The 72,089-nt window shown below is 37.3% G+C and overlaps 2 protein-coding genes across 2 annotated transcripts; both read left to right on the top strand.

The window, feature by feature from the left end:
- Positions 1-29,041: 29,041 nt before the first annotated feature.
- Positions 29,042-35,432, top strand: LOC115925391. Its single transcript, XM_030989109.1, has 2 exons — positions 29,042-29,774; positions 32,590-35,432. The coding sequence occupies exon 2, from the start codon at positions 32,731-32,733 to the stop codon at positions 35,287-35,289; it is 2,559 nt and encodes an 852-aa protein (XP_030844969.1). The 5' UTR covers positions 29,042-29,774; positions 32,590-32,730; the 3' UTR covers positions 35,290-35,432.
- Positions 35,433-36,040: 608 nt separating this feature from the next.
- Positions 36,041-41,986, top strand: LOC115925392. Its single transcript, XM_030989110.1, has 7 exons — positions 36,041-36,252; positions 36,777-37,007; positions 37,890-38,025; positions 38,212-38,411; positions 38,716-38,881; positions 39,444-39,562; positions 40,273-41,986. The coding sequence occupies exons 2-7, from the start codon at positions 36,807-36,809 to the stop codon at positions 40,585-40,587; spliced, it is 1,137 nt and encodes a 378-aa protein (XP_030844970.1). The 5' UTR covers positions 36,041-36,252; positions 36,777-36,806; the 3' UTR covers positions 40,588-41,986.
- The last annotated feature ends 30,103 nt before the right edge of the window (positions 41,987-72,089 follow it).

Raw genomic sequence — 72,089 nt, 5'->3', positions numbered from 1 at the left:
GAAAACGCCTCAAAAAAGCGCCTATATACACTTTTTTTGCAGTTCTTAACATGGTTTCGCCACTTTTACACCCCCCTAGAATCGGAACATTAAGCAAAAAAATAACGTCTAAATCCCCCCTACAAAATAATGGTATAGTCCTCTTTCTGTTATAACGGACGATACCATTATTTTTTTAGGGGTGTTTTGCCATTTGGATAAAAACTAACGAAAACGCCTCAAAAAAGCGCCTATATACACCTTTTTTGCAGTTCTTAACATGGTTTCGCCCTTTTTACACCCCCCTAGAATCGAAACATTAAGCAAAATAACGTCTAATCCCCCCTACAAATAATGGTATAGTCCTCTTTCTGTTATAACGGACGATACCATTATTTTTTTTAGGGGTGTTTTGCCATTGGATAAAAACTAACGAAAACGCCTCAAAAAAGCGCCTATATACACTTTTTTTGCAGTTCTTAACATGGTTTCGCCACACTTTTACACACCCCCCTAGAAATCGGAAACATTAAGCAAAAAAAAATAACGTCTAAATCCCCCCTACAAATAATGGTATAGTCCTCTTTCTGTTATAACGGACGATACCATTATTTGTTTATGGGTGTTTTGTGCCATTTGGATAAAAACTAACGAAAACGCCTCAAAAAAGCGCCTATATACACTTTTTTGCAGTTCTTAACATGGTTTCGCCACTTTTACACACCCCCCTAGAATCGGAAACATTAAGCAAAAAAAATAACGTCTAAATCCCCCCTACAAAATAATGGTATAGTCCTCTTTCTGTTATAACGGACGATACCATTATTTTTTTAGGTGTTTTGCCATTTGGATAAAACTAACGAAAACGCCTCAAAAAGCGCCTATATACACTTTTTTGCAGTTTCTTAACATGGTTTTCGCCACTTTTACACCCTCCTAGAATCGGAAACATTAAGCCAAAAAAAATAACGTCTAAATCCCCCTACAAAATATGGTATAGTCCTCTTTTCTGTTATAACGGACGATACCATTATTTTTTTAGGGGTGTTTTGGCCATTTGGATAAAAACTAACGAAAACGCCTCAAAAAGCGCCTATATACACTTTTTTGCAGTTCTTAACATGGTTTCGCCACTTTTACACCCCCCTAGAATCGGAAACATTAAGCAAAAAAAATAACGTCTAAATCCCCCCTACAAATAATGGTATAGTCCTCTTTCTGTTATAACGGACGATACCATTATTTTTTTAGGGGTGTTTTGCCATTTGGATAAAAACTAACGAAAACGCCTCAAAAAGCGCCATATACACTTTTTTTGTCAGTTCTTAACATGGTTTCGCCACTTTTACACCCCCCTAGAATCGGAAACATTAAGCAAAAAAATAACGTCTAAATCCCCCCTACAAAATAATGGTATAGTCCTCTTTCTGTTTATAACGGACGATACCATTATTTTTTTAGGGGTGTTTGCCATTTGGATAAAATACTAACGAAAACGCCCTCAAAAAAGCGCCTATATACACTTTTTTGCAGTTCTTAACATGGTTTCGCCACTTTTACACCCCCCTAGAATCGGAAACATTAAGCAAAAAAAATAACGTCTAAATCCCCCCTACAAAATAATGGTATAGTCCTCTTTCTGTTATAACGGACGATACCATTATTTTTTTAGGGGTGTTTTGCCATTTGGATAAAAACTAACGAAAACGCCTCAAAAAAGCGCCTATATACACTTTTTTTGCAGTTCTTAACATGGTTTCGCCACTTTTACACCCCCCTAGAATCGGAAACATTAAGCAAAAAAATAACGTCTAAATCCCCCCTACAAAAAATTGGTATAGTCCTCTTTCTGTTATAACGGACGATACCATTATTTTTTTAGGGGTGTTTTGCCATTTGGATAAAAACTAACTAACGAAACGCCTCAAAAAAGCGCCTATATACACTTTTTTGCAGTTCTTAACATGGTTTCGCCACTTTTACACCCCCTAGAATCGGAAACATTAAGCAAAAAAAAACGTCTAAACCCCCCTACAAAATAATGGTATAGTCCTCTTTCTGTTATAACGGACGATACCATTATTTTTTTAGGGTGTTTTGCCATTTGGATAAAACTAACGAAAACGCCTCAAAAAAACGCCTATATACACTTTTTTGCAGTTCTTAACATGGTTTCGCGCCACTTTTTACACCCCCCTAGAATCGGAAACATTAAGCAAAAAAAATAACGTCTAAATCCCCCCTACAAATAATGGTATAGTCCTCTTTCTGTTATAACGGACGATACCATTATTTTTTTTAGGGGTGTTTTGCCATTTGGATAAAAACTAACGAAAACGCCTCAAAAAAGCGCCTATATACACTTTTTTTGCAGTTCTTAACATGGTTTCGCCACTTTTTACACCCCCTAGAATCGGAAACATTAAGCAAAAAAAATAACGTCTAAATCCCCCCTACAAAATAATGGTATAGTCCTCTTTCTGTTATAACGGACGATACCATTATTTTTTTAGGGTGTTTTGCCATTTGGATAAAAACTAACGAAAACGCCTCAAAAAAGCGCCTATATACACTTTTTTGCAGTTCTTAACATGGTTTCGCCACTTTTACACCCCCCTAGAATCGGAAACATTAAGCAAAAAAAATAACGTCTAAATCCCCCCTACAAAATAATGGTATAGTCCTCTTTCTGTTATAACGGACGATACCATTATTTTTTTAGGGGTGTTTTGCCATTTGGATAAAAACTAACGAAAACGCCTCAAAAAAGCGCCTATATACACTTTTTTGCAGTTCTTAACATGGTTTCGCCACTTTTACACCCCCCTAGAATCGGAACATTAAGCAAAAAAAATAACGTCTAAATCCCCCCTACAAAATAATGTATAGTCCTCTTTCTGTTATAACGGACGATACCATTATTTTTTTAGGGGTGTTTTGCCATTTGGATAAAAACTAACGAAAACGCCTCAAAAAAGCGCCTATATACACTTTTTTTGCAGTTCTTAACATGGTTTCGCCACTTTTACACCCCCCTAGAATCGGAAACATTAAGCAAAAAAAATAACGTCTAAATCCCCCCTACAAAATAATGGTATAGTCCTCTTTCTGTTATAACGGACGATACCATTATTTTTTTAGGGGTGTTTTGCCATTTGGATAAAAACTAACGAAAACGCCTCAAAAAGCGCCTATATACACTTTTTTGCAGTTCTTACATGGTTTCGCCACTTTTACACCCCCCTAGAATCGGAAACATTAAGCAAAAAAAATAACGTCTAAATCCCCCCTACAAAATAATGGTATAGTCCTCTTTCTGTTATAACGGACGATACCATTATTTTTTTAGGGGTGTTTTGCCATTTGGATAAAAACTAACGAAAACGCCTCAAAAAAGCGCCTATATACACTTTTTTGCAGTTCTTAACATGGTTTCGCCACTTTTACACCCCCCTAGAATCGGAAACATTAAGCAAAAAAAATAACGTCTAAATCCCCCCTACAAAATAATGGTATAGTCCTCTTTCTGTTATAACGGACGATACCATTATTTTTTTAGGGGTGTTTTGCCATTTGGATAAAAACTAACGAAAACGCCCTCAAAAAGCGCCTATATACACTTTTTTGCAGTTCTTAACATGGTTTCGCCACTTTTACACCCCCCTAGAATCGGAAACATTAAGCAAAAAAAATAACGTCTAAATCCCCCCTACAAAATAATGGTATAGTCCTCTTTCTGTTATAACGGACGATACCATTATTTTTTTAGGGGTGTTTTGCCATTTGGATAAAAACTAACGAAAACGCCTCAAAAAAGCGCCTATATACACTTTTTTGCAGTTCTTAACATGGTTTCGCCACTTTTACACCCCCCTAGAATCGGAAACATTAAGCAAAAAAATAACGTCTAAATCCCCCCTACAAAATAATGGTATAGTCCTCTTTCTGTTATAACGGACGATACCATTATTTTTTTAGGGGTGTTTTGCCATTTGGATAAAAACTAACGAAAACGCCTCAAAAAGCGCCTATATACACTTTTTTGCAGTTCTTAACATGGTTTCGCCACTTTTACACCCCCCTAGAATCGGAAACATTAAGCAAAAAAAATAACGTCTAAATCCCCCCTACAAAATAATGGTATAGTCCTCTTTCTGTTATAACGGACGATACCATTATTTTTTTAGGGTGTTTTGCCATTTGGATAAAAACTAACGAAAACGCCTCAAAAAGCGCCTATATACACTTTTTTGCAGTTCTTAACATGGTTTCGCCACTTTTACACCCCCCTAGAATCGGAAACATTAAGCAAAAAAAATAACGTCTAAATCCCCCCTACAAAATAATGGTATAGTCCTCTTTCTGTTATAACGGACGATACCATTATTTTTTTAGGGGTGTTTTGCCATTTGGATAAAAACTAACGAAAACGCCTCAAAAAAGCGCCTATATACACTTTTTTGCAGTTCTTAACATGGTTTCGCCACTTTTACACCCCCCTAGAATCGGAAACATTAAGCAAAAAAAAAATAACGTCTAAATCCCCCCTACAAAATAATGGTATAGTCCTCTTTCTGTTATAACGGACGATACCATTATTTTTTTAGGGGTGTTTTGCCATTTGGATAAAACTAACGAAAACGCCTCAAAAAAGCGCCTATATACACTTTTTTGCAGTTCTTAACATGGTTTCGCCACTTTTACACCCCCCTAGATCGGAAACATTAAGCAAAAAAAATAACGTCTAAATCCCCCCTACAAAATAATGGTATAGTCCTCTTTCTGTTATAACGGACGATACCATTATTTTTTTAGGGGTGTTTTGCCATTTGGATAAAAACTAACGAAAACGCCTCAAAAAAGCGCCTATATACACTTTTTTGCAGTTCTTAACATGGTTTCGTCGCCCACTTTTACACCCCCTAGAATCGGAAACATTAAGCAAAAAAAATAACGTCTAAATCCCCCCTACAAAATAATGGTATAGTCCTCTTTCTGTTTATAACGGACGATACCATTATTTTTTAGGGGTGTTTTGCCATTTGGATAAAAACTAACGAAAACGCCTCAAAAAAGCGCCTATATACACTTTTTTGCAGTTCTTAACATGGTTTCGCCACTTTTACACCCCCCTAGAATCGGAAACATTAAGCAAAAAAAATAACGTCTAAATCCCCCCTACAAAATAATGGTATAGTCCTCTTTCTGTTATAACGGACGATACCATTATTTTTTTAGGGGTGTTTTGCCATTTGGATAAAAACTAACGAAAACGCCTCAAAAAAGCGCCTATATACACTTTTTTGCAGTTCTTAACATGGTTTCGCCACTTTTACACCCCCCTAGAATCGGAAACATTAAGCAAAAAAAATAACGTCTAAATCCCCCCTACAAAATAATGGTATAGTCCTCTTTCTGTTATAACGGACGATACCATTATTTTTTTAGGGGTGTTTTGCCATTTGGATAAAAACTAACGAAAACGCCTCAAAAAAGCGCCTATATACACTTTTTTGCAGTTCTTAACATGGTTTCGCCACTTTTACACCCCCCTAGAATCGGAAACATTAAGCAAAAAAATAACGTCTAAATCCCCCCTACAAAATAATGGTATAGTCCTCTTTCTGTTATAACGGACGATACCATTATTTTTTTAGGGGTGTTTTGCCATTTGGATAAAAACTAACGAAAACGCCTCAAAAAAGCGCCTATATACACTTTTTTGCAGTTCTTAACATGGTTTCGCCACTTTTACACCCCCCTAGAATCGGAAACATTAAGCAAAAAAAATAACGTCTAAATCCCCCCTACAAAATAATGGTATAGTCCTCTTTCTGTTATAACGGACGATACCATTATTTTTTTAGGGGTGTTTTGCCATTTGGATAAAAACTAACGAAAACGCCTCAAAAAAGCGCCTATATACACTTTTTTGCAGTTCTTAACATGGTTTCGCCACTTTTACACCCCCCTAGAATCGGAAACATTAAGCAAAAAAAATAACGTCTAAATCCCCCCTACAAAATAATGGTATAGTCCTCTTTCTGTTATAACGGACGATACCATTATTTTTTTAGGGGTGTTTTGCCATTTGGATAAAAACTAACGAAACGCCTCAAAAAAGCGCCTATATACACTTTTTTGCAGTTCTTAACATGGTTTCGCCACTTTTACACCCCCCTAGAATCGGAAACATTAAGCAAAAAAAATAACGTCTAAATCCCCCCTACAAAATAATGGTATAGTCCTCTTTCTGTTATAACGGACGATACCATTATTTTTTTAGGGGTGTTTTGCCATTTGGATAAAAACTAACGAAAACGCCTCAAAAAAGCGCCTATATACACTTTTTTGCAGTTCTTAACATGGTTTCGCCACTTTTACACCCCCCTAGAATCGGAAACATTAAGCAAAAAAAATAACGTCTAAATCCCCCCTACAAAATAATGGTATAGTCCTCTTTCTGTTATAACGGACGATACCATTATTTTTTTAGGGGTGTTTTGCCATTTGGATAAAAACTAACGAAAACGCCTCAAAAAAGCGCCTATATACACTTTTTTGCAGTTCTTAACATGGTTTCGCCACTTTTACACCCCCCTAGAATCGGAAACATTAAGCAAAAAAAATAACGTCTAAATCCCCCTACAAATAATGGTATAGTCCTCTTTCTGTTATAACGGACGATACCATTATTTTTTTAGGGGTGTTTTGCCATTTGGATAAAACTAACGAAAACGCCTCAAAAAGCGCCTATATACACTTTTTTGCAGTTCTTAACATGGTTTCGCCACTTTTACACCCCCCTAGAATCGGAAACATTAAGCAAAAAAAATAACGTCTAAATCCCCCCTACAAAATAATGGTATAGTCCTCTTTCTGTTATAACGGACGATACCATTATTTTTTTAGGGGTGTTTTGCCATTTGGATAAAAACTAACGAAAACGCCTCAAAAAAGCGCCTATATACACTTTTTTGCAGTTCTTAACATGGTTTCGCCACTTTTACACCCCCCTAGAATCGGAAACATTAAGCAAAAAAAATAACGTCTAAATCCCCCCTACAAAATAATGGTATAGTCCTCTTTCTGTTATAACGGACGATACCATTATTTTTTTAGGGGTGTTTTGCCATTTGGATAAAAACTAACGAAAACGCCTCAAAAAAGCGCCTATATACACTTTTTTGCAGTTCTTAACATGGTTTCGCCACTTTTACACCCCCCTAGAATCGGAAACATTAAGCAAAAAAAATACGTCTAAATCCCCCCTACAAAATAATGGTATAGTCCTCTTTCTGTTATAACGGACGATACCATTATTTTTTTAGGGGTGTTTTGCCATTTGGATAAAACTAACGAAAACGCCTCAAAAAAGCGCCTATATACACTTTTTTGCAGTTCTTAACATGGTTTCGCCACTTTTACACCCCCCTAGAATCGGAAACATTAAGCAAAAAAAATAACGTCTAAATCCCCCCTACAAAATAATGGTATAGTCCTCTTTCTGTTATAACGGACGATACCATTATTTTTTTAGGGGTGTTTTGCCATTTGGATAAAAACTAACGAAAACGCCTCAAAAAGCGCCTATATACACTTTTTTGCAGTTCTTAACATGGTTTCGCCACTTTTACACCCCCCTAGAATCGGAAACATTAAGCAAAAAAAATAACGTCTAAATCCCCCCTACAAAATAATGGTATAGTCCTCTTTCTGTTATAACGGACGATACCATTATTTTTTAGGGGTGTTTTGCCATTTGGATAAAAACTAACGAAAACGCAACCAACTCGAGGGTCTAATATTCTTGACATGATTGTAACCACTATTGCTTTATTGTATAAGAAGTGGAAATATTGCCGCCTATTGGTATGAGTGACCACAACTGCATACTTTGGCTACCCAAAGATAAGATAAATCGCAGTAACCGAGTAAAGAAAAGCTTGTTCGCCCTATTCCGGATAGTGGAAAAAGGTCATTTGGTAGTTGGTTAACTCAGTATACTTGGGAAGAGATGTTCAGTGTAAAAGACCCATCTATGAAATGTAAAATGTTTTTGGATACATTCAGTCTCAGTTGGATATACATGTTCCTACTAAGGAGATTCGTTTGCATTGTAGAGATAAGCCTTGGATAAATGCTGAAGTTAAAGATGTTATCCGCCAAAGACAGCAAGCTTTTAATAACAAATCAAAAAGTTTGTGGCATCATCTTAGAAACAAAGTTAAACGGTTGATAAAACGACAGAAGATTTCATATATAACACCAGAGTTCGCAACTTAAAAAGTGACAGCCCAGCAGCTTGGTATAAGCAGATTCGGATTTTAACAAATACTGAAAAGAAACATACTCCAATTGTAGTACCAAATATTGACCCGAATGACCCCGACAAATTCAAACATATTGCTAATTATATAAACGAGCATTTTTAGCGGTGGCATCCGATCTTCCAGGTCTTAGTAGGAATAATTTACCTGCTTACTTACCAGCTCAGGAAACATGTCCGATTGTACGACCTTATGAAGTTTTTAAACAATTGAGTTCGTTAAACCAACAAAAGTCTGTTATAAGTGGAGATTTACCAGTGCGAATTCTTAGAGAGTTCGCACTGGAATTTTGTACACCTCTTACTGATATCTTAAACACTTCTTTCCAGTTGTCAGTGGTACCATATCAGTGGAAACGATGTGAGATCACACCAATTCCTAAATATAAGCCTGTAATACCTCAGAATTTAAGACCTATAGCACTAACTAGTTATTTTGCGAAAATAGCTGAGTCTTATATATGTAAATGGTTACTCGAAGACATTTCAATTCAAATTGATATTAATCAATACGGAAACCGTCAAGGTCTGTCAACTAATCATTACTTAATTCGTTTGCTTCACCAGATTTATAAAAATGCAGAAAATTCTCGGTCCATATCTACACTTATCTTTACAGACTTTTCAAAAGCTTTTGATCGTATAGACCATAATATACTTGCCAATAAGTTAATCCACCTTCATGTTCGGCCTTGTATTATTTCATGGATCTTAGATTTTATTGAACACCGTCAACAACGTGTGAAATATCTTGGTCATTTTCAGACTGGTCAACGTCTCATGCCGGTGTAGCACAGGGTACAAAATTAGGACCAATTATTTTCCTAATAATGATAAATGATGCTTGTTTTAAACTCAGAAGTACCATACTTCAAGTATGTAGACGATCTGACATTAGTTGAAAGTCGTACATTATCACAACCATCTAAATTACCAAATACTTTATCTGATTTTTATCAATGGTCTCTTCGTAATAACATGACTCTTAATCCATCGAAATGTCATTGTATGTTTATCTCTTTTTCTAAGAATATAGCTGATCAGAGACCTTTGTTTATTGGGATGAGTGCTTAAACAGTGTACAAAAAGCAAAAATTTTAGGAATAACTGTGCAGTCCGATTTGAAATGGGACAGTCATATCTCAGACCTTTTATGCCGTGCTAATAAAAAACTTTTCATGCTTCGTATTCTCAAAACATACAGATTGCCTTTCTGTGATCTAGTAACAATTTACAAGGGATATATTCGCCCAATATTGGATTATGGAGTACCTGTTTTTAACGGAAACCTCACCCAAAGTCATATCTTAAGTTTGGAACGATCCAGAAAAGAGCATGTAGGACCATACTAGGTGATCAATATATTAATTATGACAAAGCTCTTGAAGTGTGTTCTTTGCAGACCCTGTCAGATAGACGCAAGCAATTATGCACTAATTTTGCTTCTCTCTTGTCAACAACCCACTTTGTAAACATTGGTTACCTGTTAACAATAATGTAGATTATTCACTGCGAAGAAGGACCAAGTATCGTCAATTTCATTGTAAAACGAATCGCTATAGAAATAGCTCAATTCCATACCTAATAGACCTGTTGAATGCATGAATGAATCTTAATTGTCTACCTGTTGAATGGTCCGGTGTCTCATTGTCTGCATACATTTTTACATTTTTTATTTTTACATTTTACATTCCGCATTTTAAATTTTAAATTCTATGCTTCCATAATTACTTGTAACATCTTTTTAAAATGTACATTGAATAGTGATAAGGTTTTGTAGCAATCATGACATGGCAATTCAGATCAAATGGTGTTCAAGTTTTTAATTCATTTGCTTATTCTCCCCAATTTACGAAAGTCGGGAAGGAACTTACTTGTTTGTTGTTGTTGTTTTTTTTAAATACCGACGCTCCTTGACACGAGAGGTCCAGGGATGAGCGAGCAGACCGTTAGCTAGTGTATATGGGAGTGTGAATGGGAGTGTGTATAAGAGTGTGAATGTGAGTTTTTATGAGAGTGTCCAGGGTGCGGGAGTGAGGATGGGAGCGTGTGTGGGAATGAGAGCGTGTATTGAAGGGCAAAGGGCCTGCTTGCTCATCCTTTGACCTACTCTTGTGTCACCTCACAAATATATTTTAAACGTGAATTAATTTGCCTGTTATTGCCTTGGTCGTATTAGTTATGAACTTTGTTATGAATTTTTGTTATATACTGTATATTATACTTTGTGACAATGTCAACCACATTTGTATGTATTATAATTCATTGCCAATGTAAATTGTTCATAATTCAGCCATCTGGCTGCGAAGTGCAATCAATAAAACTTTTCATTCTAATCTCAATCTCAATCTCAAAAGCGCCTATATACACTTTTTTGCAGTTCTTAACATGGTTTCGCCACTTAACACCCCCCTAGAATCGGAAACATTAAGCAAAAAAAATAACGTCTAAATCCCCCCTACAAATAATGGTATAGTCTCTCTTTCTGTTATAACGGACGATACCATTATTTGTTTAGGGGTTTTTGCCATTTGGATAAAAAATAGCGAAAACGCCTCAAAAAAGCGCCTATATACACTTTTTTGCAGTTCTTAGCATGGTTTCGCCACTTTTACACCCCCCTAGAATCGGAAACATTAAGCAAAAAAATAACGTCTAAATCCCCCCTACAAAATAATGGTATAGTCCTCTTTCTGTTATAACGGACGATACCATTATTTTTTTAGGGGTGTTTTGCCATTTGGATAAAAAACTAACGAAAACGCCTCAAAAAAAGCGCCTATATACACTTTTTTGCAGTTCTTAACATGGTTTCGCCACTTTTACACCCCCCTAGAATCGGAAACATTAAGCAAAAAAAATAACGTCTAAATCCCCCCTACAAAATAATGGTATAGTCCTCTTTCTGTTATAACGGACGATACCATTATTTTTTTAGGGGTGTTTTGCCATTTGGATAAAAACTAACGAAAACGCCTCAAAAAGCGCCTATATACACTTTTTTTGCAGTTCTTAACATGGTTTCGCCACTTTTACACCCCCTAGAATCGGAAACATTAAGCAAAAAAAATAACGTCTAAATCCCCCCTACAAAATAATGGTATAGTCCTCTTTCTGTTATAACGGACGATACCATTATTTTTTTAGGGGTGTTTTGCCATTTGGATAAAAACTAACGAAAACGCCTCCAAAAAGCGCCTATATACACTTTTTTGCAGTTCTTAACATGGTTTCGCCACTTTTACACCCTCCTAGAATCGGAAACATTAAGCAAAAAAAAATAACGTCTAAATCCCCCCTACAAAATAATGGTATAGTCCTCTTTCTGTTATAACGGACGATACCATTATTTTTTTAGGGGTGTTTTGCCATTTGGATAAAAACTAACGAAAACGCCTCAAAAAAGCGCCTATATACACTTTTTTGCAGTTCTTAACATGGTTTCGCCACTTTTACACCCCCCTAGAATCGGAAACATTAAGCAAAAAAAAAACGTCTAAATCCCCCCTACAAAATAATGGTATAGTCCTCTTTCTGTTATAACGGACGATACCATTATTTTTTAGGGTGTTTTTGCCATTTGGATAAAAACTAACGAAAACGCCTCAAAAAAGCGCCTATATACACTTTTTTGCAGTTCTTAACATGGTTTCGCCACTTTTACACACGCCCCTAGAATCGGAAACATTAAGCAAAAAAAATAACGTCTAAATCCCCCCTACAAAATAATGGTATAGTCCTCTTTCTGTTATAACGGACGATACCATTATTTTTTTAGGGGTGTTTTGCCATTGGATAAAAAACTAACGAAAACGCCTCAAAAAAGCGCCTATATACACTTTTTTTGCAGTTCTTAACATGGTTTCGCCACTTTTACACCCCCCTAGAATCGGAAACATTAAGCAAAAAAAATAACGTCTAAATCCCCCCTACAAAATAATGGTATAGTCCTCTTTCTGTTATAACGGACGATACCATTATTTTTTTAGGGGTGTTTTGCCATTTGGATAAAAACTAACGAAAACGCCTCAAAAAAGCGCCTATATACACTTTTTTGCAGTTCTTAACATGGTTTCGCCACTTTTACACCCCCTAGAATCGGAAACATTAAGCAAAAAAAATAACGTCTAAATCCCCCCTACAAAATAATGGTATAGTCCTCTTTCTGTTATAACGGACGATACCATTATTTTTTTAGGGGTGTTTTGCCATTTGGATAAAAACTAACGAAAACGCCTCAAAAAAGCGCCTATATACACTTTTTTTGCAGTTCTTAACATGGTTTCGCCACTTTTACACCCCCCTAGAATCGGAAACATTAAGCAAAAAAATAACGTCTAAATCCCCCCTACAAAATAATGGTATAGTCCTCTTTCTGTTATAACGGACGATACCATTATTTTTTTAGGGGTTTTTGCCATTTGGATAAAACTAACGAAAACGCAACCAACTCGAGGGTCTAATATTCTTGACATGATTGTAACCACTATTGCTTTATTGTATAAAGAAGTGGAAATATTGCCGCCTATTGGTATGAGTGACCACAACTGCATACTTTGGCTACCCAAAGATAAGATAAATCGCAGTAACCGAGTAAAGAAAAAGCATGTTCGCCCTATTCCGGATAGTGGAAAAAGGTCATTTGGTAGTTGGTTAACTCAGTATACTTGGGAAGAGATGTTCAGTGTAAAAGACCCATCTATGAAATGTAAAATGTTTTTGGATACAATTCAGTCTCAGTTGGATATACATGTTCCTACTAAGGAGATTCGTTTGCATTGTAGAGATAAGCCTTGGATAAATGCTGAAGTTAAAGATGTTATCCGCCAAAGACAGCAAGCTTTTGATAACAAATCAAAAAGTTTGTGGCATCATCTTAGAAACAAAGTTAAACGGTTGATAAAAACGACAGAAGATTTCATATTATAACACCAGAGTTCGCAACTTAAAAAGTGACAGCCCAGCAGCTTGGTATAAGCAGATTCGGATTTTAACAAATACTGAAAAGAAACATACTCCAATTGTAGTACCAAATATTGACCCGAATGACCCCGACAAATTCAAACATATTGCTAATTATATAAACGAGCATTTTTTAGCGGTGGCATCCGATCTTCCAGGTCTTAGTATGGAATAATTTACCTGCTTACTTACCAGCTCAGGAAACATGTCCGATTGTACGACCTTATGAAGTTTTTAAACAATTGAGTTCGTTAAACCAACAAAAGTCTGTTATAAGTGGATTTACCAGTGCGAATTCTTAGAGAGTTCGCACTGGAATTTTGTACACCTCTTACTGATATCTTAAACACTTCTTTCCAGTTGTCAGTGGTACCATATCAGTGGAAACGATGTGAGATCACACCAATTCCTAAATGTAAGCCTGTAATACCTCAGAATTTAAGACCTATAGCACTAACTAGTTATTTTGCGAAAATAGCTGAGTCTTATATATGTAAATGGTTACTCGAAGACATTTCAATTCAAATTGATATTAATCAATACGGAAACCGTCAAGGTCTGTCAACTAATCATTACTTAATTCGTTTGCTTCACCAGATTTATAAAAATGCAGAAAATTCTCGGTCCATATCTACACTTATCTTTACAGACTTTTCAAAAGCTTTTGATCGTATAGACCATAATATACTTGCCAATAAGTTAATCCACCTTCATGTTCGGCCTTGTATTATTTCATGGATCTTAGATTTTATTGAACACCGTCAACAACGTGTGAAATATCTTGGTCATTTTCAGACTGGTCAACGTCTCATGCCGGTGTAGCACAGGGTACAAAATTAGGACCAATTATTTCCTAATAATGATAAATGATGCTTGTTTTAACTCAGAAGTACCATACTTCAAGTATGTAGACGATCTGACATTAGTTGAAAGTCGTACATTATCACAACCATCTAAATTACCAAATACTTTATCTGATTTTTATCAATGGTCTCTTCGTAATAACATGACTCTTAATCCATCGAAATGTCATTGTATGTTTATCTCTTTTTCTAAGAATATAGCTGATCAGAGACCTTTGTTTATTGGGGATGAGTGCTTAAACAGTGTACAAAAAGCAAAAAATTTTAGGAATACTGTGCAGTCCGATTTGAAATGGGACAGTCATATCTCAGACCTTTTATGCCGTGCTAATAAAAAACTTTTCATGCTTCGTATTCTCAAAACATACAGATTACCTTTCTGTGATCTAGTAACAATTTACAAGGGATATATTCGCCCAATATTGGATTATGGAGTACCTGTTTTTAACGGAAACCTCACCCAAAGTCATATCTTAAGTTTGGAACGAATCCAGAAAAGAGCATGTAGGACCATACTAGGTGATCAATATATTAATTATGACAAAGCTCTTGAAGTGTGTTCTTTGCAGACCCTGTCAGATAGACGCAAACAATTATGCACTAATTTTGCTTCATCTCTTGTCAACAACCCACTTTTGTAAACATTGGTTACCTGTTAACAATAATGTAGATTATTCACTGCGAAGAAGGACCAAGTATCGTCAATTTCATTGTAAAACGAACCGCTATAGAAATAGCTCAATTCCATACCTAATAGACCTGTTGAATGCATGAATGAATCTTAATTGTCTACCTGTTGAATGGTCCGGTGTCTCATTGTCTGCATACATTTTTACATTTTTACATTTTACATTCCGCATTTTAAATTTTAAATTCTATGCTTCCATAATTACTTGTAACATCTTTTTAAAATGTACATTGAATAGTGATAAGGTTTTGTAGCAATCATGACATGGCAATTCAGATCAAATGGTGTTCAAGTTTTTAATTCATTTGCTTATTTATCCCCAATTTACGAAAGTCGGGAAGGAACTTACTTGTTTTGTTGTTTATTTTTTTTAAATACCCGACACTCCTTGACACAGAGAGGTCCAGGGATGAGCGAGCAGACCGTTAGCTAGTGTATGGGAGTGTGAATGGGAGTGTGTATAAGAGTGTAAATGTGAGTGTTTATGAGAGTGTCCAAGGTACAGGAGTGAGAATAGGAGCGTGTATAGGAATGAGAGCGTGTATTGAAGAGCAAAGGGCCTGCTTGCTCATCCTTTGACCTACTCTTGTGTCACCTCACAAAATATATTTTAAACGTGAATTAATTTGCCTGTTATTGCCTTGGTCATATTAGTTATGAACTTTGTTATGAATTTTGTTATATACTGTATATTATACTTTGTGACAATGTCAACCACATTTGTATGTATTATAATTCATTGCCAATGTAAATTGTTCATAATTCAGCCATCTGGCTGCGAAGTGCAATCAATAAAACCTTTTCAATCTCAATCTCAATCTCAAAATTTCAATTTCAATTGCACATTCTCCACTCCATGGGGAGCATTCCAGCCAGGTGTCATTTTTACAGGCGCACACTTGCTTATCTAAGCACATTAGCTTTCGCATCCTACCGGGTACCCATTTATCACCTTGGTGGAGAGTGGCAAATGTAGATCAATGTATTGGCAATGGACAATGCTTATCCAACGGCAGTGATTGTTACATCCTGCCTGGTACCCATTTAGTACCTGGGTAGAAATTAGTAAATATGCATCAATTCCCTCGGCCCTTGGATTGGGATCATTTGAATGAACAATAAACTACGACACCTCCACTTTGACATTAAGTCTCAGGAAAATGAGCTAATTCCAGTCTTAATATACTGAAGTTCCCTAGACATACATGTACACAGTGGCGGATCCAGGGGAGGGGGGGGGGCGGCGGGGGTTTTTTTTTTTTTTTTTTTTTGGGGGGGGGGGGTGCAAATTTTCAAATTTTCGAGGGCCAAACAAAAAATGCTCACTACCCCCCCCCCCTCCCCCCCATGTCATAAAAATATATCAACACATTATGAGCTTTAAATATATTACTACTGTAAAGAGATTTTGCAAGTAAAAATACACTATTAATATCAGAGCATTTTGTGAGTAGACTTTTCACGGCAACCATCGCGCTCGCTTAAAATACGGCTCGCACCACAAAACTGAAGTCCAACTTTGGTTCCGTGAGCATTTTTGCATGTCATCCTTTGTTATCTTCTTATATTCAATAATTCTGTTATTCATTAACCCACAGAATGCCATAGAATGCCCTTTTCTGTTTTTCAAGGTTGGTTTTATACGTTCTAGCAGTACATAATGTTTTCCTTTAGGTGATTGGTACACGTTAATATAATTTCATATGTATTTCTTTCAAACTTTGATTTTTCTTTTCATCTATTTCTTTTCATTACAGAACAACAGTGTGGATCAATTTCTAGTCCATTATTGATCATCAAGAAATAACCTACGGATTAAGAAGGAATATGACAACGGAATTCGGATGAAAAGAATATAGTGAATTAGTTGAATACTTATAATAGAAATATTGGTTCTCTGTTAAATAGGCTAACGGTGACTGATTGAATTGATGTAATCATGCTAAACTCACATCAGCAAGTCTCTGTTAGAAACATAAAACTAATGAAATAAAAATTAATTTAAATATAAATATATAAAATAATTGAATATAATTTACTGTATATGTGAGTGTATAATGGCTGCATTATTAATCTAAAAAGCGTTCTATATCATCATTCATATATTATTCATCAAGTAACTGATATTCATTTTCTCCAAATATATAGAAACACATGATCCATAAACTATAATCTAAAGATCTGATTTCTACGTCATGTTTTCAGTGTGGCCAAATTTCAAGTGTTTGGAATAGTACAAATCTAGTTTTCTATAGTTAATGTTCAAATGCTTAGTTAATGGAAGTATAACACCCTTTTCTCTCTCTCTCTTTCTCTCTCTTTATGTATATATATATTAGATGAGTACACTTTTTAATGGATTTTTTTTTGGTATAAATATATGAGCACTGCATATGAAAAAAGGTATTAAATACACAACATGATGTGATCATATGTGGTAAATCCAGCGCGCTAAAACAATACAACCAGTATCGTTGAATTTTTCCTTTATGAAAATAAAAATAAGAATGTTTACCTTTGGCACTTTTACCTCAAACATTTTTGCCAGGCACCAAAATAACCCCCTTCCCCCACCCTTCCCTCTCCCTCTCCTCCACCACCATCACCACCACCAGGAAATAAAGCAATTAAAGGATTTTGTAGCTAGGACTTTTTCTTCTGCTTATTATTAAACGGATAGGCTTAGTATATGAACATTGTAAACACCACTTGTTTTGTAACGTTCCGCTAAAATAGTGATGCCAAAATGACTTTGGTTGGGAACAAACGAAAAAAGTGTACGTCTGATGTATTAAAACAAAGCAGGCATCACATTTGTGTCATTGCCATTTGAAAAAATGAAGATTTTTTTTTCTTAACATGTAATATATATTTTTTTTATTTTATATATCTTCATTTTCCTCCAAAGCAATTCATTATACAGTACTAGTGTTACCCCTTATAAGTCTTTCATTATTTTAACAAGGCTCCATGTTTTTATATATATTCTTGTTGATATGATATATTTGTTTACATAGGTTCACGAAACACTAAAATAAATATTCCAGTAGGGAAGACCGCTGCATACTTAATTGAGTCAATGTGTAATTCATGAAGTATATTTATTATCATCAACATCATCATCATCATCGTCATCATTTGTTATTGTTTATCGTTTACTTATTATCATTAGTATCACATTATTGTTATCAAAATTATCCTTATTTTTTGTTCAAGATCATTGTTAAAGGTACTAGACTATGTCCCATTTGCAGGCCCGAAAAATGTTAGCTTCCAACTGCATTTGAAGAAAAAAACTGATTTAGAACTTCCCTCAAAACGAAAGGACCTGAAAATGGCTGTTAGTGGGAAAAAACGACTATTAGTTGTCAAATCGACTGAAGTGATTACAGTCGCCTAAGTAATAGTCTGGTTTTAAGACCCTTTTACCGGATGGCCGTACGTTTTGTGCTGCACACAGATTCAATCATTTTAATTTTGGCTATTACAAGTAGTGGGTTATTGAAGTAGACAAACGATCATGTACCTGTTACAGCTCATTTTATGTTTGTTAATACCAACGAAAAAAAAGATGTCAGTCAGTCACTTAATAGTGACTGACGGCGAAGCTTGGGTAAACGGGTTTCCTTGCATAATTTGAATACCAGGAAACTGCTAATGCTTAAATTTAACAGATAGGACATACATGACACATTCATAATTCCTGCAAAGTTCTACATAATTCGATATTGGCTGCAAAAGGAACATTTATCTTTAGAGAGTAATCGTTGTGCAAGTATGTGTGTGTGTATGTATACATGATACGTGCGTGTGTGGGAGGATAGGTGGGTGACGAAGACAATCATATGGCTGTACCTTCATTTTGACAACCACACGCGAAACGAGGATGTCATCGATTCCAGACTTTTAACATCAGATGGTCCCTTTTATAGGGGATACGTTTATTTAGGTTCTCTATTTGCTTGGAAAAGGTCGATCCTCGGTTATGCAGTACATTTACAGATCTTTTTAGGGATGTTATATTCCTAGAAACAAGTGTATTTTCGAACATGTAATGTAATAGGATACCGATGTGTACCATCGAGTCTTCGATTTACACCAAAAACGCGCATGAGCGTACACATGCGAAGACATGGGCGCTCTAGCCATATCAAGTTAACATTGAGCGACCCCGCCTTTGGCTTTTGTCTGTATGATCTACCTTCTTCAGTTAGGTTAGGTCTATTGTTAAGCACGCGATGGGTCAGTGCAGGCAGAGCAGTGATTTGTTTTGTTTTACCCGGATGCTTCAGTCGATGTGCTAGTGCTAGTGCTAGTGCCATTTACCATGGTCCCTCTTAGAAGAATTAAAGCCGTCGGACCTACGCTACATACTTCAATGCGTAAACATGCTTTCAAATAAAAGGGCACCTCTTAAATTGGAATAGGGCAATTGTCATAGGTGAAGAGGGAACTTTCAAAAGTTAAAAGAAGCACTTACTTGGAAATAAAAGGGCATTTATGAGAATGGAAAATGGACATGTGTCTAAATTAAAATGGCACTCATCAGAGGTAGACAAGGGAAAGCGGCACTTTTGCTTTGTAAAAGGGGCGCTTTTTATCAAATTAAAGAGGCAATTTTCCTATGTAAAAAGGAGCACTCGTGAAGAACTTGGAAAGTGGGAGGCACTCTGTGCCCCCCCCCCTTCCCACACCAAGGTGTCTCTAGATGCGCGAGTAGACAGGACGCGATAAATAAGGCGGGCATGCATATAGGCTGACATCTTTAACGTCACTACCAATCTCTTCCCAGGAAGCATTTTATATTACGACTGGTACAAATATACTTTTTCTTTTTTTCAAGTAATATTTTATTTGGTACTCAAAACAATACAGTGCGTCCCAGGAAAAAAACGAAACTAAGACTTATTAATGTTTTATCATAACTTCATCACTCTAAAAATGATAAATAACACATATTTGTAAACTTCAGATCCTCTTCTTTCGTTTGATGCAACTCAAGACTGGGGGGGGGGGGGGGGGTGGGACCAAAGACGTTTAAATATAATTACTAGACGGAAAGCAGCACGCACGGAAACCATGCAGACGAATGGGATTAGGCTCCGCCTCTTTTGGATCATTTGAAGACAAAATAAGCCACCGAGGCGGCTTTTTGATTGGATATGAGCCTCATGAATATGTATTTTATCGATAGTATCGTTTAAGAAACCGGATAATATATTTGACCTCATTGCGTCACTTTAATTATGCAGATTTATGCACGACGCTACTATTATACACTCGCACAAACTGAGAAGAGTTAGTTCATTGAGAATGGGTGAGTAATTGATTGAAATATGAGTAGATTAAGTGAATTTAGTAATCAATTTTGAAAAAGCTGCAATAGTCTTCGTGTGATGTACGGTAATTTCGTTACATTTGGAGACAGTTCTCAACAGATTTTTTGGGAAAAGACTAGTAAAATATTGCTCTTGAAATTGCACTTTGATTTTCATCGTCATGAAGTAGTTTGACTGCGGTTTGCCGTCATTTCACCCTAGTACTCCAGTTATGGCCCCGGGGTTCCGGCAGGCCCACCCCAGGGAATTTCGGTGCTCATTTGCATCAAGATCAAACTTTCTAATCAAGTTTTATTTGAGATTTGATCGTCATCATGAATCTAATTCACCAATCACCGATTTAATTTAAATCTAGATTTAACGTTACACCTTAAAAAAATCTACGAAGCATGATTTTTTTGATAATCCAAGTGGATTAATTCTTGTTAAAATCTTTAGTAGATGTGGACTCTGATATGGCTTTAGGTCTACTTATCAATATCGGTGCCATCCGTTCGCTCAGTTGCATACGCGGTGCGTGTCAACTTTATTTAGACCAAAATTATCTGTGACCATTGATAATCAAACAACTCAAAATCCTATTCATTTAGATGTAAACCTGAAACTTATTAATATATTTAAAAAAAACATCAACACTAGGATTTGTTTATTTAATATTTAGATTTTGTGTGGGTCCAGATCCAGCGTGCTTGTCAAGTTGTCATTATACTAGAGTCTAGACCCTAAGGCTAGCTATCAGTGGCGTACGCAGGATTTTTTCAAGGGGGGGGGGGAGTTTAACATTTTGAAATCGGGCCAAAAACTTCGCAACGACTCAGCCAGCCGCTGAATAATCGGGGGGGGGGGGGAGAGGACTTTTTTTTGGGGGGGGAGTCATCTTTTTTTTAGGTCATCCATTAGGAATTTTTTTTTTTAATTTTATTTAAAAAAAAATCAACACTCAAAAAGGGGGGGGGGGGTTCCAGAAAAACATACACATAAAAAAGCTCAAGGGGGGGGGGGGTTTACCCATGCATACGCACCTGACCCCTATTAATTCTTTTAATATATTAGAGATTTTTTTTTCTTCTCCAAATTGTGCAGTTCATGTTGATAAATCTATTTGTTTGTGTAAGAGAAGACCCCTAGTCCACAATTATGTTTACTTATGTAGTCCACTTCTTCTTGTCTTAATAAACCAATTCTACTTAGATCTAAGACTACTTTATATGTATAGGCCATATAAAGCATTTTTTGAAGCACAAGTTAAATCTTCCATTTAATTTTAATTTGTACTGTGGTCCATAATAAATTGGAATGTTGATTTCCACACCATATAAAAATTAAGGCCAACCATGACATGAAAAATAGCTTTTATGCTAGATCTATTTTTATTTTATTAAGAAGAAAGGGACGCCTTGATTGTCATATTGATTTGTTTTCTTTTTGTTCCAACAGATTGAAACTGATGAAGAGCTGGAAGGAGTTAACTGATGAGTAGACATTACAGCATTTCTTATGCAAGATGAAGCTGAAAGTGCCATGCAGGTAAAAGTTTCAGGATATTTAGCACACAAATATTAAACGACCACGTATTAATTCGCTAAAAAGGAAATGGAACTAATATAAGTGTATGCAAGCATATAAAGTGGAGGGTATGTTTTATTCTAGTTCTGCACTTAGCACACAAATATTGATATCTTTCCTTTCTTTGTTTACAAAGGGAATTTGTCCTTATTTACAGGAGGTCCTGTGTGTAGAAGAACAATTTCTAATGCACATTCAAGGCACTCCATGATCATACATGTAGGGTATACACAGGACCCCTCATTACTTTTTGTTGTTGTAAGTGGTCCTTTCACTTATTGAGCAATGAAGATGAAGAAGAACACAAAATAAGATTAATGAAAGTCTGTTTATAGGAAGTATTATGGTTGATATGTATCTATTATTATCACTTTTTAATTGAAGTACCTACATTGTTTTCTCTTATGTAAGATGATGCTTCTGTACAGTGGATGATGAAGGCATGCTGGTTACAAACCCAGGAGAGGAACAAAGAACAGATATTGACAGAATCATATCTAGAGATGTGGGCCTACTACACTTCATACGAGCAAGTGTGCTAATATACAATGTAGGTACCCCCAATAAACTATTGTAGAACACATATCATGCAGAAAGTTATAGATCGGACAAAGATATTTTTCATTGTCCGGTACTTGTAAAAGAATACTTGGCTGAATATCAAAATTGTGATTTAGATTTAAAATAAAATGTCGATATAGATGAAATATAAGTCTACATTACGTATGCTTCAGTAGCATTATTTCCAGCACATTCACTGGTCCAAGTTGTTGGGTCATTTTATGTCCCATACTTAACCGAGTATTAATCAATTATGAGCACAAGTTCACGATACAAGTAAATTGTACACGTATTACTTATTTCATACCTTGTCTGATCCAAGCTCCAGCAGCCTATCGTCAGAAATAATCTAAGATGTGGTCAGTAACTAGTCTTGTAGGAAAAATAGTTTAGGTTTGCCCACTAGAACCCCAGGTGAATTTCAGTCCTTCGTCATTTTGTCAGAGCAGGTATCAGGGTGTATGTTATTAGTCATTGTTGTTTTTTAAACACTGTATCTTATTTCATTTTTCCATTCAACAGACTTGGGTATCACTACAGCCCTCTCTTCTGAAAACTAGGCTACAACTTTATTGATGAATGCAGGAGACATCTACATGGCACTACGTCTTAAAGATGCCACCCTCGTATAATGAAAGAGGACAGTAGAGATGGGTCAACTACCATCTTATAGGAGGACTGGGCAGAAAGATTCTCCTTGAAATTTGAGTGATAAAGATCTACCAGTCTATATCAAAGATTGAATTAATCAATGATATTTTAATTATAATTATACATGTTGAAATTCATTTACCTCCATGGACTTCTGTATTTTAGAGGATTTGTAGATTATTACATTATTGCAGTATAATGCTGCTTCAAGTATTGTATGTAAGAAGGTTTGAAAGTCAACCCTCTAAGTGCATTAAATATAGAGAGACATAGACAGACTGCCATTTCATCATTGCCAAACTACTAATTTTAATAGAATCATGATGTTTTGATACTTCCTAACTTAAGAAAACAGGGGGGTGGGGGGGGGGGGGCTTGCAATCCTCTTCCTGGTTCTTTTTCTACATGGACCATGTAACTGGTTGCAAAAGTGTAAACAATATTATATTTATCATATGTTTATATTAGAAGGATTTAGAAAGTGAAAACGTTTTGAATTATACCATTTATGTGCTAGAAGTAATAATATAAGTATAATCGCAGTGTTTATTGTTAAGGGAAAGGAATTCCCAGTGAAATTAACAGTATACCAATGTAAAATTAATAAAAAAGAGAAATTATTCTTTAAAATAAAAATTATACAGGACATGGGCCTCCTAACTAAAACCCTGGTACCACTTCTGGGTTGTTTTTTTTTTGGGGGGGGGGGTGGCAGGCAACCCGGCCAATTCAAAATTTCCAGTGTTAAATATTAAATTGTCTTTAAAAAAAGAAATCATTTATGTCAAGATGAAATTAAACAATGTTTCACTTTCCTTTTTTCAAGTTGGAACATTTGAATGAAATGATTAACATACTTTCCGGTCTCTCTGGTCTCTACATTAAAAATGTTCAAAGCTCCTGCAAAAAGGCTGCAAAAAGGAAAAGTGAAGAGAATCCAAGTGAAATGTGGAGGGTAATGGAGTGAATATAGAATGGTTGATCGTAGTTGATAGCGAGTGCATGCAAATGAGTGGTAATAACAAGTACGACTGAAAGTGAGACAGAAAGGAATTGCAACAGGTTGTTCAGTCAAGAGAACAAAACTTGCAGAAGATTTTTCGAAAGACGGAGAAAGAGAGAGAAAGGGAATTTTGAAAGTCACAATGAGAGTGGATGGGGAAAATCCATCCACTGTGCCACATAATTTGTTTGTCTAAAAACCCGCCCCCCCCCCACCCCATGCGTGTTACCAAAATGTCCGCTAAAGGGGTAGTTTTCGTGCGTCAAAGTCCGGCCCGAGAATTGTAAAAAAAAGGGGTGTATTAGCTTTTCACCCGGAGATTTCTTTAAAAAGGGGGTGTTTTTCTTTTTTTCTCTCATCTCTTTGGACTCCTGAGAAATTATTTCGAATTTAGGGGGGTACATTGAGCATTTTTCATAATTTAGGGGGGTCTCCAAGGCAGGAAGAGCCCGCGAAAGGGGGGTTCGGAAATGTTGGCAGTCCTCAGATAGGGGGTGCTTTCAAAAAGAGGGAACAAGCATAATCCGTACCCTAAATAACACCGAGTGGGCCTGGGGGGGGGGGGGGGCGGGGTCTTAAATAAGGAAACTTAATACATCAGCATATTATTTAAAATGTATAATCATAGCCAGAGAATATGTTGAAAAATGGATGGTTATTATCATTTTTTTGTCAATAAAGAGGTTTTCAGAAAAATATAATGCTGGAATATTTAAATAAGTAGAGGTGGTAATGATGTTTAAGTTAGTTGGCGTAAATATTCATAAATGAATGATACATGCCATTAAAACTCAAGCAACACAACAACGAGTGGAACTTAAGGTCCACTTCCCAGATGCATCCTGGGTACACCAGCTGTTATAGTGGTGATCGATAATACAAGTTTGAGCGCGTATTTCACCTAACGGTGATCGCATCAGAATAATCCACGCTGATTCGCTGAATCACTTGCGTTGCTAGCGCGCAGCGTGATGAATAAATTACCCATAATTCCGTACAGTAGATTATTTGACCTCTCTGATTATGCTGATACGCGTATTGTCTTTTACCATGTAGTGAAAATCATTACAGTACACTTTTCGCGGGGAGCATCCTACAGAATGCATAATTCATAAGGCTCATGAATTATGCAAGGTAGCTTATTTTGGCTTCTAATGGATCCGGACAAAATGGCGGAGCTTGGGGGCCTGGGTGGGACCAAGGTGTCACTAGTTGCGCGAGTAGACAGGCGTGCATAGACCAGGGGCGGCCGCACAGAAACGTTGTTAACGCAAACAGCGCGCTAACAGTACCGATAGGGCTGTTTTGGCCGCACATAAGCGTAATGTTAGTTGAATTCACAAACAGCGCTGTTAGCCTAACATTTCAAGGCCGCGCAGAAGCCAACAGTAGTGGTAATGCAGCGTGTCCACACACAAAACAATTTATCGCGAAACTCTATAACGATACGTCGTATAAAGAATCATCGTATAAATTCCAGGATGTCCACACACAAGAAACGTCGTCACTAAAGAATCATCGTATAAAATGCCCCCTGTCCACACACAACATTTTCCGTGATTCTTTATAGAGTTTCGCGATAGTGATAAGAGGTCTGGTCTCATTTCGCTCGAGGTCACGTTAAGCCCCGCCCAGTTAGTTACACTAGTTACACTCCCCCAGGGGGTCCCCCTGTCCACACACAACATTTCCGTGATTAGGCGTGATTCTTTATTGAGTTTCAGTTCGAAACGATGCCCAAACCTGCGTTTCGTTAGACTAGTTTCGTTATACGACGTATCGTTAGTGAGCGTCCACACCTACAATTTTGGTCGTAAAACTATCGCGAAACGGTATCACTATCGCGAAACGGTATAGCTAATCATGATTAGTCACGGAAAATGTTGTGTGTGGACAGGGGGATGTTTTAACAACTCACTAACAGTGCCAGCGGCACCAATAGTGACAATGTTAGTGAATAATTTCTTGCGTGCGTTATAACTTTCTCCCTTTTTTATCATTCTATCACTTTCTCTTTCTGTCTTTCCTTATGTTATCCTTTGTGTCTTCCTTCCATCATCTTTTCTTATGTTATTCTTTGTTTTTATCTTTCTATAAATTTCTCTTTCTGTCTTTTCTAATGTTATTCTTTGTTTTTTCCTTCTTTCACCTTCTTGGTATTCTTTGGGTTTTAAATCATTATATCACTTTATCTTTCCGTCTTTCCTTATTTTGTCCTTTGTTTGGGGTAGAATTAGCTTCTGTCGAGTCTCATTGTACTGAGCAAATTGTTGATAAGTCTATGCAATCATGAAAGACAATACCCACCCACTTCATTTATTTTATTCATTTAATTGTTCTGGTATCCGACTTCGCCCCACCCCAACCCGGCTTTCACGATTCAGATATTCATTTGTACCAGACTCTGTTCATAAATTCAACTCACAGGTTAAACGTTAAACTTCTGCGTTGGAAATTAATTGTATAATTTGAAATACCAATGACCAAGGCTTAATTCTGAAACTCATGATTTGAAGTACATGTACCAATGACCATTTTTGTCGATTACCTTTTGCATGTATTTGTTCCTTGAGATGTATTTATTTCTTGTGATTACATATTTTGTTGAATATGACTGTAACGCCAGTGGAAAACAATTTTCTATGTAACTTGTTTGCAAAGACCAAATAAAATATCTTGTATCTTGTATCTTGTATCTTGTTTCTTGTTTCTTCCTTCCATCATCTTCTCTTATGATATTCTTTTTTTAAAGGTAATACAAAGTTTTGGGAAACTTTGGAAATTTGGCGGATAGTAATTCTTTACAATTTTGATATATTTGGATGCCCCTGTGGTATTATAAGCACTAGAAAATTTAGCCCCTAAAACACTTCTGCTTTTGAGAAAAATTGAATATAAAAATTTAACGGTGCTCCCGGTAAATTTTGATAAATTTCAAATAGCGCCTACGGCCATACAATGGTAACTGCGACCCTGAAAATCTCAGAATATGAAGTTGTGCTATGTAATTACCAAACGGAAATATCTAATCGGTCGATTTTGCTCAATAAAAATTGTTTTATAGCTTAAATAATATATTGACCTTGAGAGGGAGCTACAACATAAAGAGTTTATTATTTACAATTTCAGCTCTTTAGACTCAATTTCAACTGCGACAATGATCACTGAACATTGTAGAATCGCATATGCTTTCAATATGTTTAATTGAACCAAATTCATGACCCCATACCAAAACTTTGTATTACACTCTTAAAATGTTGGGTAAATTTAGTTGGGTAATTGTTGGTTGGTTAAAAAAATTCGTTATTCTGGGCTATTATTACCCATTTAAGCATTTAAGTGTTTTAACCAATATTGGGCAATTATTTTTACTTAATTATTGGGCGGATATTTACCAACAGTATTGGTAAATGAGGGTTGGGAACCAGTTGCCCCGTAGTTGTGTAATTTTGCCACATTTCCTTTGCGAGTTGGGTAAATTTTGTTGGGCAACTGATGGTTGGGTAGAAATTCGCCTAGAAATTTACCAACATTATTTTGCAAATTAGGATTGAGTAATTTTTGCCTGTAGTTGTGTAATTTTGGCACATTCCCACTGCGAGTTGGGTAAATTTCGTTGGGCAACTGATGGTTGGTCGAGAAATCGTTTCCAAAGTTGGGTAATTTTTATCCCAATCTATTTCAGGGCATTATATTTACCCAATTATTATACATTTAGCAACAACATCGTTCCAAGGAGTTGAGAGCAATTTACCAAGTAGTTGGGTAATTGTTAGATGCTGAGGAATATTACTCATCACCACTTACCCAATTTGACTTTGCTCAAATTTTGTTTGCTCATATTTGGGTAATAATTGACCACCGCCTCTTACCCAATTTTACTTTGCTCAAATTTTTGTTTGCTCATATATTGGGTAATAAATGACCACCGCCTCTTACCCAATTTCACTTTGCTCAAATTTTTGTTTGCTCATATATTGGGTAATAATTGACCACCGCCTCTTACCCAATTTTACCTTGCTCAAATTTTTGTTTGCTCATAATTATGCTGAGTAATAATTACCCATCACCACTTACCCAATTTTACTTTGCTCAAATTTTTGTTTGCTCATAATATTGGGTAATAAATGACCACCGCCTCTTACCCAATTTCACTTTGCTCAAATTTTTGTTTGCTCATATATTGGGTAATAAATGACCACCGCCTCTTACCCAATTTTACTTTGCCCAAATTTTTGTTTGCTCTTATGCTGAGTAATAATTACCCATCACCACTTACCCAATTTTACTTTGCTCAAATTTTTGTTTGCTCATATATTGGGTAATAAATGACCACCGCCTCTTACCCAATTTCACTTTGCTCAAATGTTTGTTTGCTCATATATTGGGTAATAAATGACCACCGCCTCTTACCCAATTTTACTTTGCCCAAATTTTTGTTTGCTCATATGCTGAGTAATAATTACCCATCACCACTTACCCAATTTTACTTTGCTCAAATTGTGTTTGCGCATAATTGGGTAATAATTGACCACCGCCTCTTACCCAATTTTACTTTGCTCAAATTTGTGTTTGCTCATATGCTGAGTAATATTTACCCATCACCACTTACCCAATTTTACTTTGCTCAAATTTTTGTTTGCTCATATATTGGGTAATAAATGACCACCGCCTCTTACCCAATTTATTTTGCCAATATTTTTGTTTGCTCATATGCTGAGTAATATTTACCCATCACCACTTACCCGATTTTACTTTGCTCAAATTTTTGTTTGCTCATAATTGGGTAATAATTGACCACCGCCCCTTACCCAATTTATTTTGCCCATATTTTTGTTTGCTCATATGCTGAGTAATAATTACCCATCACCACTTACCGAATTTTACTTTGCTCAATTTTTGTTTGCTCATAATTGGGTAATAATTGACCACCGCCCCTTACCCAATTTATTTTGCCCATATTTTTGTTTGCTCATATGCTGAGTAATAATTACCCATCACCACTTACCGAATTTTACTTTGCTCAATTTTTGTTTGCTCATACATTGGGTACTGATTTGACCAACGCCTGTTACCCAATTTCACTTTGCGCCTTTTTTGTTTGCTTATATAGGGTAGTAATTGACCACCGACTTTTACCAAATATATTTAGCTCAATTTTCTTTAGCTCACAATATGCTGTGTAAATATTGCTATGAAAAATTGAAATTATCTCTCCTGTAATTGTAACCATTTACTTCTATTTTAAAATTATAATAACAGAGTGTTGAAGCGACGATGAATTTGTGCGAGTTTGATGCTGAAAGAGTCCAAGATTTATCTTTTGTGAAAACTGAGCCATCTTAACCATGTAGGCCTATAGAGTTACATAATCTACGTAAGTAATGATCATGGAACGTACACACTATCATCGTCAATTACGCGCATGCGTAAATGGCAGTGGAAACCTTCAATGGGGACTAGACTTACGTTTTTAACCAGACTTGGGTAAAGTTTGCCTGGTATTGGTCTTGGGGTAGCGCGCACATGGCCTGGTCGCTCGCGATCAGCATGCCATGCGCAGTACTATTTCTATTTACTCGGTATACTAGCCGGCGCGGCCGTCCCGGCCCGGGAGCTCGAGCTATATGATACACCAACGTAACTAGCAGCCTGTACGTACGTCGTACGTACATACGCATCATATCGGAGTCTTGCATGCTAGAGCCTGAGGGTCTAAAAATGGAGCTCGACAACTGCTGCGGAGATAGTTCAAGTGAAGATGGGTTCATAGACCCTCTCACCAAAATCGTTCAAAGGTGGGGATGTCCGTCAGTGTTAAAGATACTAGAAGGTACGTTCACATCTTATTGAGATTAGAAGTTTAGAACATGATCAACAGGTACTTGTTCCCATATCCATAACACATGGGCAACATGTAGACTAGTTCTATATGCCTCAGCAATGGTTAATGAATACGCTTCAATTCAATTGGTCTATTAAACTTTGCCTCAAATTTGCTCTTTTAATGCATGTGTTACTAATCCAAACTAATATTTGATTGATATAGATATCAAATTCAAATTGTACTGTTTCCATGAATTTTAGATCACAAATGAATATTTAAAAATATTTTGTTCAAGATTTTACAAAACCCAAAGCCAGGCCAAAACCCGGATTTCTGTGCTGTTTCCTGCTACAATACATACATAACACAATACCCTCCATTTTCTATGGATCATGGGTTGTATGGGGTCCAATCACAGAACTCTTAAATACGTATTTAAGAGTTCTGTGGGTCCAATACATTGGACCACATACTTGTAGGTGTGTACCCAGATAGTATTACAGTACGTGGGACTGGTGTAATTTTGAACAATTATCTCTGTTATCTGAAATTGGTATTACTATACTAGATCTAGTCTAGGTCTAGATCTAGATCTAGGCCTACTTATATTTAATAATCAACACTGAACTGAATGATTCATCAGAAAATTGAAGTTGTCAAATAATGTACAATTTTATGAACATTATTTTGTGGAAGATCATCTTATGATTTCATTTTCCTGTAGATCTAGAAGTCTAGATTTCAAAAAGTGAGACAATTTGTCTTGCCCATTGCCATGTTAAGGATTTTGCCCTTTCATTTTCTACAGGACTTTGAAATCCAAACACTCTAAAAAAATGTTGGGCAAGTGCCCAATTTTTACCCAACATGAGGGCACTTATGTGTCCGACTAACTATTGGGTAAATTAAAGATTTTGCATGATTTACCCAGTGTTGGATGAAAGAAAATACTCAACTTTTAACCAACAAAATTTACCCCAATAGGAAATTCACCCAATTCTCACCATAATGTGTAGTATATTCGACACTAGTTGGGCAAATTCTTTCATCAGTAACTACATGGTTGGTAGAAAATAACCCAATTATTGGACAAAAATGACCAACTTTAATTTGCCCAAAAATATTACCCAATTATTTCATCGGTAACTACATGGTTGGTAGAAAATAACCCAATTGTTGGACAAAATTTGCCCAACATCAGTTTTACCAAGTAACACCTACCCAACTTATTTCTGACCTTTTATTAGGTAACTTCATACAGTAAATGGTTGGGAGAAATTATTTGACAAAAACGCGCCAAACTTTGATTTGCCCAGTAACATCTGCCTAACTTTGTTTTACAGAGCATAGACTCTACATCCTCTTGGTTTTAAATGGGGCTATTAATTATGTGCTATTGCGATATTCCTTGTCACAACTAAAAGGCAGTTGACCCACATTTTAGCCCATATTAATAGCCTAATTCAAAACCAAGAGGCTGTGGTGGTTTTCGAAATTGCAGTGACCTCGCTGTAGTACACGAATGGGCACAATTTTTAACATGGGTACATTTTTTCTCATTTAAAAAAATCTTTTTCTGAAAATAATTTTTAAATATGGAAAAATTACAGATGCTTAAGCCACCAAATTATGCCGACAAAATTGTACACTATTTTACTACATGTCCAGATTTCAATGAAATCATTAGAACCGATGGACGGATTACCATCCAAACTTGGGACATGTACATGTATCTTGCAAGTTGCAAAGCCAACGAACTGATTCGATTTTGGGATGGAGGTGCACATGGAGGAAGGACATTCGTTAGTACAGGATTAACTGTCCTATTTTGCTTCATATCAGTGAAATGTTCCAGCACATGCATTTTTTTTAATGTTTCACACCACTGAACAATAAGCTGTACAAAAGAATTATTAAACACCACAAATTATCTTTTCTAGGATAAACAATTGTCAGTTGCCTCTATTCAAGGTAACACACTATAATTTATATATGGTTGTATGGTACTGTAAGTGGCCTGTGAAAGGCTTGAGTGCTAGACTTTTTGAGAAACCCTGGTCAGATAAAGCTAGGTTATTTGTCATACTAAAGCTGAGAAACATGGCTACTAATGCAGACAATATCATGGCAGCCGCAAAAGGTTGAAAAAAACAATTACCGGTATGGCAATTTAAAGTTGAAGTAATAGGCATGACAGTGCACATGGAGAAGACACATATGATTATCAATGAATTAGTAATGTTAATTAACCAATCAGCATACATTGACCTCTATGCTAACTCTCAAATCATTCTGATTCATTTGGTAAGTTGAATGACTTTCTTTGAAATCAAATTCATTGCTGATGCAACTAATCTTTATACTTTAAATAGGCCCCAACATTGTTAAAAATTAGGCACAATTTGACTAAACTAATGTGATTACTAGTATGACTTTAGAAAAGGTTTCCATTCTTAATTTGATTGTGTGGATGTTAGTAACATCACCTGAAAATAAATAGCAATTAGTTGATACAATTCGCTAGTATGATCTAAAAGTAAGTTTTCTATACGAAGACCAAATTTTCGAGAAAATCGCATTTGAAAATTCAGATTTTCATAGACCCTTGTGGAATAAGAAAACATTGATTATAAATGCGATTTATTCAAAATGGAAGATATTTTAGCTGGAACATGAGCAAATGTTTACAGCTTATCATTATCTAAAACATATACTTTTGTTTAATTTGCGCAACCATACGTGTGTTTGTGGTATTATATGAAAACAATCAGTTTATGCTGCACTAAGCCTTATTTATCAATCTCTCCCTCTTCTTCTCCAGAAAATGAAGTTGATGTGGAAACCCTTCCCCTTCTAAGTGAAAGTATAATCACATCCTTCATACCCAAGATTGGACCTCGATTGAAGTTTCTCGCTGGGTGGCGTGCAGAGGTAGGCCCTAGATGTGGCACAATATCTCACTATGGATAGTTACAGATGCTTTCAGTGTCTTGATTTAATTAGGGGGGATATTTCTTGCCTATTCCATCATTTAAAATACACACATACAACAACCAGGGGAAAAAATGTAAGTATAACATGCATGCAAGGGGCATGTAGACTAACATTTCGTACATTATCGGGATATAGAAAACATCTCATTTCAAAGCACGCTGCACGGATAAAGACGTCAAGCACAACTACAAAAGCAGTTCCAGATCACCAAAGTGAAACCTGTTATGAAGGATCTGTTCTACATGTAGGAAAGAATAACAACACTGAAGGGAATTTGGAACAACTGCACCAGGAAAAGGCATTGTTTGTTGGAGAAAGCAGTGAGCAGGAAGATGTCTCTTTTGAAACGCAAACAGAGAGACTACCTGATATTGCAGCAAAGTTTGTAGCAGAACTCAGGGCAAGGACTAATGTGCCTGCTTCACACACCAACAAGGTCATTCAAACCGCACAAGATTTGGTTATTTCTGTGTTACAAACTGTGCAACAGGATGTGATGGATATCTTAAGTGAGCCACAATATGCAGCTAACAGTGAGCTGAGATCTGATATACAAGATGTATTCGAGAATTCAAAGAATCCATTTTCAGAGCTCATGTCAGATACTCAACAGAAAAAATATTTCTCTGAGAAAGGTGATTTCATTCAGCCTTGTGAGGTGTTGTTGGGAACTTGCTTAAAACCAAAAATTGATCAAAAGACAGGTGATCCACTGCAAAGCACACAAAAAGAAACCTTTCAATATATACCACTAGCTGACACTATTAAACAATACTTAGAGCGACCAGGAGTAATGAACGCCATACTGTCTCAAAAAGGATCAAAAGATAATGATGTTTTGTATTCATTCAAAGATGGTCACTATTATAAAAGGCAGGAAGCTACTGCTAGACAAGACTGTGAATTCTTAGTGCCTCTGTTGTTGTACAATGATGAGTTTGAGACAGCCAATCCGCTTGGGTCAAAACGCGGCAAACACAAGGTAAGTGCCTTTTATACAAGTGTGTTATCCCTTCCCAGGAAATACCAGGCTAGGCTGGAAAATATCATGCTCACAGCTATGATCACATCTCCGCTTTTGAGTAAATATGGCATCTCAGAAGTTTTGAAGGTAATCAAGGATGATCTGCAGCAGATGTGGACTGATGGACTCACTATCAAGTGCAAAGAGTTTGAGGGTAGGGTCAAACCCTACTTATTCCAAGTTGTAGGGGACAATCTTGGCATTCATGCCATGCTGGGATGTACAACCTGTTTCCGTGCCAACTATTACTGTAGATTCTGTAGAGGGCATCGCTCGTTGCTTCAGAAACAGCCAAAAGAGGATGCCCAATATCTCCGTGATGAAATAAACTATGATACAGATCTTCAAAAGCCCTTGTCAGAATCTGGCTTGAAGCATGCAACAGTTTTGAATGAATTGCCTTACTACCATTCCACCCAAAACTTATGTCCAGATGTAATGCATGATTTTACAGAGGGAGTCTTGCCCCTGGAAATGCACCTTGTTTTGAGTAAACTTGTTCAGAAGGGTTTCATAACACTGGATGAGGTGAACAGTAGAATATCCTCATTCAATTTTGGCTTTGTGGACCGCAAAAACAGACCAAGCCCAATCAGGCAGGCATCACTGAAGAATCCATATTCTGCCAGTGGACAGACATCAGCACAGATGACGTGCCTTGCATACAACATCCCTCTCATGATAGGAGACAAGATTGATGAGATGTGTGATGAGTGGGAACTCTTACTGTCAATCATTGACATCTTCAAAATCATTATGAGTCCCAGTATCAGTAAGTCTGCCATCTATGTCCTGAAGGCAATGATTGATGATCACCACAGGCTCTTCATGCAGCTCTTCCCTGAAGCTAGTCTAACTCCGAAGCAGCACTTTCTTGTGCATTACCCACGTGCACTGAAACACCTTGGGCCACTGACCCAGTATTCAGCATTGCGTTTTGAAGCAATGCACAGACCTTTCAAGCAGATTGCCAGTGTATCTTGCAACTACCAAAACATTGTCAAAACATTGGCTAACAGATACCAAATGGCACGGTGCTACAGGTCAGTATCAAATCAGTCACTGGATAGCCAAGATATCAATGTGTCACAGCAAGCTGCAGCAATGCTTGGTGATCTACTTGATGATGAGGCACTTTGCAAAAAAATTAACTGTGGAAGGGGAACCGAAGTTACAGTTGCTGGGAAAGTGGACATTCATGGATATGAGTTCCGGGCAGGTGTTGATGTACTTCTATATTGGACTGATGATGATGGACCCACGTTTGGACGTGTTCAGCATATTGTAGTGGTGCAAGAAAAGTTGTATCTGCTCCTTCGGCTGTATCAGACCTTGTACTTCAACAGACATGTTGAAGCATTTGCAGTACAGGTGGGCAGAGAGGAAGCACAAGCTGCTGTTGAATGGTGTGACCTGTTTGATCACAGGCCAGTCAATGCTGTCCAGTCCTATAGTGGAAGAGGGCGCTGCTTGTATATTGTGGTGCACCATTCATTCATCTAGGAACAAGAAGGTACGTGTAGGCAACACGTTGCAAGCAAGTGATATATTTTTACAACTAGACATTACAGGTGCACTTGCAAATTTTGTCTTAGAGAACAGAACCAAAACAAAGCAAAAGAAAGAAACTGTTATTCCAATTACAATTATATCCATGAATCAGTTCTTAGTGTATCATTCTACACATTTTGATTGAAAAAATAGCTAAGAAGCTAACCTTGATCGATCTGTACTGACTTGCTAACAAATTTTGATTATTCCAATGAAAATTTTACAGTAAATATCTGGTTTGAATTTTTTAACTCGTTATTAACTTCATTGTTTCTGTATCTGAAAATGTGTCTGTTATATTTGCATTCATTCATATTATGTTGTAATTTCTTAAATGTACCATGACTCATGCCAAGTTTTTCTAGCATATGTACTTCATTGAGGCCCCGGAAATGTGCTATTTTTTACCAATGCATGTTCCTGCCTAAAGTGAAAGTTCCTAACTGGATATTATTATATTATAGATGTACTGAAGAAGCTTCGGCTCATGAGTGACCACTTTTCAATTATGGGTTTGCTTTAAACAGGACAAGGGTACAGAAACAGTGAGAATGATTTTCCCCTTCAAGGAATAAACTTGATACTAAAGTCTAACCTGGGGCTGTTTGTGTCATTAATAATGTAAAGAATAATCAGTCATTTACATGTACATTGAAAGTTCAATTATTTTTCATTTATTTATTGTAGTATCATGCTGAAAATCAACAAAGCATTGAACAAGCATCAACGTCGACAAGAAGCCCATCAGTGTTCTCCTTAGATGACTGCTCAGATCTCTCTTGTGTAACAGGAAGTGAGTGGAGTCCCAGACAAAGCCCTTCCCAGCCCAGTTTGGATACGCCACTTTACGACTCCCCAGAATCCAAGAGTCCTGATCAACATCCTCCCCTGAAACGGGTCAAGAAAGTGCATTTCGTAAGTTTATGTATATAGTGGGCTGATACAATTGAAGAGTGGGCATGTCGAGTCACCATCATTCATCAGTTTTTATGCCTCCCACACATAAGGGTGCCGGAGGCATTATGTCTTGGAGTTATCTGTCTGTCAGTATTTCTGACAAGCAGCAGGGCTCAAAGGTGAAAGGTCAGTTCAAAGGTTATTCAAGTTTTTACTAAAAATACCATTTTATTTCTACATCTGCAGAATGGCTAGTGATATGATTTGGTAGGTACATTTTGGTATGAATGAATAAAGGAATGTTATGGAAAATGTTTGGTTGGGGTTATGGGTTTTAAGCTAGTCTAAGGTCAGTTTCAAGGTTTCATTGAAATTTTTTATCAGAACAAAGTTTGCAAGGAATGCCCAGTGAGTGATTTATGATGGGCTTATTGTAGGAGGTCGGAGAGCCAGAGATATACCCACCGACTGCATGCTGTCACATTTCACTTGTTTATTCTGAATTTACTGATCTTTAAAAAAAAATCCTTTATCTGTTGCAGAACATTGCTTGTATATTGAGAGAGACCACCATGGGAAGAGCAGCATTAAGGAACATCAATGCTACAAATCTCTGCAGCAAAAGGGACCGGCATACTGTTGTGGATATGTTGACTCAGTACCTGATACGGGAGTATGGTACCAAGCCAAGCTCATTTGTGAAGGCATCAATGGCCCATGCCCTTGTGACAAGCTTTCCTTTCTTAAAAGATCCAGAATCTCCACTTGGCTATGTAAGTCCTGTCCATGAATTGCTTTCCTTAATATATGTGACCTCAGGTATGGCTCAGATCACCACTTTTTTCTGGACTGATTTATGGATTGATTCTTACCACAGCGGGCATTTATTACTTGGAGGTGCCTTAATTCTTAGGTTGTCCATCCATACCTCCATCTGTCCCTACCCCACAGACCCCATTTACAAGAAAGTGAATTTTATGAGAAGTTTCTGTTTGAGCCAGAAGCAATAAGCTACTTTAAGGTCTAAATCAAATAAATTATGTGTTTATGCAATAACTTTTGGAATACTGGATCATATTATTTTGTGTAACTTGCTATGAAGCTTCCTCAATTTTGTTATTCTTGTATTTATTATATTGGAGATGCTCAATCAATTGCATGTTGTATCACATTATCACAAGCATTATAAGAGCATCTCTGGCAATAGTAAATTTGACAGTAGACAGGCCTGAAAAGCTTACAAATAATGAAAAGCTAATATGGCATCAATCACTAAATCGTGCAATATTTTTGTTTATTTTTACCACTTGTTTATAAGTTATATTATCCAGTAATGACACATCTCTTAATATTTAGACTTTTGTCTGCATGCCATTGAGTAATGGATATTCACAGAATTATCCATCATTCACTTTGTTTTTGCAATGACCTGATGACATTGCTGGAATATAACAGTGTGCAGTTAGAAATAGGTACTTAAGAGGACAAACCTTGTTATTGCAAACACTGACATATGTAACAAAATATGTAAATGTACAGTTTACACTGGAATTTTATTGTGCTTTTATTTGATTATTATTAATGTTTAACAAATGCTGTTGAGCATTACTGTTTTTGAAGTTGAATTATGAAGGAATTTTAATTTATTTGAGCAGGAGGCCTGGTACTGCGTGGGGGCCAAGGGACGGCCAGCAACAGGCTACCTGGAGGAGCATCTGAGGTATGTCAGAAAAAAGGAGAAGTCCCTGAGGGTACCAGTAGCTGAAGACGAGGCAGAGTCTCAAAAGCAAGGTATTCTGGCTACTTTTTCATATAGTTAAAGTTATGAGTTATTCAGATCCGGCTGATGAAGTCATGCTGTGCCATAACAAACTGGTGGGGCATGAGCAATGTCAACTAAAACCCCCCTTCCAATACAATCATCAAAAACTTGTTGATACATGCTAATTGTTGATTGTTCTGTTGCATTATATCCAGGAGATACTGATCTTGAGTCTGTGAACGATGATAACATCACGACAATGGAAGAATGGCTGCGTAACAACAAGGAGCCAGAGGACATGGTGAAGGACTACATGAAACAAACAGCAACAAAAAGACATGACTGGATCAAGAGAAGTGACTGTTGTGTGAAGAACATTCTTACCACATATCCCAGACTTCTCGATGCTGGAATGGTATGTGGACCTTGATTTTTCTTCTGCATGTGACAAGAAAGGACATTAAATTAAACTAGAGTCGCATGTTTTGAGAAGTAACTTTTTTGTTTTTTGGTTGCATGGGCAGGTTTACTTTAGCAGTCTCCTTAAAGGGATCGTTTAACAATCTGAGATACACGGTCCTACAGAAATCGTGCATCCCTATTGAACCGATAATTGTTAGTGTGTATCATTCAAATCCTTGCAAAATGGTAAAGAGAAGATGCAAATGAAAGATATCCTACCTTTAATCTGGCTTCTATAACTATCCTAACAATTACAGATTGAAGGAGATTTTGCAGAATTGTTCCCAGAGAAAGCAAACGCACTGTACCAGAAGTGGCCCACATTCTGTAACAAAGTAGTGGACTTCACCGAGAAAACTGGCAACTGGAGAAGTGCAAGAGCCGAATTCGAAAACATTCATGACCCTGGGAAACTCAGTCTTGGTATGTGGTGTCAGAACACACATTTGACAGTATTAGTGAAAATGACTTGAGAGAAAGTCAAAAGAATTTATTTCAATTACACTATATGATGTTTATTTTTGTGGCCAGGACCAAACATTGAGTCTAATATCCCCCCTGTAAGGAATTGAACTGAAATAAATAAAAGTGCTCTGAAACATATAATACATGTACAACATATGATAAAAACATGATTCCATGACAAAGGTTTAGCATACTTTTACTTGCTTGTTTTGTTTGTTTGCTTTTTGGGGTGGGGATGGTGGTTTAAAGCTCATTGGGAAGGCTATGCTGAAGTTTGTGCAATTTTGATTTTCTTTACTCAGAAAGCTGAGCTCCAAATTACTGACTGACATTTACGTTGAGTGATTTTACCCATATTTGTAGAAAATAATTGTTGTATTCGACCGTTATTTTTAATTTGCTGTATATAACTGTACATTTTGTAAGATGTTCCATAATTGACCTGTTTGCTGTTGCACCTTTTCTTCATATGTAATTGGGACTTAATTACTTAACTCTTTCATTGTTTCCCTCTTTTTAGAGGAAAAGAGCAATCTTGGATTCTACATGCTCCCAGTCTTGTTCCGAGGAAGGAAAGATTCCAAGAGAGGAACGTACACCACTGCAGAAACATTGTCGTCCTTCATTGACGTTCAACCAGTAAGTATATGTGCTGGGGAGGTGGTAAAGTAATGACATGTAAGGCATATATTTTGGTTTGTGTTTAAAATCTTGCCATAGTAATCATATTTCATTACAAACAAATTCAATAGTTAATTTGTTAAGAGTTTCAAACCTAGGACAACTGATGAAATTGAGGTTGAAATGCAATACCTATGTTCTTACCAGATAAGGCATTGCCATAACATTTTATTTGTGTAAAACTTGAAAAGCAACCATTTTCAAGTTCCTAGTAATGGGCACGCTGGTCCCCAAGGAGGCCCTGCAGGGGCAACACTAGGCGCTTTAATCTTAATAAGTCAGTTCGTCATTATCTGTGGTACAACTACAAATGGCCTCAGATTTGTCATCACATCGCATTTCACTCATGAATGCAAGCAAGTCCTTTAACCTGCAAATGACATGTGAAAAATGCATGCTTATATTAACAGGCTGTATATGCCTTCCAGCTTAGTTGATGTAATGCTCTGAACGTGACCAGTTTGGGTACAGTTGACCTTTGCCGCAGGGATATGTAAGAATACCCAGTAATGTTTTGATGGGACAGGGATGAACATGCATAAACAAATTTGGGTGTCCTGTAGGTGATTGTGGATTCATAAGCAGAAGCATTCGACAAGCATCAAATATATATATATCAATCCATATAATTACAAATGATTTCTTCTTGATTTCTCTTTGGACTACAGGAGGTTCTCGACATCCAGACTTATGTTGATAACATTGATGAAGCAGTCAGGTCACAGCCATTTGTTGTTGTGCGTGGGAACATTCTCACACCAATACAGGCGTACGTCGTAGTAGAGAGGAGGATACTTCCTGCCGCAACACTGCTTAAAGCAGTCGACTTGTGCTTTAAGGCACTTTATGTGATGGATATCGAATATCAGCCGCAAAGCTGTTCTGTTTGGAAATTTCTCCAGATTGTGGTGTTCCAGTTTACCGATGGGGAGCATCTTACACCAAAGCTGCGGGAGGTCCGAGCCTTCATGAACATGCCATAAGCCATCATGATGTGTTCACGCCAAGGATGATTACTGGTGATATATTTCCTACAGATGAAACTGACACATCATCGTTTAGCACATTTTGGCTACTTGAACCAGTTTATTTTGGGAGAAAAAAAACTGGAAAAAAGTATTATTTTGGACAAAATAACCTTAAAGACAAACTGTTATGAGTTGGATTCAGCACATTATTTTACATAATTTAGACATGTTTGTGTAAGACTGAAGATTTGAGGGTGGGGTGAGGATCGCTGAATAATATAAAAAAAAGAGTGAATTTATACACAGCAGAAGTCTTTGTGTACATTTTAAAAATGATAAAGGCCTAATTGTTTTATCCCAATCATTGCTTAACATCCCCACCTTGAAAGTTTAAGAAAACAAATGAATATATGCCAAGTATAAATACAAAACATATTATTGGCTATAAATCTTTTGCACTGGCGTATACAAATGCTTATCGTGTTTGGTCTTAATCCCAAGAGTACTGTTTCATAACTCGTACATCAAAATGATATATTTCTTCATAAAACATGAGCTATGATATTTTCTGCGTTTAAAACAGCAAGTGGGGTATATGATTGTAAATTACATATACCATTAATTTTCATGTAATGTGTATCGTCCATTGACCCTACGCTGAACTCTCTGCTGAATGGACTGCATGCATTAATTTACATCGCGCAAAGCAGAAGTAGAGAAGTCAACATTTTCATCTACATTTTGCAAAATTGTATTGATATTATTGATAATATCAATAAAATCAATCAAACTGAGTATAGCAGGTAGGGTCAATTGATTTTTGTTGTCTTTAATCTAATCAAAAAGTTATAGTAGGCAGTGTGTATCCTTGTTATTTGATCAGTACCTGTTCACCATCACAGATAGCCAAACTTTCATGTGGTACTTCTGCACATGTCAAATAATCTAGAGGGATTTGAATTTATTTCCTCTTTTTTTTTCACTTCAAAAAAATGTGTGCATGTGTAACACTCTAAGGCAGAGTATTGGTGTGTCAGGATAAATGAACACTATGCCACACCCACAAAATATATATGATGCACATATTCATGTATGAAATCAGAGTTCATGGGATACATACAGTGTACATCAAAGTTGTCATGCTGCACCAAACAGGGGCTATATTTGCATTTACTTTTTTTAAAAGGTTGTATTTTTTTCACCAAAAATTGTAATGTTGTAGTTGATGTGAACAAGTTTTGTTTTTACGTTTCTGATGAAAACAACAACATGTGTTTACTGTGTATGTTATTTGTGTTTCAGTTAAGCAATTATTACCCTTTAGATGAGAAAAAGAGTTGAGCAAATAGATGTTATGGAAAAAATGTTGAGCAATGATTATCCAACAGACGAATTAAAAAGTTGGGCAAATGGATATTGTGGAGAAATAGTTGAGCAATTATTACCCAATAGATGGTTGTTTTGATAGTTGGGCAAATGGATATTGTGGAGAAATAGTTGAGCAATTATTACCCAATAGATGGGTGTTTTGATAGTTGGGCAAATGGATATTGTGGAGAAATAGTTGAGCAATTATTACCCAATAGATGGGTGTTTTGAGAGTTGGGCAAATGGATATTGTGGAGAAATAGTTGAGCAATTATTACCCAATAGATGGGTGTTTTGAGAGTTGGGCAAATGGATATTGTGGAGAAATAGTTGAGCAATTATTACCCAATAGATGGGTGTTTTGAGAGTTGGGCAAATGGATATTGCGGGGAAATTGTTGAGCAATTATTACCCAATAGATGGGTGTTTTGAGAGTTGGGCAAATGGATATTGCGGAGAAATTGTTGAGCAATTATTACCCAATAGATGGGTGTTTTGAGAGTTGGGCAACTGGATATTGCGAAGAAATTGTTGAGCAATTATTACCCAATAGATGGGTGTTTTGAGAGTTGGGCAAATGGATATTGTGGAGAAATAGTTGAGCAATTATTACCCAATAGATGGGTGTTTTGATAGTTGGGCAAATGGATATTGTGGAGAAATAGTTGAGCAATTATTACCCAATAGATGGGTGTTTTGATAGTTGGGCAAATGGATATTGTGGAGAAATTGTTGAGCAATTATTACTCAATAGATGGGTGTTTTGAGAGTTGGGCAAATGGATGTTGCAGAGAAATTGTTGAGCAATTATTACCCAATAGATGGGTGTTTTGATAGTTGGGCAGACTGGGAGTTGGGTAAAAACTGGTTGGGCATTTAATTAACCAACATTAAACTTACTCAAAAGTTGGGCAAATAGAAGGTTGGGCAATATCTAACTGGGTAAAATTGGTTGGGCAAGAAATTACCCAACTGAAAATATAACCAACTGTTAGGCAATTGTAGAGTTGGGTAAAATATGATGGGTCACCAACTGATGGGCAATTTGATTTGCCCAACCACATAGCAAACTGATTACCCAACATCAGTTGGGCAGATTTTAACCAATAGTTGTGTGGACCGTATGTTGCTCAGTGTTGGTTAAAAGTTGGGCATTTTTTTGCCCAACTATTTTAAGTGTGTACCTTTAATCATTCTATCACTTTCTATTTCTGTCTTTCCTCATTTTATCCTTTGTTTCTTCCTTCCATCATCTTCTGTAATGTTATTATTTTTTTAATCATTTGATCACTTTCTCTTTCTGTCTTTCCTTATTTTATCCTTTGTTTCTTCCTTCCATCATCTTCTCTTATGTTATTCTTTGTTTTATCATTTTATCACTTTCTCTTTCTGTTTTTACTTTCTGATTTACGCTGCGATGTAGCAAGATGACGTCATTATGACGACGCCACGACGGGTCACTAGTTTTCTGACGAACCCCAAATCATCGATGAACGGGTTCGCAAATTTGGCCTGACGACGCCAGACGACCCGACGCATGCACAAATCGCTGAAATGACGTCACATCTACGAACAAATCATAGATTTTACCTAACTCTATGGCTCAAATCCACTAACAGGGCTGTAACAGCGTGCGTGTCTAACAGCGCTCTTACAGCGCTTCCTGTACGGTCATTTTACCCGTGTTGTTAGTGGCTGTTTTGTTAGTGACTTGTTAGCGCTAACAAACCTGCTACTAACAGTGTTTCTGTGCGGCCCGCCCAGGCGCGGATCAAGGATTTCTTAGGGGTGGGGGCCCAATTTTGTTTTGCTCCCGAAAATTTTGAAAATCGCGCCGGCCGAAAATTCGCTCAGTGGCGGAGGGGGGGGGGGGGGGTAGTGAGCACATTTGTTTTGTTTGGCCCTCGAAAATTTGAAGGATTGCACCCCACCCCCCCCCCCCTTGAGCGCCAGGGGGGCCCATCTCCCCAACAAGTTTTTTTTTTAATCCCAAGGGGGGGGGGGCGGGGCCCCCGCCCCTTCCCCCCTCCCCCTGGATCCGCCACTGGCATAGACTGACAATGTAACACCTGTCTTTTATCGTGTCTTTGAGGAGTTTCTTGTGAAGTGGATTACACGTGATATCGCCGATCATATAGACCTCCGTCAGTTTGGCAGTGTCAGGGGCTCTTCCACTGTACATTACCTCCTCAGCCTGGTTGATTGTATGATGCGTGAAACTGACAAATCGGGAACGATTGCATTAATTTGCACAGTTGACAATGCCAAAGCATTTGCTGCTATCGATCATACCGTTTTAGTTACTAAGATGATACATATATCAATCTATCATTTCCGTTGTGTTTGACTTCCTGAGTAACAGATCTCAAACTTTCCGCTTTTAGTGGGATTACCTCTCAACTTTAATACATAACATGTGGTGTCCCACAGGGCAACAGGCTTGGCCAAATCCTATTTCTGATCATGATCAATGAGGCTGCAAATTTCACCCCAAATAGATGAAAATATGTTGACGACCTAACCCTAGCAGAATTCAGAAAACATACTCAGCAATCACAATTGCAAATCAGGTCTCCCAGCTAAACCAATGGTGTAGCACAACTCACATGACGCCCAAACCGTCAAAATATAAGATAATTAACATATGCTTCATGCGAAACCCTCCACCTTTACCTGAAATCAAGATCGGCGATACTGTTCTTCAAGAAGTCACACCCCTGTCACTGTTAGGAGTTACTTTGCAATGTAATATGAAGTGGGGTCAACAAATTGACCATGTCGTTCAAAAAGTTTCGAGACGATTGTTTATGTTGTGCATCTTGAAGAGATACAATGCATCTTGTAGTGATCTAGTTTGGATTTACAAATCCCATATCCGTCCCATTCTAGAGTATGCCTCACCTTGTCTGGTCTTTCTCAATCAATTTTCAACAGTCTGAGAAAGTTGAGAGAGTTCAGAGGCGTGTGACCAAGATCATTCTCGGTGTCACCCCTCTCACCTATGATGAAAGGCTAGAGAGTCTAAATCTACCCTCCCTTTAAGCAAGAAGAATTGAGCTTGATACTTAGTTTGCCCACTCGCTACTGACGTCCCGACACAGAGACTTACTTCCACCATCTAAAGATTCCTTGCCCAATTTTCGCCCCCTCCGTAATAATCATAGTTTAGTCATTCCTAGGTGCAGGACTAACCGGTATCAAAATTTTGCTGTTCCTTCTCTTGTTCATACAATTAATAAGCCTTAATCCTCTCCCCCTCCCCCCCCCCCGCCCTCCATTTTCCCTTTTCTTCTCTCTCTTTCTCGCTTTTGTGTTCTCTCTCCCTTCCGCCCTCTCTCTCTCTCTCTCTCTTTCGATATACCTCTCCCTTTCCTGCCCCTCTCTCTCTTGCTCTATCTCTCAATCCCCCCTCTCTCTCTCTTTCTCCCTCTTTATTCCCCTTATCTTCCTCATCACATCCTCTCCAATTCGGTCGCTCTCTCTCTTTATGTTCCCCTCCCTTCATTTTTCCTTTTCGCTCGGCACATAATCACATATAATTAAATGTATTGATCTAGTTTTTAAAAAAAAATTATCTATTGTCTATCTACCTCTCCCTCCCGCACCCTCTCTCTTTATCTTCATCCATCTCCTCCTCCTCTCCCTCCTCAATTACTCTCCCATTCGCGCTCTCTTTCTCTCTCTCTCTCTCCCATCCCTCTCTTCATTTTCCCTTTCTCTCTATTTCTCTCGTTGTGTTCTCTCTCCCTCACGCCCCTCCCTCTTCCTCCCCCTTTCTCCCTTTCCCTCTTTCCCTCCATCTTCAACTTTTCTCTCTCATCCCTTCCACTCCCATTCGCGTGCGCGCTCTCTCTCTCTCCCCTCCCTCCACTTTTCCTATATCTCTCTATCTCTCTTTGTGTTCTCTCTCCCTTCCGCCCCCTCTCTATTCGTCTACCTACCTCTCTCTCCCCTCCCCCTCTCCCGCACCCTCTCTCTTTATCTCCCTCACTCTTCCCCTCCTCTCCCTCCTCCCTTCCTCTCCCATTCGCTTTCTCTCTCTCCCCTCCCTCCCTCCATTTTCCCTTTCTCTCTATGTATTTTCTCTTCCTCCCGCCCCTCTCTTATTCTCTATATACCTCTTCCTCCCCTCCCCTCTCTCTTTCTTTCTCTCTCTCTATCTCTCTCCCTCCATCTTCAACTTTTCTCTGTCCTCCCTTCCTCTCCAATTCACGCGCGCGCTCTCTCTCTCCCCTCCCTCCACTTCCCTCCCTCCACTTCCCTTTCCTCCCTCTCTCTTTCTCTCTTTGTGTTCTCTCCGTCTCTCTTCGTCTATCTACCTCTCCCGCCCCTCCCCCTCTCCCGTCCCCCTCTCCCGCTCCCTCCCTCTCCTCCTCCATTATTCTCCCCTTCGCGCGCCCTCTCTCTCTCCAGCTCCCTCCATTTTTCCTATATCTCTTTTCTCTCTGTGTGTTCTCTCTCTCTCTCCCGCCCCCTCTCTCTTTCTTTATATACCTCTTGTGACTGTCTGTGAGGCGAAACGCTGAATCATTACAACGACTCAGGTTTTTACGGGAATGTCAGTTTATTTTAGAGTCATAACCATCAAGGGGGAATGCACTCTGTCTTTGATGAACGAATCTTTTATCTTTACTTCTTCCACTGCTTTATTTCGTTCTTCTTCCCTAACACTCCGTGAAAACTGTACATGATAAAGCATAACAGGGATTCATTTTTTTTTTCATTTTCATTTCATTTATTCAACCAGTATAAAAACAATTTACAATTAAAATACAATATACAATATACAATATAATGGTTAGGACCCCTAATTCATAATAAGAACGTGTTTATGAATATAAGTTTCACAACATTAAAGCAACTGAAAATGTGCCCATATTTAGCGAGCTTGAATGACTTTATCATATTCAAGGAATACAATAACAAAGTCATGACCTTGACCTTTCATTCACACAAATATGTTCCCATTCCTCATCCCTTTTCATCATAGAATGTCTTATTCTGCATCATACATTTTACCTGACTACTTCTTTCAACTTTAAGTAAAACTAAACATCAATTACCTTACCAGAGATATCTATTGAACATTTAATATTTCATTGCATCTATAATTATTATAGATGTAATGAAATATTAAATGTTCAATGGATATCTCTGGTAAGGTAATTGTAATATTATATGTGTGGGTACACAGTTTACACATGTCATACATTTGCCATACAATTTACTGTGCTACTGTATAAGTTTCATACAATATAAACATCTTAAAAACTACCTTTTTACATTCATTTGCATAATGTTCAAATATGTGGTTTAACTAACCTATGTGCCTCCATAATACTGTAAAAACAGCTATCAGGAACAAATCAGCCAACAACAGGTGTCGCCAAACCAGTTTATGACCTGTAAACTAGAACAACTTAAATGAGAACTGTCAAAGTAATCTTTGACCAAACGCCCTCTATAGTTCTATTATTGCAATATCAAGCTAAATCAATAAATACTAAATAAAATGACTTTAACTGGCAAATACAAAATTACAACTTTCACACCTCTCCTCCCCACCCCCTCTCCCGCCTCTCTCTCTCTCTCTTTCTCTTTTTGTTTTCTTTCTCTCTACCCCCTCACACCTCCCCTTCTCTCCCTCCTCTATTCCTCTCCAATTCGCGCGCTCTCTCTCTCTCCCCCCTCCCTCCAGTTTCCCTTCCTCTCTCTTTCTATCTTTGTGTTCTCTCTCCCTTCCATCCCCTCTCTATTCGTCTATCCCCGCTTTCACCCTTTCTCTTTCCTTTTCTATTTCTCTCTCTCCATATGGACACGCTTCATCGGACAGGTAGATCCATTATTTGAATGGGTAAATTAACTATGACACGTTAAGGGGAGAGGCACTTAACCCTAACCCCATGGGGGGGGGGGGCCTTTTAGCCCCCCTCCCCCTGTCGTTTTTTTCGCCGTGCATCTTGACCGATTAAAATTTCACGTTAAAACTTTATGACTTTTTTCTCTCAAGTTTCCCGCATATTTAGATATAAAATACCCCCGGTCAGACATGTAGAACTGATTTTAGAGGTCGATAAACGCTTGACCGTCACAAACAACTGCAGATTTTGTACACGTTTCTATGTGATTCATACATCCAATGCCATGTACACTCCAGATCTGTTATAATTGTTACATTGAATTATAATTTTGATTATTCCTTTGTTATTAGTTTATTTCAAACACTTCAGAGACAAATTCTTCTAAAATAAACCAAAACAAATCAAAACAATAAAATACATAAGAATAAAAACAATAAAATACATAAGAATAAAAACAATACAATACAAAAGAAAAAAGGAAATATCCTGATTCTCGAGCTATATTTGCATAATTTATGCAAATTAGTGATGTTTATATTACCATAAAAACATGGATATGAATGAAGTACATCATTTGAAAGTATTTTTTACAGAAAACCTGAATAAATACTGTCACTTCTCCTGATTTCAGATGATAATCCCAATTTTTTACCAAAATTCGTCAAAAATTTGCATATTCAAAATTTGAATAAATTATAAATAATCAAATAAAAGTCTTTTTTTTTTTTTTCTTACATTTTTATTCTACCCATCTTGTTTGACGACTGTGCCAATTTTCAAGTCAATTGGTCCATTATTTGCCGAGATCCGAGGGAGGGGGGGGGGGGGGCAAAAAGCCCCCCCCCCCCCCCCCCCATGGACTCAAGTGATCAGAATAACCCAATGGGATTAGGGTTAACATGTACAATAGGGACACATGGTTTTGTTGTTGTGCAGAACATAGAGTTTCTTTGAATGAGACTATAAAAACAAAATGAAATTTGCGTTCTGACATTGGAATACATAGACTTATAGCAGGTGAATGAATTGCTTCAACACCGCAAACACCTGGGAATGGAGCATCCAAAATATTGAATACATTAATAAACGACTCTGCATATGGACGTTTACTGGAGCAGAAAGCAGTGGATTCTTTAAAAACAACATGAACTTATTTAGCACAATGTCGGTACGTGAAAGAAATTTGGCGTCGTTGGAAAATGTATCTTTCTACCCAGCGACTTTCATAGTATAAGCCAGTAAATAAAAACAGTAAAATGGCTCTCATTCCGGCAAAAAATACTCATTGAATAAAACCCAAAACTTCAGTGGTATGAGACAAAATATTGTTATATCAGGCGCTGCAGGACGCTGAAGGTTATTTGTGAAGCTTACGTTGGCTTTATTCCAACAAAAATATACAACAATTAAAACAAGTTTAATACCAGAAGAATGCTAACGATTATTCATTAACCGCTCACCCCAAAACCGCCTGACCACAATGGAACGAGTGAGAGCTTGAGAGAGCGGCCACAGTGTGATTGAAACTAGCTATTTTGCTCTTCTCCAATGCAAATACAGACGACATTGTGCTGGATTTGTATATTTTTTCCGACAAAAGTACAGAGAAATTGCATATCATTTTTATATTTTGTACTTTTTGAAAGGTAACCCAAATGCCTCCCGGGCTTCCCAATGCTAGAAAGAAACGCACTTTTGAGAAGACTTCACTTTGTCATGCAAAAATGTATATCTGTTTCATGCACGTAAGTCAGATTGAGCGGATGATACAATGATGATACAATGATCCATATGCTCCCTCCCTTTCCTTCCCCTCCTTCCCCATCTCCCTTTTTCTCTCTACCTTTCTCTCTCTTTCATTCTCTCTTTCTATATTTCTCCTTCCCTCTCCCCCTCTCTCTTTCTATCTTTCTCCCTTACTCTCAATTTATCAAAGGGAGAAAGAGAGAAAGAGAGAAAGGGAGACAGAAAGAGAGGCAGAGAAATGGAGAAAGAGAGAGAGGGGAGGGGAGGGGAGGGGAGGGAAAGAGAAAGAGAGAGAGGTAGAGGGGACAGGGGATTGGGAGAGAGGGAACACAAAGAAAGAAAAAGGGAGAGAACACTTTGCTCGAAGTTTATGTATTGGCTTTGGGAAAATCTGGGGGTGTACGCCCCTGTCATCCAGGAAACGGGTTTCGCTCAGTGTATGTGTAACAGTTCATTTGAAAGTCCATAATCACACACTGGAAATATTGCATAGTAATATTTTAAAGCATACATTTCCATTAAGGTTCCCATCTTATACTAACTGTTTTCAAAAATATGGTGCAAATGATTTCGACGTGCTATCTGCATACACATGTTGCTTGGTGAATCTTTTATGGATTTATTAAATCAAAGTTTAATTTTGAAGTTCATTACATTTGCTTTATGAAAAGCAATAACATACAGATCATAGTTTGCTCTCGATAATCTTTGGTTTCAGGGACGCACTGTATATAATCGGATCAGATCCTTACCGATTTTTTTTCTCTCGATACTTTCCTCCACTCGGATTAAACTTTCTGTGTCATAACGAGTTTATTAATTCCACCTCAGAACTTCCATCAAAATACCTTATGCACACAACCATGACAATTGGCGGATTTATTTTTATCACACATTATTATGAAACCATTGACCTGAATCACAATATATCTCGGGCTTGGACTTGTATTCTTGCATTGCTCCCTTACCATTGATCTTAGGCGAACTGGTTGTTAGCAGACATCGTATTTCTGTATTTCTGTTGTTGTGCAGAACATAGAGTTTCTTTGAATGAGACTATAAAAACAAAATGAAATTTGCGTTCTGACATTGGAATACATAGACTTATAGCAGGTGAATGAATTGCTTCAACACCGCAAACACCTGGGAATGGAGCATCCAAAATATTGAATACATTAATAAACGACTCTGCATATGGACGTTTACTGGAGCAGAAAGCAGTGGATTCTTTAAAAACAACATGAACTTATTTAGCACAATGTCGGTACGTGAAAGAAATTTGGCGTCGTTGGAAAATGTATCTTTCTACCCAGCGACTTTCATAGTATAAGCCAGTAAATAAAAACAGTAAAATGGCTCTCATTCCGGCAAAAAATACTCATTGAATAAAACCCAAGACTTCAGTGGTATGAGACAAAATATTGTTATATCAGGCGCTGCAGGACGCTGAAGGTTATTTGTGAAGCTTACGTTGGCTTTATTCCAACAAAAATATACAACAATTAAAACAAGTTTAATACCAGAAGAATGCTAACGATTATTCATTAACCGCTCACCCCAAAACCGCCTGACCACAATGGAACGAGTGAGAGCTTGAGAGAGCGGCCAAAGTGTGATTGAAACTAGCTATTTTGCTCTTCTCCAATGCAAATACAGACGACATTGTGCTGGATTTGTATATTTTTTCCGACAAAAGTACAGAGAAATTGCATATCATTTTTATATTTTGTACTTTTTGAAAGGTAACCCAAATGCCTCCCGGGCTTCCCAATGCTAGAAAGAAACGCACTTTTGAGAAGACTTCACTTTGTCATGCAAACATGTATATCTGTTTCATGCACGTAAGTCAGATTGAGCAGATGATACAACATTTCCATATGCTCCCTCCCTTTCCTTCCCCTCCTTCCCCATCTCCCTTTTTCTCTCTACCTTTCTCTCTCTCTTTTATTCTCTCTTTCTATATTTCTCCTTCCCTCTCCCCCTCTCTCTTTCTATCTTTCTCCCTTACTCTCAATTTATCAAAGGTAGAAAGAGAGAGAGAGAGAAAGGGAGACAGAAAGAGAGGCAGAGAAATGGAGAAAGAGAGAGAGGGGAGGGGAGGGGAGGGGAGGGAAAGAGAGAAAGGTAGAGGGGACAGGGGATCGGGAGAGAGAGAACACAAAGAAAGAAAAAGGGAGAGAACATTTTGCTCGAAGTTTATGTATTGGCTTTGGGAAAATCTGGGGGTGTACGCCCCTGTCATCCAGGAAACGGGTTTCGCTCAGTGTATGTGTAACAGTTCATTTGAAAGTCCATAATCACACACTGGAAATATTGCATAGTAATATTTTAAAGCATACATTTCCATTAAGGTTCCCATCTTATACTAACTGTTTTCAAAAATATGGTGCAAATGGATTTCGACGTGCTATCTGCATATACACATGTTGCTTGGTGAATCTTTTATGGATTTATTAAATCAAAGTTTAATTTTGAAGTTCCTTACATTCAATTCATCTTTATTCAACGATATAAAAGAAAATAGTACAATGCAATAAAACATATTGACATAATCATATACATGTGTAAAATTAACATATCGTTAGGGGCAGCCAAAAAAGATCAGGATCTTGTGGACTGGTGCCCCTTTGACAAAATTAACAAATTATAAGTAAAACATTAATAATAATCACAAGCAGACACATCCAACACACACACACAAACACACATTTGCTTTATGAAAAGCAATAATATACAGATCATAGTTTGCTCTCGATAATCTTTGGTTTTGGGGACGCACTGTATATAATCGGATCAGATCCTTACCGATTTTTTTTCTCTCGATACTTTCCTCCACTCGGATTTAACTTTCAGTGTCATAACGAATTTATTAATTCAACCTCGGAACTTCCATCAAAATACCTCATGCATACAACCATGACAATTGGCGGATTTATTTTTATCACACATTATTATGAAACCATTGAACTGAATCACAATATATCTCGGGCTTGGGCTTGTATTCGTTGGATTGCTCCCTTACCATTGATCTTAGGCGAACTGGTTGTTAGCAGACATCGTATTTCTGTACAAGGTAAGACACCTAATCTGCTCTGTATTATACCGCTGTAGATTAAAGGAGTGGCTTTATGTTTTAAGTACAGCGGCCCTTCTTTATATAATGAAGTAAGGGGTTTATCTGTTTATTATTATGTACTGATTAGTTTAGTCGTTTTAGTCAGGCTAGCCTTGTGGTACAATAAATATTTTCTTATTAAAACCATTTTAGCATATAAATACAAAAATGGTAAGGTATAGTATTCTCATGGTATTAATATATAATGGTTTATATACCTCACTTAAGAAATCAGCCATTTTATTGGTCGAAATTTCATTCATAAACTTTAACTATTCCTGTAAAATTCCCGGTAAAATTCCGGGAATACCCGCGGATACCGTACGTGTGCTAAGAGTTAGTCGGCATTTTTAGTACGGCAATATATCTCGATTCAAACAAGGCAAAAATGGCTGTAGAATCTCTCCCAAGATTTCAACTTCTGTATGAGGATCAAATTCGAGACATACTGACAGCAAGAACACCAAAAAGGGTACGTGAAATCTTCCATAATTTTTTTTCAGTAGGCCTAGATCTAGATTCTAGTACGCGACAACCAGATGCTGGTGATTGTAGTGATTTGTACGTCACGGACAGATGCAGATCCTTCCCGTAAAGATTACACACATCCCTATGCATTTCCATTGGCCATTGCGCACTCGATGTTTTAATTACCAGAGATTCAAACTAATTTTGCTCTTGATCCTGAAGGTGATACTCAAAAAGTAAGGTGTCATATGAAAGCGCAGGTTTTTCTCCATATTCCCCACAAGGCCGGCCCACCCCTAAAATTGTAAAAATATCTTGCTTAGCCTTAGACTATCTAGTCTACTCTCAAAGAAACACTCATAAAAAACAACCGTGCAGATAAACTAGAGAAAGGCCAAGGTGCATGGTGTCATAATTTGATATTAAATTACGTTTATTTATTTTCATGACAAAGTTTTAAAAAAATTAAATACATTCGCATTACCTATACAAACTTGCATTGCCTGTACTGGGCTTTGTCAAAAATACCAAAATAACAAGATCAGAAAGATAACAATAACATAGAGCAATGTAGTCACGTTAAACTGGCGGGATAGAGATGTCAGTCGTTCGGTGTTTCAAAGTAACCACTTGGAAAATGCACTAAAAGCCCTCACTCCGAGCGCACGACAAACATGACAAACGAAACCGCTCTGAGACATTTCACTTACCGGAGCAGCCAGAACACACACTATACACAAATACAACCGCTTCATCAGGCAAGCTATTGTTATTACCCGATCCAACAAGAATTAATAAGCCGTGGCTACTTGGGCCAGGGACGTGGTAGAGAAGGACTGGAATCAAGCCGCTCTCCTTTGACCCCATGCTCCAAGCCGCCGAAAAGTTATGCGCTAATCTGCAACTGTTGACCAGGTGGTGAGATAAAAGAGCGCATGAAATTTCAGGATTTAGAATCGCTACATCAGAAAATAGTATCACAGCAACTGTTCGCTGTCCCTTCCAATGATTTCTCATCCATTGTTGAATGTGTAAAGAGTAGAACAAGCGAACACAAACTTGTGTAATTTCATCCTTTTTTAAACTTGAAAAATACAAAAAACACGCGATTTTTCCGGATATTTAATATTTTGTAATAAATGTAAAACTGGTGCCTGGCTTCCGAAAGTTCCCGCTGTGGAAGCGCGGCTCGGAGCATGGAACTTCAAAGCCAAGTGGAATGTTACACATCCCATTGTTACGCTTTAGATATCAAGAATGCGTTTGAATAAATTACAAGAGTTTCGCCTCCTTTTCTTTCACCTCCCTGCTTGGGCACAGCGAATCGCTACAGGGCAGTGAAAGGAAATTGAACCTCAGAGAAAAGGTATGAATATAGTTGGAGAAAAAAAAAGGAAAACGGATTGTTAAAGATTTTAGCACACTAGAACCAAGGCATTGCTAGTTCTGCCTGTAAATCATAATTATTTTGAAGGAAACTTTCAGTTTCCATTTAAATACAAATAATGAAATAGATTCAGGGAATTCAATTGGGAGTTCATTCCAATATTTTAGACCTGGAAAAAGATTTGTTTACAAATAGTGTACGAGTCCGTAAATGGAAGGAGTTAGTTTGGCGTTTGTGGTATAAATAAATAGCAGTAGTGTAGAAACAATCGCAGGTAATTCATTTATAGATAATTGAATAATGAATATCCCTAAGTTGAACATGTATACACATATATGAATCGTAAGAGTCAATCTTTGAAAACGAATTTGCTAGTATAAGAGAGAAATCCAGCGTTATCCAGCGATTTGCACGATGCTTCCATTCTATTTTCCTTTCGATGATATCCATGATACTGAATTAATTGATATGTATGTTGACAGCGCCAATACTCAATCCCTCGGAAATCAAGATTTGAATAACTTGTATACAAAATTTAATTCGAATGGGGATTTTAATTTTGATTGGAATTTTATTTTAATTGCAAATATCAATTTATAGATAGTTTTAAACACGTAAATAAGCTTTACTTTACTACATTTAATCTCTCGTAGTTTGAACACAAATTGCAATGTAATATATGAATTCGTATCGACATTGTCTTTCAACACTTCTATCTATGGATTTTTAAAAACCTGGCTTGATAACAGTACCCCTTTATCGTTTGCTATGGATAGTTACTCATTTTGGAAAGATAGATTTATTAGGACAATCAGAAAATTATGAATCACTTTTTATTGAAAAAATGCTATCACAAAGAAAAATATTACTGTGGGTATTGTTATCAGAAAACCTTAGTAAGCATGCATATATAATGGGTGACTTTCACATTGATTTGATGAAGTATTCTAATTGTAATTCCGTAAATTAATTTGGTAGTATAATCTATGTCTATAGTTTCTTGCCTCATGGTTTTGTATGGCCACCCAATTAATGATGCTCAATCTTGTGTTGTTATCTGATGTATCGCTTTACTGTTTTAATAGTTTACATTATTTAGTACTTTTTATGCATTTATACGGTTATTATGTCATGATTGTATTTTTAAAAAAAATTTGTATTGGAATTGAATTAAAAATGAATTGAATTCCATTATTCCAAATTTCAAGGAGAATTTGAGGGTTGCATATAGCCATTAACAATGTGGATAGTAGATGGTGAAGGCAATATGGGAATACATCAATGAGCGAGTTCATAATTAGCCACTGAAGTCGTATGATGTCATCGTGTCATAGGTCAAATGAACATATATCTCCAAAACTTACTCGCACGCTCTGCGTAATGATTTTGGCAACGATTTATTTCTAATAGATATAAAAAAAATAGTATATATTCTCAGATTGTATTGAATAACAACTTGCGACAGTTTTATTTCTGTGACTGCTAAAGCTTGTGTATGCTACTATGCTTATATAATAGGGGAACTACAGTCTTAAGTCATAACTGACAGTAATGAGGATTGATGCCTCACAAAATACGACTTCAGTGGCTAATTACGAAATCGCTTATTGGTTAATTCCCATATTGCCTTCACCGTCTACTATCCACATTATCTAATGGATTCTACCTATCAATTGGTCTAATGAACAATTGTGCCAATAGACATTTAGTCTTATTTCAAATTAGTCACATCTTCAATAGGTCTACTACAAAGGCTCAAAATACCCGGGGGCGGTGGGCGATTCGCCCCCGTGAGCTACGTAATCGCCTCCGTCAGACTGCTCACGGGGGTGATTGCAAAATCAAAAGTCGCCCCCGTTGGATTATAAAATAATGATTATCTTTTCTGGTATAACTTTTACACAATATTGAGCTTCAACTTTCAAACCTTAAACCAATGAAATTAGCGTGCAGGATTTCTCTTCGAATTTGTTGGTGTCAAGAGGCCGCCATACTGTAAACATAGATATGACTATTCTGGTGATTCCAAAATATCAGCAACTATTTTAACCGCAACTATTTTAACCTCGACCAGTAAATCAATATTGAGAAGAAGAGAAAGACCAACGATAATGTGGAAGGATATGGTAAAGACTAAAGAAAGAATGTAAATAAGGTTGCTCTAAATGATGAGGAGGAAATAATGTGCATAACGGGAAGAAATGAGGAGAATGTCATCAAGGGATGAAAGTCAGTAACCCCTATATGTACCGTGTAAATTTGTCAGAGGGAAAATGCCGACTTAAATAAATAAGATGATGAAATAGCGAAGAATATATGAGTATCATGGGAACCAATTCAATAGAAATTTGTGTAAAAAAAGAGCCCCCGTCAGTACCAGAAGAGCCCCCGTGAGAAGGCCCACGGGGGCTCTTTTTGGGGAAGAACCCCCGTGGACAAAAAAAAAATTGAGCCCTGTCTGCTACCCATTTGGTCTTTTGCTCATTTAGTCTTATTTCCAGGAGGTCTAACTCCCAGTTTGTTTTATGTCATTTTGTATAGTATCCATATTGTCTCATAACCACTCATCTACTTATCATAAGGTAAATTGGCCATGCAGGCTAACATACATTCGGTCTATTACTATTTATTATATTAAACATCTACTATCATTTAGTGCAATGTATGTATTACCTCATTCCCGGGTAGTCAATTCAATTCAATTCAATCATGGTTTTATTAAAAAACAATGCTTCGCAGCCAAAATGCTGAATTGTGCATGTTTACATGTATACATAAGCTTCATTACATAACATTATATTTCATTTGTTACAATCATTCATTCAAAGTGTACATGGTGTCTACATACCATTTGGTCTAATATACATTTGGTATATTTTGTAAATCCCACTTTGCCAACATGCCAATTTGTCTAGTAATCACTTATTATAATAGCAATTACTTTATTACGACCATTATAACCATTAAGTTTACAACCCATTAGGTGTACCATCCATTTGGTCTATCATCCAGGTGGTCTTTGAACTTATCCTTATCGGCATCTTTGGCATTCAAGACAATATAATTGTTTTCAATCATTGCTTTATCTAGCAAGAGAGCTTCATTGAACTAATCTGAACAGTCATAGACAAGTTTGTCAAAATCATTTCCTGAAAAGAGGAAAGTTAGTCCAACTTGAGGGGCAAAAATGTTATTTCATTGGACTTTGGTGAAAAACAGTATTAAGAGAAGGGTTTCCATTTTAAATGAGATCATATTTTCACTATCCTGAGTATACTTTCTTGCGGAATGAAGTCGTGCGTTACTTTATTAAGGTGGCCTCTACATTTGGTCAAATCTACTGTGTTTTGGGGGTTTAACGTTTCAAAAGTACATTCTCAAAGATTTTAGAAGAAGTTTGAACGCTATACGGATAGGGTATGCAAGCAAAGGTGAAAGAGAATTAATATATTTTTGTATTTCTTAAACAACGAAATCGTGCAGTCTACAGCAGCAGTATAGTTCAATATCTATACTACCAGAATAGTGTGTGACCTTTTGAAAAGGTAGGCCTGTTTACGTCGGCGAATACAGGCCTTAGTCATTTCATGAAAAGAGAGGTAATTTGTTTGGATTACGGTATTTTTCTTTTGTATTCTCCTCTATTCATCGAATCGCCTGAATGCTACATGCAGGCCAAGAATTTCAATCTAAAATGAAGCAACCTTGAACGTGTTTAAAGAGTTCAGCTTGAGGTATCACAATAGTAGGATGTCGTTATACCTCTTTCATGCCTCAGTCACGGTCATTCGGGGGTAATATAATTTTTTTGAAACGTTTGTTTTCGCTTTGGTTTCAGTATTTGGTCTGTCTCGTGGGTGGGACTGCACTTTTATACCCATCTACTTTAATTTTCCAGTGAGGGATGTTCCTTTGTCTACCTGAGGAACTGTATATTTTGTCCGCTTTCTTTGTCTGCCATGATCATAGTGAGAGAGAGAGAGAAGGGAAAAGAGAGAGAGAGAGAGAGAGGAGGGTGGGGGGGGGGGGGTGAGTGAGAAAGCAAGGAAGATGACCGAGTGGGAGAGAAAGAGTGACTAATCGAGAGGACAATTATTAATAGCTTAATCATAATGTGTATGTTGCACTTATTACGTTAATATATACCTCAATATGCTTTTCAAAATAACTTGCCCCTGGTCTTTGGATTTCTAGCCTGCACAAGCATGCACCATCTCCACTCTATCTAGCGAGTATTCCGACCATTTTGCACCGTTTATAATATATGCATCAGCAGTTACATTGACTTTCGGCAATGTACAGGTCTTGACCGGCGTGAAGTTGGTTGGATATTCGATGTTCGATACTAGTATTCAAAGTGTGAAGTTGGTTCGATATTCCATGTTCGTGATTCAAATATGGAGGGGTTTCTCGGGTGTTTATAAGGGCTGCTCACGTTTCCCATTGCATTTAAATAAAACGACTGTATATGAGGGCCGGCAACTTGAAAAAGGTCAACTTGCATGCCCCGGAAACAAGGTTAATATGACGAATCCTAAAGAGATAAACTATAGAGTAATGTTTAAAACGGAGTTTATAAAGAGTGCCTGGCGGCAAAGGACCTATACGCTCTACCTGATCATACTGCACTTTATAAAAACGTTCCGCGGGGCCTGCATGTAACTTAACATATTAGAGTGGTGGTAATGCAGATTTTTCTTCTGCCCCACCCCCCCCCCCCGACGTTTTTTTATCATTACGCCACTGCCCCTGAAACCGCCCCCCCCCCCCCCCAACCACCACTCCGTGAACAGAGGTATAGCATGCGTGTTACCAAAATGTCCGGTAAAGGGGTACTTTTCACGCACCAAAGTCCGGCTCGTAGTACACAAAAATCCGGCCCGTATTGACTTTACACACCGGACTTAGGGGGGGGGGGTATTTTTAAATGGAGGGAACATGCATATGCGTACCCTAAATAACACTGAGTGGGGGGGAGAGGGGCCCTGAAATATCTGCCACTGGCATGTTTCGTCCCTATTTTCACGAAGTGACGGATGAGCGTGTAATTAAAAGAAAGTTAGTTTTTGAATAAATCGCTTTCAAACTTTCAAACTATAATCTCAGACTGTTTAATGAATCAAGGGCAAATAAATGTTACATACTGGGATAGAACATCTGTCAATTTTTAGTTCTATGTTTAATTATTTCCATGATTTCTTATATTTTGAGGGGCAAAACGTTATGTTTAATTGATATACAGATAAAATAACTTGAACTACGAGATAGAGTACATTTTACTCTTTATGTAGCTGCTTTTTTATTCCTCTGTTTGAACAAAAACGTCATTTCGTGAAAACACAAATTACATAGAACGCTTTGATTATGTTTTCCCGAAGTGACGGCTCGTAGCCGCGCGCTTATAAAATATATAAGATTTGTATTGTGTGAAGCAATTTTATGATGCTCAACAATGGCAGTAGTGTAGTATAATACATGTAAAAGTAGGCCTAGTAGTAGAGGTATCATTCTAATCCTTATTTTCCTGATTATCTTTTGCAATACGTCTAGATGATAAACTCAAAGGCATGACAATTGACAATTTGTCATGAATCATTGTCTTTAAGCTTACTATTATATGCATCTGGCTCGAATTTTGCTTAGGTATTTGGTACTGGATGATTTAAATGGTAAAAATGAACTTGTGTCCTATTCATTCTTGTCTTATTCATTTGCCATTATGTATATGCATTCAAGTTCCAATGTTTCTGACTGCTTTCAAGACAATATCTTTTTTGTCGGTCATATGTAGCTAATTATCTCATGGTAATTTTTAGAGAAAAGCAATCGAAGCAACACTTTCTGAATTGTAGCGACAATCGCGTTCGCCTTTGCTGCTCTTCAATAATACTTGACAAGCAGTATTATTTAATTTTTCAAGGACTCGTGATAAATTCGTTGATTACCCTCGGTTGATTCTTTTGTTCGGGTTATTTGGCGGGGAATCGAGATAGAAGTGAACGGTCTCACGCTTAACGACGTTGTTTCATTATTCTTGTTTGTTCATCGTCTCTACGATGCTCTTTGAAGAAAAAACAGTTTTAATTGTTAGGCTTCCTGAAAGAAATTTCAATTGTTGTTAAGAATTTTTTGGTTGCACTCTGTAGATTATGATGTGTTTAATCTTCTTTAATAATAATAATTGATAATATTATAAAGACATCCCCCGCTCCTGTGGTAACGAAAAAAGAAAGAAAGAGTAAAACATAACAGGTGTAATGACATTTTGAGGTGTCGTGGGCCATTAGCAAGATGTTTACAGCTTTGAACTTGAAGTAGGCCTAAATACTTATCTTGTGTTTACTCCTATATATTTTGATGGAAAAAAGAAAATAATTTCTTGTATATCCATACATTTTCAGTAATATAGTTTTGAGATCATTAATAGTAAATCATGACACTTTGGCAAAATGCATCTGTTTGGTGATCCATGTATGACCGAAAATTATACAAAATAGGTTGTACATATCTGACTATCAATACCGTGATTACTATGGCCTACAACAGTTTATTATTGGATGACATTGTAACTAGAATAGCTTTAATTGCTTCCGAAGAAGCTAGTCTTTTCGTTTGCCAATCAGGTTTGATAGAATGTTACCTTGTTTGATAGTAAAAAAAAAAGAAAGAAAATATCAATTTTACCATAGAAAAATGCGACACGTAATACACGCCTACCTAAGTTTACCATTAGATGTACAGTTTTACTCTAATAAGTATTGCTTTCGAAGAACCTAGCATTTTCATTTGTCAATCCGATTTATTTGATTCTCACCCAGGTCGAAATCCAGTTGATACCAGTTGAAACCAGTTTGAAGCCGGACAAATAGAATAACAGTTGTTACCGGGACTAGTAGATTACTGGCCTCAACTGGTACCAGTTGCGAACCGGTAGAAAATACAAGTTTTTACTAAGACCGGTAGACATAGGCGGGGGAGGGGGGCAAAAAAAAAACGCCCCCCCCCCCTCCAAAAAAAAAAAAAAAAGCAGTAAAGGAATTAACATGGTTTGTATTTTTAACCCAAAAGAACATAACAATAATAAAAAACCTGAATTAAATCACATATACAATTCCATTCAAAGTAAAGGAAAGATCACAGGAATTGAATTTCATAAACATTGCGCATGCCACCTATACGGTATTTATCAATGGAGGTCTTTATAATAGCGATACGCGCATATCGTGGACATATTGTGCGAGAATGGGAAAGCGTGTCTGTTTTGTTGTTGTTATAGGGGTGAGAAGACATGAGCCCCTCAACGCTGGCGTACTGATGGGGGGGGGGGGTGTATTTCTTGTTCGATACCAGTGATTTACAAATGTTGCTGTTATGACATGATTTTCCGGTATTTTTTCTCCATTTTTTGGTAAGTCATACCTTTTTTTTTATTTTTATGCGTTTGTTGGAAAATAAGAAATTCCCAAATTACAGCCGGGCCAAAAATACGCTTATTTAGAAGCCTTTATGTCATGGTCTGCAAAGTGGCTGGGCTCGAGTTCCCCCCCCCCCCCCTTCATTTTTTGAAAAAGTATGTTAAAGAGAAAAAGAAAGAAAGACGGAGAGAAAAAATAAGTGACCTGCCAATGTCACAAATAAGGTATAACAAATGCTCATCTGACCGTAATTAAATGCCTAAAATCCCAAAGCTTACGGGGACATCTATCCCAAACTGCTGTACTACCAGTATTACCATTTGTTTTAACAGTATATTAAAGTGAAACATAATATAAGCCTCGACTTTAAATTCATGTATTTCCGAAAAGAAATCTTTACAAAATCTGTTAGCATACAATTTCTTTTCTTTATAGTAAAATTAAAGATGTCAACTAACTTGTTCAATTCATTTCTAGATATTACACTGATCCATTTCTTAATATTTGTGTTGGTTATTTGTTTATATTTTTAATAACAATAATAATAATAATAATAACAATAATAATAATAATAATAATAATAATAATAATAATAATAATAATAATAATAATAATAATAATAATAATAATAATAATAATAATAAGTCGTGTTTACCCAGTGTAGCCTTATCGGTATTCATACTGTTCTCACTGAGGGCCCTGCAATCAAATTATTTTTATTGTGACGATAAACGTGTGTTTTCTGACCAAAATAAATTAAGGTTTAAATTTACAACATACACATGATAACTTATTAGTCTTAACGGGCTTTTTGACCACCCACAAATGACTAAATAATTAATCGGTAAAATAAAGTTTACATAAACTTGTTTATATTTTGTATACAACAAATTCGAACATCCTAGGTAATATCAGTTGTTGTTAAAGTCAAACGATGTCTAGAGTCTGTGGACATGGACTGTGGTATAGTTATTGTTCAAGACTGAATAACTTTATGTCGCGAGAGTTAATAGTCAGGACACTGTAGACAAAGTCTGCAGAGCTGAGTTGAAATCACTTGTCTCTTCAAACTATCACTGATGAATTAGAAGAAACTGAACGTAACTGGCTACGTCAAATCAGAGAAAACCAGGCCACTACACTGGAATGTACATCACGCCTTGGTTCATTTGTAATGAGGAGACTAAGCTAGAAGGAAACGCGAGACTGCTGCTGATACCCACGAAACGTAACTGGCTACGCCAAATCACAGAAAACCAGGCCACAGCACTGGAACGTACATCACGCGTTGGTCCGTTTATGATGAGGAGACAAAGCTGGAATGAAACGCGTGATACCCACGAAACGTAACTGGTTACGCCAAATCACAGTAAACCAGGCCACTGCACTGGAACGTACATCACGCGTTGGTCCGTTTGTGATGAGGAGACGAAGCTGGAAGGAATTCCAATAATTGTAACTCTATATGGGAACTCGATGAAAGAGTCGTATGGAAAGCTGGAAAACGACCGTCTAAAAGGAAACATCCAATAATTATGATAATTGACAGCAAATAGAACTTCAGTAATCAGCACAGAAAATACACACACATTTGTTTGAATACCATTTTCTACATATTACATAGTGGCATTAGTTTTAAGGCCACGCCCTAACCAATAGTATAACTTATGGGTTTACAGAAGAACAGTCAACATATTATACCGTTTATGCATGGACCTACTACAAATGGGCAATGGTCGGTACCATAATACATGCATGCACTTGACTTGTCAAAAGTATAATAATGGCATTCCAAACATGATTCCAAGCTTTGATCTCATCACGACCGCTGCCAGTCAGCCATAACAAAAAAATAGAACTGTGCCTGGTACTCTTTAAAATGCCTGCAAAAAAAGAAACTGAAACGTTAAAAATCAAGCAAATGCATGTGCACTTGTGGCGTACATACAAATATTGACGTATATGAAGTTTTTAAAAGGAAACTAGAAGTAATTTACACTAGAAACCTGTACATTTGGCTGTATTAACATAATGATTTTAAACTTCATTTAAAAACTTCATATAACATTTAAAAACTTCATATACGTTCCTATCCATTTCCAAGGAATAGAAGGTAATAGGACAGTAAAGAATATGTATTGTTCAAAATTTGGCAAGTCCAGATGTATGTCCACCAGTGTCCACTTCTTTAATAATCAATCTAATATCACAAAAATTATCATACTTTGAGGTTTACTGCTCCTCTAACCAGTCTTAAATCGCGATACTTTTCCTGAAACTACACTCTGGGCCCTTGCCCAGCGAAAAGAATTTAAAGAAATGTAAAAGGTTCTTTTGTCTGTGATGATGCGTGATTGTCGCCTCAAATGAATGTACTCATCAGCATGAGGTCATGAAGCGATCAAAGAAAGACTCTCATTATTAGTCCATGGTTTATGTATCAAACTTGCAAAAGCACTGAGTTTGTTAGCACTTATTTGTTTATGATTATAATTATATAAAACATGCCTATTCAGTAAACATGCAAAAATACTTTCTATATGTATGTCCTAAATGTGCATACTTCCGATAGCACACCGAGTTCACAGATTAAATCATTCTTCTGCAGAATGACGCACTTTGTGCCACTGAAAAAAGACAACCTGTCTTCATATAATTGCTTGACCTTTTGTCTGCCTTTGCCCTGGTCTCTCACATAGGCTGGCCACTCACTATTTTTTTTATTTGATAATTCCCTATTCTTTTTCCAGTCGGACCTAATCAACAGGTCGTCGAGTATAAAGGTCGATGTTAAATGGGAATTAACCTCTCGACTATGAAGCATCATCATGACATATGGAGTAAAACAACGTTGCATTTCATATAAAGCAGTTCTGTACGCCAAATAACATAATCCTGTTAAATACAATAAAGAGACCCTACTTATCCATATTTACGAGGTCATCTGCTCCTAAAGGCAGCTGCCATTTTGGGTTGTGACGTATCGCAAGGAGAACTGATGTAGCGAGCGGCGCGCGCGTTATTTACAATACACGTCATACATGGTGTCAGGTCAAGTGTTTGGTTATAATAATTGCTCCTCGAAAACCAAGGGGAAATCGTTCCATCGTTTTTTTTCAGACGAACACAATCGCTATAAAATATTCAAGCTATATGTAGCAGCTCTGAAGGTCGAGACATTTCAGGACAAAAAATACAAGTACGACAGAAAATACAATGTGATCTGCAGTGATAATTTTACAGTTTACAGCACTAGGAAAACGTACGTACGCAATAAGAGTTGAATCCATGCGATACGACACGGAACGGGCCATGCACAATCACAATAGCGACGTTCTGAAAATTCTCAGAGCCGCGTAAGGCGAAGGGTTTTAAAAAGGGGTAATGTCCCCATTTCGTCAAATGTATATTTGTTTTATATTTGAAGGGTAATGTTTTAAATGTCATTCAAACTAAAATCAACATGTAGTCTGAGGTTAATTCCGCTTTAAGGGACTATTTTCACCGGACGTTCCGTATTGTGTGATATTAGGGACTTTTAGATTTGCACGACGAAAGCGTGGACTGCCGCGTGTGACATTGTGTTAAGGCACTGGGCCATGCCCGGCAGTGCCTTAAAAGGACATCACATTACCTTAAAAAGATGTCACACGTGGCGGTCCACGTTCTCGTCGTGTAAATCTAAAAGTCCCTAATGTCCCGTATGTGGACCATTTACCCGCGTCACGTATCGATCCTATATGCGGGACGCGGTTCCTCCCGTATTTGAATAAGGATTATTGGAAATTGAGAATATAAGTTATAAGCCAAATTTTAGACCTGCAATACTGCACGAACAACCATTACAGATACACAAATGTTTTCCCCGCTTGCTTCCCTAGCTCGCTATTAATGTTTCAGAAAATGGAAATGAATAGAGTATCATTACCCAAAGGTCCTGCTGTTTCCCTTTCGTTGTGTACTTAATTATGTTCTGTACCTACCTATATATTATTAATTTATTCCTGGAGACCAGCCCTTGATAGGTCAATGGCATATGTTGGCTCCACCACAGTATCAAGTATTAGTTCTAGGTGCTTTAAATTCTTTGAATATTGTTATGCTATTTTCTTGTTTTGTTTTGTTATGTATACCCACTGTATTGGAGGAAGGTTGCTTTTGTTAACCCATGACTGCTTTTTATAATAATCTACAACTTTTGAACTGTTATCAACTGTTATGCTTACGTATAATTTTAAGTTTCATACGAAATGATTGCACTGCCTCAAATTTGATGATGAATATGAAATGTGATGACTTGGGAAAATCAATTCATGTTAGATACTGTACAAGTGAACATCATATATGCCAGTCTCTCCTCACCCCATGAAGCTATTAAACCTTGTAAATTACATCGATTGCACCATTTTCTGTTTACTCATTTAGGATCCTTGAAATTGCCTTTGGTGGAGGAAGGACGCCCTCAAGCATGGGGCCTATACTAAATCTAGTTACAACAATCGCTGTGATAGTGCTCGGTGTCCAAACAGTCAGAGTATCAGGTAAGATCACTAACCCGATCTCCTCCTACTGCCTGCTAGCCAAAGTTGGCCGGGCTGCACATTTTTTTTTTTACACAACTATTTAGCCATTTTCGCGAAAAACTTCCAAGAAGTGCTCTGGTGAAAGAGTCTAGGTCTTCAGCGCACTATTATGTGCAAGCACGTACACCCAGGGAAGAGAAGATGTTAGAAAGGGCGAAAACAAGGATAGTAGAGAGGATATGAAGAAGGAAAAACAAGGAAATACATAAGGAAAGAGAAGAGGATAAGTCAAAGGAAGAACATAGAAATACATAATTGAAGAGCTTAGAGGATCATAGATCTACACTAAGGAAAACAGGGAAATACATAAAGAAGGAGAAAGGGAATCTACCGGGGAATCTATCAGATTAAAACAAAGAAATAGATGACGAAGGAGAAAAGGATAGATTGAAGGAGAAACCAAGAAATACATAAAACAAAAGAGAAGAGGTTAGATTAAAGAAGAACAAACGAAAAAAAATAACGAAGGTGAATGGGGGATAGATTGAATGAAAAACAAAGAAATATATAACGAAGGAGAAAAAGGATAGATTGAAGAGAAAAAAGGAATACATGACAAAAGAGAAGAGGATAGATTGAAGGAGAACAAAGAAATACATAATGAAAGAGAAGAGAGGATAGATTTAACCCGGAACAAGTAATTAACGAGTATGTACACATTATGTACAGCTCCAGCAATCCAACAAAACTGCTAAGGGTAATGCTAGACTATGTCTCTAGTCGTTTGCACCGCCGGCACATATTTTGTTTACACAACTGTAATAGCCAGTTCAGTCAAATATACCGTGCAAATGACTGGAGACAGAGTCTAACATTACTCTTCGCAGTATTTGTTGGACTGCCGGAGCTATACATACATGGCCAGGCATGTATGACGGGTGGAACATGCCATATTCATGAAAACTGTACAACCATACATTCATTCGATGGATGTAATGTTTTGACCAATCAGAACGCATGAAACTGTACGACTATACAACCATACAACTATACGACTATACGGATATGCAACCATCGAATGTATAGTTTACAGCGTGTGGGCCGAAGTGTCATAACCAATAACTATACAACTATACAAACTATACAATCATAGGCTATACGTCTATAAGGCCAAACAAAAACAAATGTTTGGTTGTCCTCGACCGCCCGCTCGTCATTTTTTAGGCCGCTCGTATATATTTTTTTGTTTTTAATTCAATATATTTTTTTTTCATTTTTTTTTCATTTTTTTTCATTTTTTCCCCATTTTTTCCCCATTTTTTTATGGGGGGAGCAATCTTATATGCCAAACATACCATTGTATGCATTTGCATGGATCAAAATGCATCCTGTTGCCAGTTTGGTCTTTCAGTACGCAATTAGGTATTTATTAAACTTGCCATGTCAAAATGCCGTTCATTCAAATCTGGTTCTGAGCATTCTTAAACTCATTTTAAAGCCCATCTGTACTAGTTTACAGGAGGGATTAGACCACCCTGCAGGTGGTTATCTCATTAAAAAGCTCTTAGTTAATATAATATAAAGAGGATCATGGGGGACCAATGGTCACCGATTGGCATTGTTTGCTACATAGAAGGCGCAAGTAGCTATAAGTAGTACAATGGAGATTTAAAAGGTGCTGTATCTCAAAGCCCAAAATACTTTCTGTGTTTGTCTTGATATTTATTGTACGTTAAACTAGTCTTTTACCATATTAAAGTGTTTTATAGACTTTGTTTGTTTAAATGCTTGACGATCCCAATGTATTTTTTTTTATGGAAAAAAAATATTAATTGTTTTATTTTTAAATGGGGACAACAACAATAAAAAATACACACACAAAAATACACACGAAAAATAAATTATAAAAAAAAAATAATAATAATAATTTAAAAAAAATCCGCCCGCCCGCCCCTACTCCAGAAAGGCAATCGAGAACAACCAAACAATTTTTTCCCCCCTAAAGCCAGGGGTATTAACTACTGCACGTGCAGTGGTTTCTCTCTGGGAAAAAAACAACTACTGCACGTGCAGTAGTTTCTCTCTGCTCGTACAAAGATAAACCACTGATCAGGGGTTTTAACTACTGCTCGTGCAGTGGTTTCTCTCTGGGCACAAAAACAACTACTGCACGTGCAGTAGTTTCTCTCTGCTCGTACAAAGAGAAACCACTGATCAGGGGTTTTAACTACTGCTCGTGCAGTGGTTTCTCTCTGGGCACAAAAACAACTACTACACGTGCAGTAGTTTCTCTCTGCTCGTACAAAGATAAACCACTGATCAGGGGTTTTAACTACTGCTCGTGCAGTGGTTTCTCTCTGGGCACAAAAACAACTCCTGCACGTGCAATGGTTTCTCTCTGCTCGTACAAAGAGAAACCACTGATCAGGGGTATTAACTACTGCTTGTGCAGTGGTTTCTCTCTGGGCACAAACACAACTACTGTACGTGCAGTAATTTTTCTCTGCTCGTACAATTAAAGAGAAACCACTGATCAGGGGTTTTAACTACTGCTCGTGCAGTGGTTTCTCTCTGGGCACAAAAACAACTACTGCACGTGCAGTAGTTTCTCTCTGCTCGTACAAAGAGAAACCACTGATCAGGGGTTTTAACTACTGCTCGTGCAGTGGTTTCTCTCTGGGCACAAAAACAACTACTACACGTGCAGTAGTTTCTCTCTGCTCGTACAAAGATAAACCACTGATCAGGGGTTTTAACTACTGCTCGTGCAGTGGTTTCTCTCTGGGCACAAAAACAACTCCTGCACGTGCAATGGTTTCTCTCTGCTCGTACAAAGAGAAACCACTGATCAGGGGTATTAACTACTGCACGTGCAGTGGTTTCTCTCTGGGAAAAAAACAACTACTGCACGTGCAGTAGTTTCTCTCTGCTCGTACAAAGATAAACCACTGATCAGGGGTTTTAACTACTGCTCGTACAGTGGTTTCTCTCTGGGCACAAAAACAACTACTGCACGTGCAGTAGTTTCTCTCTGCTCGTACAAAGAGAAACCACTGATCAGGGGTTTTAACTACTGCTCGTGCAGTGGTTTCTCTCTGGGCACAAAAACAACTACTACACGTGCAGTAGTTTCTCTCTGCTCGTACAAAGATAAACCACTGATCAGGGGTTTTAACTACTGCTCGTGCAGTGGTTTCTCTCTGGGCACAAAAACAACTCCTGCACGTGCAATGGTTTCTCTCTGCTCGTACAAAGATAAACCACTGATCAGGGGTATAAACTACTGCACGTGCACTGGTTTCTCTCTGGGCACAAAAACAACTACTGCACGTGCAGTAGTTTCTCTCTGCTCGTACAAAGAGAAACCACTGATCAGGGGTTTTAACTACTGCTCGTGCAGTGGTTTCTCTCTGGGCACAAAAACAACTACTACACGTGCAGTAGTTTCTCTCTGCTCGTACAAAGATAAACCACTGATCAGGGGTTTTAACTACTGCTCGTGCAGTGGTTTCTCTCTGGGCACAAAAACAACTCCTGCACGTGCAATGGTTTCTCTCTGCTCGTACAAAGAGAAACCACTGATCAGGGGTATTAACTACTGCTTGTGCAGTGGTTTCTCTCTGGGCACAAACACAACTACTGTACGTGCAGTAATTTTTCTCTGCTCGTACAATTAAAGAGAAACCACTGATCAGGGGTTTTAACTACTGCACGTGCAGTGGATTTTCTCTGCGCACAACATGTGGATATCTGAATTTGAATTATTCCTTACGTCACAGACGGGCGTCTTGCAATTCAAACTGATAGTCATGAAGTTTGGAAAGTTTATACCGTGTGATGGTTGTTATTTTTTTGTCTTTCCTCACTTACAATGCATATTGTGTGCAGACGCCCCCCCCCCCCAGGTTGTTCTCCAAACTGTGAATACATTTAAAGGACCTACACCATTAAAGGTATAGACCAGTTTGGGAAACACCTCCACTCAAAAAATGAAATGGAAGCTCTTATACCAATCATGTGAACGAATATTTTTTGACTAATACGTGATGATACCAATTTTGCCGGGAAACCGCCTACTAATTGATATATTAAGTAAATTATCATATCGATCCGGCCTGGATAGATATCGCGAATGCACTTCAACATTGAACATTTGAGCATTTATTTCAGTTTCTTGCGAATTTAGGTTGAAGTATTGCCATCTAAACCTCTGAAGGCAATATTTAAACAATATTGAATGGATTTTGCACCCAAAACCCTTGAACCGGAATTTTACCACTACCGGTTTTTACCTTTAAACAGAGTGCGATCCCAATCCAGCCAGGTACCATATTTTAATAATATCATTCTGTGTAATGGTTTATTATTCAGAAATTGAACAATATTGCATATTTTAGTCAGGACAAATTAGAAGAAGCTTTCAAGCATGCACTATACTCTTAGTTGGACTGTAACAGTTGTCTTTTAAAGTCTTTCACTTAAACATAAATTTAAAGGAGGTCAATAATCATTAAAAAAAACACTTTCGTAAGGTTGACACATCAATATTGTGCACACATGTTACAATTTGAAATATTTTTTCTTTGGGAAGACGGGGGGGGGGGTCCAGAAGGGGACCAATATGTGAAAAATTGGGTACTGGCCCATGGACTGTGGCATAAAATGAGGTTTACTGAAAGGTCGCTTCACAAAAAGGGCATACATAGTCCTCTTTTGTGGATTCTAATTTGAGCAAAACACAAAGTAAGTGGGGCCAACGTCTACACATGTCACATCGCACCCATGCACACAGAGAAATAAAAGGTGTTTTGGGGGGATTAAAACGAAATTGGAAAAATAGGGCGCCCCCTATTACACCTTTTAGGGAGTAAAACACGGAAATACGCAAGGGTGTACAGAATAGTCATTTCAGTGGTGTAATTTTACCCCCTATTTTATTCAGACGAGCGCATCATGTCAAATGAAGGAAAATTAGCATGATTACCATATTTTTGTCATGTTGGGGGAATTATCAAGTTTCATTTGGGCATATTATTTGTGTGAAAGTTATTTGATCTAGAATAAGGGGTTGTACCGAAAGTGATATCTTATAATTCAATGAAATTAAGCCTCGGTCACAAATGCCATTACGAACTGCTACGAACGCCGTACGAACGATTTTCAGACAATGGAAATTCGGGAAGACAATGGAAAACAGGGAGATTCGTACGAAATTATCGTTCGTACGAACCTTTGTGACCGTAGCCTTAGCAGAAGTCTTGTTTTACTAACTAGTATATAATAAAGGGAAGATATTCGAGAAGGCAAGATTGTTTTTTTAGGTATTTATACTACATTTGATCCAATACGTCCATCCAGTTTACACTAACTGTTGTTTAGGTAAGCATGAAAGCTTTTCGACATGTAACTCGAGATTCTGGTCTGATATCTTTAGAGCAGTGAAACGTAGACAAAAGGGTGAGAATCAGTGACTGTTAGGTGTTAACGAAGCTTGGATGATTGATTGCTCTAGGGATGATCAATTGGTTGATGCTGTGCATAAGAAGGGTGCATATTTACTCCTCACAGGGTGTGGAATCGATCATATAGGGTGTAAAATTCAACCCCACGGGTGTAAATTTGAACCCATTTTTC

The sequence above is a fragment of the Strongylocentrotus purpuratus genome, unplaced genomic scaffold, assembly GCF_000002235.5.
Source record: "Strongylocentrotus purpuratus isolate Spur 01 unplaced genomic scaffold, Spur_5.0 spur5_scaffold_18, whole genome shotgun sequence".
In the NCBI taxonomy this organism is placed as follows: Eukaryota; Metazoa; Echinodermata; class Echinoidea; order Camarodonta; family Strongylocentrotidae; genus Strongylocentrotus; species Strongylocentrotus purpuratus.
This window is presented reverse-complemented; position numbering and strand designations above follow the sequence as displayed.

Coding starts and splice junctions, on each gene's coding strand:
- LOC115925391 (XM_030989109.1), top strand. CDS start 32,731: ATGGATAGTTACAGATGCTTTCAGTGTCTTGATTTAATTAGGGGGGAT.
- LOC115925392 (XM_030989110.1), top strand. CDS start 36,807: ATGGGAAGAGCAGCATTAAGGAACATCAATGCTACAAATCTCTGCAGC. Junction 37,008..37,889: donor CAGAATCTCCACTTGGCTAT/GTAAGTCCTGTC, acceptor TTATTTGAGCAG/GAGGCCTGGTACTGCGTGGG. Junction 39,563..40,272: donor CCTTCATTGACGTTCAACCA/GTAAGTATATGT, acceptor TTTGGACTACAG/GAGGTTCTCGACATCCAGAC.